Below are 71,082 nucleotides of genomic sequence, written 5' to 3'. Positions count from 1 at the left end.
TGTTGATGCTACCACGTCAAAAGAGATTCACGATCCCCACTGGGGCTTCCCCTGAATCAACTTTGTTCTACGACCGGTTTTCTGCGTGCAGCAAAGTGCCTAAACAGAGGATGCGCGAGGGAGACTTAGAGACCTGTGCCTCTTCAAAAGACCTGCTGTGTTACACCAAGAACGGTGCTTAAATTGTACTTGGAATGCAAGCCGACCACCCCCTTGAGGATGCGTGACTCGAAGTGTAAAAAGTGAAACGGGATTAGAAGCAGAGTGTTTTTCTCAATAGAGTTCAGCTAGGGGAATGAGGTTACATCCACTGCATGGAGGACAGTCGAGAAGTGTGGTCGTGAATCCTGTGTGGAGCTGAGGTAATCTGGCTCTGCCAAGGAAGAGTGCAGAGTGTTGCCTTTCTCTAGCCAACACTGGGGTGTTCCAAAAGGCCGACGGGGCTGCAAGTTGCTTAACAGGACTAGAGCTTCCTGTGTCTCCTCAATATTCTGGTACGGAAACGGGTGCTGAAGCAAGGTCCCTAGGAGTCTTGAAAGGCTTACTACCGTGAAACTCAAGCAGAACAGTGAGGAAGGCCTCATGGAGCTGCTGCACGCCTCCCCATTGGCAAGGCAAATCAGGGCCTTACTTCGAGGCTAGGGCTCACGTTGGCTTTCACTTTTGGTATAGAGCAGAGCAGGGTGAGCTTCCAACAAGGAACTGGAAGCACAAGGTTTCTTCCATGAAAACTCAGTTTCTTCTCAGAACCATGTCGGCCGTGACGAAAACCCAGGCAACAACAATGCTTTTCAGGTAGCTTCGAGGCCGCATGAACGGAGCTTTCCTAATGGCAAAACAAGCCTTGTGCCATCAGGCTCTCATTTCTAGGTTGACACGCAGCATACACGCAGGACCAGAGCTTCCTGGCTCTCCGCAGTGTTCTGGTACCGAAACGGGGGCTGAAGCAAGGTCCCTAGGAGTCTTGAAAGGCTTACTACCGTGAAACTAAAGCAGAACAACGATGAAGGCCTCATGGAGCTGCTGCACGCCTCCCGTTTTGCAAGGATAATCAAGGCCTTACTTCGAAGCAAGTCTCACGTTGACTTTCACTTTAGGTATAGAGCAGAGCAGGGTGAGCTTCCAACAAGGAACTGGAAGCACAAGGTTTCTTACGAAAAAACTCAGTTTCTTCTCAGAACCATGCCCGCAGTGACTAAAACCCCGCCAACAACAATGCTTTTCCGGTAGCTTCGAGGCCGCATGAACGGAGCTTTCCTAATGGGAAAACAAGCGTTGTGCCATCAGTCTCTACTTTCTAGGTAGACACGCAGCATACACGCAGGACCAAAGCTTCCTGGCTTTACGCAGTGTTCTGGTACCGAAACGGTTGCTTAAGCAAAGTCCCTAGGAGTCTTGGAGAGCTGACTACCGTTCAACTAAAGCAGAACAGCGATGAAGGCCTCATGGAGCTGCTGCACGCCTCCCGTTTTGCCAGCATAATCAGGGCCTTACTTCGAGGCTAGTGCTCACATTGACTTTCACGTTTGGTATAGAGCAGAGCAGGGTGAGGTTCCAAGTAGGAACTGGAAGCACAAGGTTTCTTTCGAGAAAACTCATTTTCTTCTATGTGCCATGCCGGCTGTAAGGAAAAGCACGGTAACAACCGTGCTTTGCAGGTAGCTTCGAGGCCGCATGAATGGAGCTTTCAAAACGGGAAAACAAGCTTTGTGCCTTCAGTCTCCCATTTCCAGGTGGACACGCAGCATAAGTACATGTTGATGCTACCACGTCAAAAGAGATTCACGATCCCCACTGGGGCTTCCCCTGAATCAACTTTGTTCTACGACCGGTTTTCTGCGTGCAGCAAAGTGCCTAAACAGAGGATGCGCGAGGGAGACTTAGAGACCTGTGCCTCTTCAAAAGACCTGCTGTGTTACACCAAGAACGGTGCTTAAATTGTACTTGGAATGCAAGCCGACCACCCCCTTGAGGATGCGTGACTCGAAGTGTAAAAAGTGAAACGGGATTAGAAGCAGAGTGTTTTTCTCAATAGAGTTCAGCTAGGGGAATGAGGTTACATCCACTGCATGGAGGACAGTCGAGAAGTGTGGTCGTGAATCCTGTGTGGAGCTGAGGTAATCTGGCTCTGCCAAGGAAGAGTGCAGTGTGTTGCCTTTCTCTAGCCAACACTGGGGTGTTCCAAAAGGCCTACGGGGCTGGAAGTTGCTTAACAGGACTAGAGCTTCCTGTGTCTACTCAATATTCTGGTACTGAAACGGGTGCTGAAGCAAGGTCCCTAGGAGTCTTGAAAGGCTTACTACCGTGAAACTAAAGCAGAACAACGATGAAGGCCTCATGGAGCTGCTGCACGCCTCCCGTTTTGCAAGGATAATCAAGGCCTTACTTCGAAGCAAGTCTCACGTTGACTTTCACTTTAGGTATAGAGCAGAGCAGGGTGAGCTTCCTACAAGGAACTGGAAGCACAAGGTTTCTTACGAAAAAACTCAGTTTCTTCTCAGAACCATGCCGGCAGTGACGAAAACCCCGCCAACAACAATGCTTTTCCGGTAGCTTCGAGGCCGCATGAACGGAGCTTTCCTAATGGGAAAACAAGCCTTGTGCCATCAGTCTCTAATTTCTAGGTAGACACGCAGCATACACGCAGGACCAAAGCTTCCTGGCTCTACGCAGTGTTCTGGTACCGAAACGGTTGCTTAAGCAAAGTCCCTAGGAGTCTTGGAGAGCTTACTACCGTTCAACTAAAGCAGAACAGCGATGAAGGCCTCATGGAGCTGCTGCACGCCTCCCGTTTTGCCAGCATAATCAGGGCCTTACTTCGAGGCTAGTGCTCACATTGACTTTCACGTTTGGTATAGAGCAGAGCAGGGTGAGGTTCCAAGTAGGAACTGGAAGCACAAGGTTTCTTTCGAGAAAACTCATTTTCTTCTATGTGCCATGCCGGCTGTAAGGAAAAGCACGGTAACAACCGTGCTTTGCAGGTAGCTTCGAGGCCGCATGAATGGAGCTTTCAAAACGGGAAAACAAGCTTTGTGCCTTCAGTCTCCCATTTCCAGGTTGACACGCAGCATAAGTACATGTTGATGCTACCACGTCAAAAGAGATTCACGATCCCCACTGGGGCTTCCCCTGAATCAACTTTGTTCTACGACCGGTTTTCTGCGTGCAGCAAAGTGCCTAAACAGAGGATGCGCGAGGGAGACTTAGAGACCTGTGCCTCTTCAAAAGACCTGCTGTGTTACACCAAGAACGGTGCTTAAATTGTACTTGGAATGCAAGCCGACCACCCCCTTGAGGATGCGTGACTCGAAGTGTAAAACATGAAACGGGATTAGAAGCAGAGTGTTTTTCTCAATAGAGTTCAGCTAGGGGAATGAGGTTACATCCACTGCATGGAGGACAGTCGAGAAGTGTGGTCGTGAATCCTGTGTGGAGCTGAGGTAATCTGGCTCTGCCAAGGAAGAGTGCAGTGTGTTGCCTTTCTCTAGCCAACACTGGGGTGTTCCAAAAGGCCTACGGGGCTGGAAGTGGCTTAACAGGACTAGAGCTTCCTGTGTCTACTCAATATTCTGGTACTGAAACGGGTGCTGAAGCAAGGTCCCTAGGAGTCTTGAAAGGCTTACTACCGTGAAACTAAAGCAGAACTACGATGAAGGCCTCATGGAGCTGCTGCACGCCTCCCGTTTTGCAAGGATAATCAAGGCCTTACTTCGAAGCAAGTCTCACGTTGACTTTCACTTTAGGTATAGAGCAGAGCAGGGTGAGCTTCCTACAAGGAACTGGAAGCACAAGGTTTCTTACGAAAAAACTCAGTTTCTTCTCAGAACCATGTCGGAAGTGACGAAAACCCAGGCAACAACAATTCTTTTCAAGGCGCTTCGAGGCCGCATGAACGGAGCTTTCCTAATGGGAAAACAAGCCTTGTGCCATCAGTCTCTCATTTCTAGGTTGACACGCAGCATACACGCAGGACCAGAGCTTCCTGGCTCTCCGCAGTGTTCTGGTACCGAAACGGGGGCTGAAGCAAGGTCCCTAGGAGTCTTGAAAGGCTTACTACCGTGAAACTAAAGCAGAACAACGATGAAGGCCTCATGGAGCTGCTGCACGCCTCCCGTTTTGCAAGGATAATCAAGGCCTTACTTCGAAGCAAGTCTCACGTTGACTTTCACTTTAGGTATAGAGCAGAGCAGGGTGAGCTTCCTACAAGGAACTGGAAGCACAAGGTTTCTTACGAAAAAACTCAGTTTCTTCTCAGAACCATGCCGGCAGTGACGAAAACCCCGCCAACAACAATGCTTTTCCGGTAGCTTCGAGGCCGCATGAATGGAGCTTTCAAAACGGGAAAACAAGCTTTGTGCCTTCAGTCTCCCATTTCCAGGTTGACACGCAGCATAAGTACATGTTGATGCTACCACGTCAAAAGAGATTCACGATCCCCAATGGGGCTTCCCCTGAATCAACTTTGTTCTACGACCGGTTTTCTGCGTGCAGCAAAGTGCCTAAACAGAGGATGCGCGAGGGAGACTTAGAGACCTGTGCCTCTTCAAAAGACCTGCTGTGTTACACCAAGAACGGTGCTTAAATTGTACTTGGAATGCAAGCCGACCACCCCCTTGAGGATGCGTGACTCGAAGTGTAAAACGTGAAACGGGATTAGAAGCAGAGTGTTTTTCTCAATAGAGTTCAGCTAGGGGAATGAGGTTACATCCACTGCATGGAGGACAGTCGAGAAGTGTGGTCGTGAATCCTGTGTGGAGCTGAGGTAATCTGGCTCTGCCAAGGAAGAGTGCAGTGTGTTGCCTTTCTCTAGCCAACACTGGGGTGTTCCAAAAGGCCTACGGGGCTGGAAGTGGCTTAACAGGACTAGAGCTTCCTGTGTCTACTCAATATTCTGGTACTGAAACGGGTGCTGAAGCAAGGTCCCTAGGAGTGTTGAAAGGCTTACTACCGTGAAACTCAAGCAGAACAGTGAGGAAGGCCTCATGGAGCTGCTGCACGCCTCCCCATTGGCAAGGCAAATCAGGGCCTTACTTCGAGGCTAGGGCTCACGTTGGCTTTCACTTTTGGTATAGAGCAGAGCAGGGTGAGCTTCCAACAAGGAACTGGAAGCACAAGGTTTCTTCCATGAAAACTCATTTTCTTCTCAGAACCATGTCGGCCGTGACGAAAACCCAGGCAACAACAATGCTTTTCAGGTAGCTTCGAGGCCGCATGAACGGAGCTTTCCTAATGGCAAAACAAGCCTTGTGCCATCAGGCTCTCATTTCTAGGTTGACACGCAGCATACACGCAGGACCAGAGCTTCCTGGCTCTCCGCAGTGTTCTGGTACCGAAACGGGGGCTGAAGCAAGGTCCCTAGGAGTCTTGAAAGGCTTACTACCGTGAAACTAAAGCAGAACAACGATGAAGGCCTCATGGAGCTGCTGCACGCCTCCCGTTTTGCAAGGATAATCAAGGCCTTACTTCGAAGCAAGTCTCACGTTGACTTTCACTTTAGGTATAGAGCAGAGCAGGGTGAGCTTCCAACAAGGAACTGGAAGCACAAGGTTTCTTACGAAAAAACTCAGTTTCTTCTCAGAACCATGCCGGCAGTGACTAAAACCCCGCCAACAACAATGCTTTTCCGGTAGCTTCGAGGCCGCATGAACGGAGCTTTCCTAATGGGAAAACAAGCCTTGTGCCATCAGTCTCTAATTTCTAGGTAGACACGCAGCATACACGCAGGACCAAAGCTTCCTGGCTCTACGCAATGTTCTGGTACCGAAACGGTTGCTTAAGCAAAGTCCCTAGGAGTCTTGGAGAGCTTACTACCGTTCAACTAAAGCAGAACAGCGATGAAGGCCTCATGGAGTTGCTGCACACCTCCCGTTTTGCCAGCATAATCAGGGCCTTACTTCGAGGCTAGTGCTCACATTGACTTTCACGTTTGGTATAGAGCAGAGCAGGGTGAGGTTCCAAGTAGGAACTGGAAGCACAAGGTTTCTTTCGAGAAAACTCATTTTCTTCTATGTGCCATGCCGGCTGTAAGGAAAAGCACGGTAACAACCGTGCTTTGCAGGTAGCTTCGAGGCCGCATGAATGGAGCTTTCAAAACGGGAAAACAAGCTTTGTGCCTTCAGTCTCCCATTTCCAGGTGGACACGCAGCATAAGTACATGTTGATGCTACCACGTCAAAAGAGATTCACGATCCCCACTGGGGCTTCCCCTGAATCAACTTTGTTCTACGACCGGTTTTCTGCGTGCAGCAAAGTGCCTAAACAGAGGATGCGCGAGGGAGACTTAGAGACCTGTGCCTCTTCAAAAGACCTGCTGTGTTACACCAAGAACGGTGCTTAAATTGTACTTGGAATGCAAGCCGACCACCCCCTTGAGGATGCGTGACTCGAAGTGTAAAAAGTGAAACGGGATTAGAAGCAGAGTGTTTTTCTCAATAGAGTTCAGCTAGGGGAATGAGGTTACATCCACTGCATGGAGGACAGTCGAGAAGTGTGGTCGTGAATCCTGTGTGGAGCTGAGGTAATCTGGCTCTGCCAAGGAAGAGTGCAGTGTGTTGCCTTTCTCTAGCCAACACTGGGGTGTTCCAAAAGGCCTACGGGGCTGGAAGTGGCTTAACAGGACTAGAGCTTCCTGTGTCTACTCAATATTCTGGTACTGAAACGGGTGCTGAAGAAAGGTCCCTAGGAGTCTTGAAAGGCTTACTACCGTGAAACTAAAGCAGAACAACGATGAAGGCCTCATGGAGCTGCTGCACGCCTCCCGTTTTGCAAGGATAATCAAGGCCTTACTTCGAAGCAAGTCTCACGTTGACTTTCACTTTAGGTATAGAGCAGAGCAGGGTGAGCTTCCTACAAGGAACTGGAAGCACAAGGTTTCTTACGAAAAAACTCAGTTTCTTCTCAGAACCATGCCGGCAGTGACTAAAACCCCGCCAACAACAATGCTTTTCCGGTAGCTTCGAGGCCGCATGAACGGAGCTTTCCTAATGGGAAAACAAGCCTTGTGCCATCAGTCTCTAATTTCTAGGTAGACACGCAGCATACACGCAGGACCAAAGCTTCCTGGCTCTACGCAGTGTTCTGGTACCGAAACGGTTGCTTAAGCAAAGTCCCTAGGAGTCTTGGAGAGCTTACTACCGTTCAACTAAAGCAGAACAGCGATGAAGGCCTCATGGAGCTGCTGCACGCCTCCCGTTTTGCCAGCATAATCAGGGCCTTACTTCGAGGCTAGTGCTCACATTGACTTTCACGTTTGGTATAGAGCAGAGCAGGGTGAGGTTCCAAGTAGGAACTGGAAGCACAAGGTTTCTTTCGAGAAAACTCATTTTCTTCTATGTGCCATGCCGGCTGTAAGGAAAAGCACGGTAACAACCGTGCTTTGCAGGTAGCTTCGAGGCCGCATGAATGGAGCTTTCAAAACGGGAAAACAAGCTTTGTGCCTTCAGTCTCCCATTTCCAGGTTGACACGCAGCATAAGTACATGTTGATGCTACCACGTCAAAAGAGATTCACGATCCCCACTGGGGCTTCCCCTGAATCAACTTTGTTCTACGACCGGTTTTCTGCGTGCAGCAAAGTGCCTAAACAGAGGATGCGCGAGGGAGACTTAGAGACCTGTGCCTCTTCAAAAGACCTGCTGTGTTACACCAAGAACGGTGCTTAAATTGTACTTGGAATGCAAGCCGACCACCCCCTTGAGGATGCGTGACTCGAAGTGTAAAACATGAAACGGGATTAGAAGCAGAGTGTTTTTCTCAATAGAGTTCAGCTAGGGGAATGAGGTTACATCCACTGCATGGAGGACAGTCGAGAAGTGTGGTCGTGAATCCTGTGTGGAGCTGAGGTAATCTGGCTCTGCCAAGGAAGAGTGCAGTGTGTTGCCTTTCTCTAGCCAACACTGGGGTGTTCCAAAAGGCCTACGGGGCTGGAAGTGGCTTAACAGGACTAGAGCTTCCTGTGTCTACTCAATATTCTGGTACTGAAACGGGTGCTGAAGCAAGGTCCCTAGGAGTCTTGAAAGGCTTACTACCGTGAAACTAAAGCAGAACTACGATGAAGGCCTCATGGAGCTGCTGCACGCCTCCCGTTTTGCAAGGATAATCAAGGCCTTACTTCGAAGCAAGTCTCACGTTGACTTTCACTTTAGGTATAGAGCAGAGCAGGGTGAGCTTCCTACAAGGAACTGGAAGCACAAGGTTTCTTACGAAAAAACTCAGTTTCTTCTCAGAACCATGTCGGCAGTGACGAAAACCCAGGCAACAACAATTCTTTTCAAGGCGCTTCGAGGCCGCATGAACGGAGCTTTCCTAATGGGAAAACAAGCCTTGTGCCATCAGTCTCTCATTTCTAGGTTGACACGCAGCATACACGCAGGACCAGAGCTTCCTGGCTCTCCGCAGTGTTCTGGTACCGAAACGGGGGCTGAAGCAAGGTCCCTAGGAGTCTTGAAAGGCTTACTACCGTGAAACTAAAGCAGAACAACGAAGAAGGCCTCATGGAGCTGCTGCACGCCTCCCGTTTTGCAAGGATAATCAAGGCCTTACTTCGAAGCAAGTCTCACGTTGACTTTCACTTTAGGTATAGAGCAGAGCAGGGTGAGCTTCCTACAATGAACTGGAAGCACAAGGTTTCTTACGAAAAAACTCAGTTTCTTCTCAGAACCATGCCGGCAGTGACGAAAACCCCGCCAACAACAATGCTTTTCCGGTAGCTTCGAGGCCGCATGAATGGAGCTTTCAAAACGGGAAAACAAGCTTTGTGCCTTCAGTCTCCCATTTCCAGGTTGACACGCAGCATAAGTACATGTTGATGCTACCACGTCAAAAGAGATTCACGATCCCCACTGGGGCTTCCCCTGAATCAACTTTGTTCTACGACCGGTTTTCTGCGTGCAGCAAAGTGCCTAAACAGAGGATGCGCGAGGGAGACTTAGAGACCTCTGCCTCTTCAAAAGACCTGCTGTGTTACACCAAGAACGGTTCTTAAAATGTACTTGGAATGCAAGCCGACCACCCCCTTGAGGATGCGTGACTCGAAGTGTAAACCATGAAACGGGATTAGAAGCAGAGTGTTTTTCTCAATAGAGTTCAGCTAGGGGAATGAGGTTACATCCACTGCATGGAGGACAGTCGAGAAGTGTGGTCGTGAATCCTGTGTGGAGCTGAGGTAATCTGGCTCTGCCAAGGAAGAGTGCAGTGTGTTGCCTTTCTCTAGCCAACACTGGGGTGTTCCAAAAGGCCTACGGGGCTGGAAGTGGCTTAACAGGACTAGAGCTTCCTGTGTCTACTCAATATTCTGGTACTGAAACGGGTGCTGAAGCAAGGTCCCTAGGAGTGTTGAAAGGCTTACTACCGTGAAACTCAAGCAGAACAGTGAGGAAGGCCTCATGGAGCTGCTGCACGCCTCCCCATTGGCAAGGCAAATCAGGGCCTTACTTCGAGGCTAGGGCTCACGTTGGCTTCCACTTTTGGTATAGAGCAGAGCAGGGTGAGCTTCCAAAAAGGAACTGGAAGCACAAGGTTTCTTCCATGAAAACTCAGTTTCTTCTCAGAACCATGTCGGCAGTGACGAAAACCCAGGCAACAACAATGCTTTTCAGGTAGCTTCGAGGCCGCATGAACGGAGCTTTCCTAATGGGAAAACAAGCCTTGTGCCATCAGTCTCTCATTTCTAGGTTGACACGCAGCATACACGCAGGACCAGAGCTTCCTGGCTCTCCGCAGTGTTCTGGTACCGAAACGGGGGCTGAAGCAAGGTCCCTAGGAGTCTTGAAAGGCTTACTACCGTGAAACTAAAGCAGAACAACGATGAAGGCCTCATGGAGCTGCTGCACGCCTCCCGTTTTGCAAGGATAATCAAGGCCTTACTTCGAAGCAAGTCTCACGTTGACTTTCACTTTAGGTATAGAGCAGAGCAGGGTGAGCTTCCAACAAGGAACTGGAAGCACAAGGTTTCTTACGAAAAAACTCAGTTTCTTCTCAGAACCATGCCGGCAGTGACTAAAATCTCGCCAACAACAATGCTTTTCCGGTAGCTTCGAGGCCGCATGAACGGAGCTTTCCTAATGGGAAAACAAGCCTTGTGCCATCAGTCTCTAATTTCTAGGTAGACACGCAGCATACACGCAGGACCAAAGCTTCCTGGCTCTACGCAATGTTCTGGTACCGAAACGGTTGCTTAAGCAAAGTCCCTAGGAGTCTTGGAGAGCTTACTACCGTTCAACTAAAGCAGAACAGCGATGAAGGCCTCATGGAGCTGCTGCACGCCTCCCGTTTTGCCAGCATAATCAGGGCCTTACTTCGAGGCTAGTGCTCACATTGACTTTCACGTTTGGTATAGAGCAGAGCAGGGTGAGGTTCCAAGTAGGAACTGGAAGCACAAGGTTTCTTTCGAGAAAACTCATTTTCTTCTATGTGCCATGCCGGCTGTAAGGAAAAGCACGGTAACAACCGTGCTTTGCAGGTAGCTTCGAGGCCGCATGAATGGAGCTTTCAAAACGGGAAAACAAGCTTTGTGCCTTCAGTCTCCCATTTCCAGGTGGACACGCAGCATAAGTACATGTTGATGCTACCACGTCAAAAGAGATTCACGATCCCCACTGGGGCTTCCCCTGAATCAACTTTGTTCTACGACCGGTTTTCTGCGTGCAGCAAAGTGCCTAAACAGAGGATGCGCGAGGGAGACTTAGAGACCTGTGCCTCTTCAAAAGACCTGCTGTGTTACACCAAGAACGGTGCTTAAATTGTACTTGGAATGCAAGCCGACCACCCCCTTGAGGATGCGTGACTCGAAGTGTAAAAAGTGAAACGGGATTAGAAGCAGAGTGTTTTTCTCAATAGAGTTCAGCTAGGGGAATGAGGTTACATCCACTGCATGGAGGACAGTCGAGAAGTGTGGTCGTGAATCCTGTGTGGAGCTGAGGTAATCTGGCTCTGCCAAGGAAGAGTGCAGTGTGTTGCCTTTCTCTAGCCAACACTGGGGTGTTCCAAAAGGCCTACGGGGCTGGAAGTGGCTTAACAGGACTAGAGCTTCCTGTGTCTACTCAATATTCTGGTACTGAAACGGGTGCTGAAGAAAGGTCCCTAGGAGTCTTGAAAGGCTTACTACCGTGAAACTAAAGCAGAACAACGATGAAGGACTCATGGAGCTGCTGCACGCCTCCCGTTTTGCAAGGATAATCAAGGCCTTACTTCGAAGCAAGTCTCACGTTGACTTTCACTTTAGGTATAGAGCAGAGCAGGGTGAGCTTCCTACAAGGAACTGGAAGCACAAGGTTTCTTACGAAAAAACTCAGTTTCTTCTCAGAACCATGTCGGCAGTGACTAAAACCCCGCCAACAACAATGCTTTTCCGGTAGCTTCGAGGCCGCATGAACGGAGCTTTCCTAATGGGAAAACAAGCCTTGTGCCATCAGTCTCTAATTTCTAGGTAGACACGCAGCATACACGCAGGACCAAAGCTTCCTGGCTCTACGCAGTGTTCTGGTACCGAAACGGTTGCTTAAGCAAAGTCCCTAGGAGTCTTGGAGAGCTTACTACCGTTCAACTAAAGCAGAACAGCGATGAAGGCCTCATGGAGCTGCTGCACGCCTCCCGTTTTGCCAGCATAATCAGGGCCTTACTTCGAGGCTAGTGCTCACATTGACTTTCACGTTTGGTATAGAGCAGAGCAGGGTGAGGTTCCAAGTAGGAACTGGAAGCACAAGGTTTCTTTCGAGAAAACTCATTTTCTTCTATGTGCCATGCCGGCTGTAAGGAAAAGCACGGTAACAATCGTGCTTTGCAGGTAGCTTCGAGGCCGCATGAATGGAGCTTTCAAAACGGGAAAACAAGCTTTGTGCCTTCAGTCTCCCATTTCCAGGTTGACATGCAGCATAAGTACATGTTGATGCTACCACGTCAAAAGAGATTCACGATCCCCACTGGGGCTTCCCCTGAATCAACTTTGTTCTACGACCGGTTTTCTGCGTGCAACAAAGTGCCTAAACAGAGGATGCGCGAGGGAGACTTAGAGACCTGTGCCTCTTCAAAAGACCTGCTGTGTTACACCAAGAACGGTGCTTAAATTGTACTTGGAATGCAAGCCGACCACCCCCTTGAGGATGCGTGACTCGAAGTGTAAAACGTGAAACGGGATTAGAAGCAGAGTGTTTTTCTCAATAGAGTTCAGCTAGGGGAATGAGGTTACATCCACTGCATGGAGGACAGTCGAGAAGTGTGGTCGTGAATCCTGTGTGGAGCTGAGGTAATCTGGCTCTGCCAAGGAAGAGTGCAGTGTGTTGCCTTTCTCTAGCCAACACTGGGGTGTTCCAAAAGGCCTACGGGGCTGGAAGTGGCTTAACAGGACTAGAGCTTCCTGGGTCTACTCAATATTCTGGTACTGAAACGGGTGCTGAAGCAAGGTCCCTAGGAGTGTTGAAAGGCTTACTACCGTGAAATTCAAGCAGAACAGTGAGGAAGGCCTCATGGAGCTGCTGCACGCCTCCCCATTGGCAAGGCAAATCAGGGCCTTACTTCGAGGCTAGGGCTCACGTTGGCTTTCACTTTTGGTATAGAGCAGAGCAGGGTGAGCTTCCAAAAAGGAACTGGAAGCACAAGGTTTCTTCCATGAAACTCAGTTTCTTCTCAGAACCATGTCGGCAGTGACGAAAACCCAGGCAACAACAATGCTTTTCAAGGCGCTTCGAGGCCGCATGAACGGAGCTTTCCTAATGGGAAAACAAGCCTTGTGCCATCAGTCTCTCATTTCTAGGTTGACACGCAGCATACACGCAGGACCAGAGCTTCCTGGCTCTCCGCAGTGTTCTGGTACCGAAACGGGGGCTGAAGCAAGGTCCCTAGGAGTCTTGAAAGGCTTACTACCGTGAAACTAAAGCAGAACAACGATGAAGGCCTCATGGAGCTGCTGCACGCCTCCCGTTTTGCAAGGATAATCAAGGCCTTACTTCGAAGCAAGTCTCACGTTGACTTTCACTTTAGGTATAGAGCAGAGCAGGGTGAGCTTCCTACAAGGAACTGGAAGCACAAGGTTTCTTACGAAAAAACTCAGTTTGTTCTCAGAACCATGCCGGCAGTGACGAAAACCCCGCCAACAACAATGCTTTTCCGGTAGCTTCGAGGCCGCATGAACGGAGCTTTCCTAATGGGACAACAAGCCTTGTGCCATCAGTCTCTACTTTCTAGGTAGACACGCAGCATACACGCAGGACCAAAGCTTCCTGGCTCTACGCAGTGTTCTGGTACCGAAACGGTTGCTTAAACAAAGTCCCTAGGAGTCTTGGAGAGCTTACTACCGTTCAACTAAAGCAGAACAGCGATGAAGGCCTCATGGAGCTGCTGCACGCCTCCCGTTTTGCCAGCATAATCAGGGCCTTACTTCGAGGCTAGTGCTCACATTGACTTTCATGTTTGGTATAGAGCAGAGCAGGGTGAGGTTCCAAGTAGGAACTGGAAGCACAAGGTTTCTTTCGAGAAAACTCATTTTCTTCTATGTGCCATGCCGGCTGTAAGGAAAAGCACGGTAAAAACCGTGCTTTGCAGGTAGCTTCGAGGCCGCATGAATGGAGCTTTCAAAACGGGAAAACAAGCTTTGTGCCTTCAGTCTCCCATTTCCAGGTTGACACGCAGCATAAGTACATGTTGATGCTACCACGTCAAAAGAGATTCACGATCCCCACTGGGGCTTCCCCTGAATCAACTTTGTTCTACGACCGGTTTTCTGCGTGCAGCAAAGTGCCTAAACAGAGGATGCGTGAGGGAGACTTAGAGACCTGTGCCTCTTCAAAAGACCTGCTGTGTTACACCAAGAACGGTGCTTAAATTGTACTTGGAATGCAAGCCGACCACCCCCTTGAGGATGCGTGACTCGAAGTGTAAAAAGTGAAACGGGATTAGAAGCAGAGTGTTTTTCTCAATAGAGTTCAGCTAGGGGAATGAGGTTACATCCACTGCATGGAGGACAGTCGAGAAGTGTGGTCGTGAACCCTGTGTGGAGCTGAGGTAATCTGGCTCTGCCAAGGAAGAGTGCAGTGTGTTGCCTTTCTCTAGCCAACACTGGGGTGTTCCAAAAGGCCTACGGGGCTGGAAGTTGCTTAACAGGACTAGAGCTTCCTGTGTCTACTCAATATTCTGGTACTGAAACGGGTGCTGAAGCAAGGTCCCTAGGAGTCTTGAAAGGCTTACTACCGTGAAACTCAAGCAGAACAGTGAGGAAGGCCTCATGGAGCTGCTGCACGCCTCCCCATTGGCAAGGCAAATCAGGGCCTTACTTCGAGGCTAGGGCTCACGTTGGCTTTCACTTTTGGTATAGAGCAGAGCATGGTGAGCTTCCAAAAAGGAACTGGAAGCAAAAGGTTTCTTCCATGAAAACTCAGTTTCTTCTCAGAACCATGTCGGCAGTGACGAAAACCCAGGCAACAACAATGCTTTTCAGGTAGCTTCGAGGCCGCATGAACGGAGCTTTCCTAATGGGAAAACAAGCCTTGTGCCATCAGGCTCTCATTTCTAGGTTGACACGCAGCATACACGCAGGACCAGAGCTTCCTGGCTCTCCGCAGTGTTCTGGTACCGAAACGGGTGCTGAAGCAAGGTCCCTAGGAGTCTTGAAAGGCTTACTACCGTGAAACTAAAGCAGAACAACGATGAAGGCCTCATGGAGCTGCTGCACGCCTCCCGTTTTGCAAGGATAATCAAGGCCTTACTTCGAAGCAAGTCTCACGTTGACTTTCACTTTAGGTATAGAGCAGAGCAGGGTGAGCTTCCAACAAGGAACTGGAAGCACAAGGTTTCTTACCAAAAAACTCAGTTTCTTCTCAGAACCATGCCGGCAGTGACGAAAACCCCGCCAACAACAATGCTTTTCCGGTAGCTTCGAGGCCGCATGAACGGAGCTTTCCTAATGGGAAAACAAGCCTTGTGCCATCAGTCTCTAATTTCTAGGTAGACACGCAGCATACACGCAGGACCAAAGCTTCCTGGCTCTACGCAATGTTCTGGTACCGAAACGGTTGCTTAAGCAAAGTCCCTAGGAGTCTTGGAGAGCTTACTACCGTTCAACTAAAGCAGAACAGCGATGAAGGCCTCATGGAGCTGCTGCACGCCTCCCGTTTTGCCAGCATAATCAGGGCCTTACTTCGAGGCTAGTGCTCACATTGACTTTCACGTTTGGTATAGAGCAGAGCAGGGTGAGGTTCCAAGTAGGAACTGGAAGCACAAGGTTTCTTTCGAGAAAACTCATTTTCTTCTATGTGCCATGCCGGCTGTAAGGAAAAGCACGGTAACAACCGTGCTTTGCAGGTAGCTTCGAGGCCGCATGAATGGAGCTTTCAAAACGGGAAAACAAGCTTTGTGCCTTCAGTCTCCCATTTCCAGGTTGACACGCAGCATAAGTACATGTAGATGCTACCACGTCAAAAGAGATTCACGATCCCCACTGGGGCTTCCCCTGAATCAACTTTGTTCTACGACCGGTTTTCTGCGTGCAGCAAAGTGCCTAAACAGAGGATGCGCGAGGGAGACTTAGAGACCTGTGCCTCTTCAAAAGACCTGCTGTGTTACACCAAGAACGGTGCTTAAATTGTACTTGGAATGCAAGCCGACCACCCCCTTGAGGATGCGTGACTCGAAGTGTAAAAAGTGAAACGGGATTAGAAGCAGAGTGTTTTTCTCAATAGAGTTCAGCTAGGGGAATGAGGTTACATCCACTGCATGGAGGACAGTCGAGAAGTGTGGTCGTGAATCCTGTGTGGAGCTGAGGTAATCTGGCTCTGCCAAGGAAGAGTGCAGTGTGTTGCCTTTCTCTAGCCAACACTGGCGTGTTCCAAAAGGCCTACGGGGCTGGAAGTTGCTTAACAGGACTAGAGCTTCCTGTGTCTACTCAATATTCTGGTACTGAAACGGGTGCTGAAGCAAGGTCCCTAGGAGTCTTGAAAGGCTTACTACCGTGAAACTAAAGCAGAACAACGATGAAGGCCTCATGGAGCTGCTGCACGCCTCCCGTTTTGCAAGGATAATCAAGGCCTTACTTCGAAGCAAGTCTCACGTTGACTTTCACTTTAGGTATAGAGCAGAGCAGGGTGAGCTTCCTACAAGGAACTGGAAGCACAAGGTTTCTTACGAAAAAACTCAGTTTCTTCTCAGAACCATGCCGGCAGTGACGAAAACCCCGCCAACAACAATGCTTTTCCGGTAGCTTCGAGGCCGCATGAACGGAGCTTTCCTAATGGGAAAACAAGCCTTGTGCCATCAGTCTCTAATTTCTAGGTAGACACGCAGCATACACGCAGGACCAAAGCTTCCTGGCTCTACGCAGTGTTCTGGTACCGAAACGGTTGCTTAAGCAAAGTCCCTAGGAGAATTGGAGAGCTTACTACCGTTCAACTAAAGCAGAACAGCGATGAAGGCCTCATGGAGCTGCTGCACGCCTCCCGTTTTGCCAGCATAATCAGGGCCTTACTTCGAGGCTAGTGCTCACATTGACTTTCACGTTTGGTATAGAGCAGAGCAGGGTGAGGTTCCAAGTAGGAACTGGAAGCACAAGGTTTCTTTCGAGAAAACTCATTTTCTTCTATGTGCCATGCCGGCTGTAAGGAAAAGCACGGTAACAACCGTGCTTTGCAGGTAGCTTCGAGGCCGCATGAATGGAGCTTTCAAAACGGGAAAACAAGCTTTGTGCCTTCAGTCTCCCATTTCCAGGTTGACACGCAGCATAAGTACATGTTGATGCTACCACGTCAAAAGAGATTCACGATCCCCACTGGGGCTTCCCCTGAATCAACTTTGTTCTACGACCGGTTTTCTGCGTGCAGCAAAGTGCCTAAACAGAGGATGCGTGAGGGAGACTTAGAGACCTGTGCCTCTTCAAAAGACCTGCTGTGTTACACCAAGAACGGTGCTTAAATTGTACTTGGAATGCAAGCCGACCACCCCCTTGAGGATGCGTGACTCGAAGTGTAAAAAGTGAAACGGGATTAGAAGCAGAGTGTTTTTCTCAATAGAGTTCAGCTAGGGGAATGAGGTTACATCCACTGCATGGAGGACAGTCGAGAAGTGTGGTCGTGAATCCTGTGTGGAGCTGAGGTAATCTGGCTCTGCCAAGGAAGAGTGCAGTGTGTTGCCTTTCTCTAGCCAACACTGGGGTGTTCCAAAAGGCCTACGGGGCTGGAAGTTGCTTAACAGGACTAGAGCTTCCTGTGTCTACTCAATATTCTGGTACGGAAACGGGTGCTGAAGCAAGGTCCCTAGGAGTGTTGAAAGGCTTACTACCGTGAAACTCAAGCAGAACAGTGAGGAAGGCCTCATGGAGCTGCTGCACGCCTCCCCATTGGCAAGGCAAATCAGGGCCTTACTTCGAGGCTAGGGCTCACGTTGGCTTTCACTTTTGGTATAGAGCAGAGCAGGGTGAGCTTCCAAAAAGGAACTGGAAACACAAGGTTTCTTCCATGAAAACTCCTTTTCTTCTCAGAACCATGTCGGCAGTGACGAAAACCCAGGCAACAACAATGCTTTTCAGGTAGCTTCGAGGCCGCATGAACGGAGCTTTCCTAATGGGAAAACAAGCCTTGTGCCATCAGTCTCTCATTTCTAGGTTGACACGCAGCATACACGCAGGACCAGAGCTTCCTGGCTCTCCGCAGTGTTCTGGTACCGAAACGGGGGCTGAAGCAAGGTCCCTAGGAGTCTTGAAAGGCTTACTACCGTGAAACTAAAGCAGAACAACGATGAAGGCCTCATGGAGCTGCTGCACGCCTCCCGTTTTGCAAGGATAATCAAGGCCTTACTTCGAAGCAAGTCTCACGTTGACTTTCACTTTAGGTATAGAGCAGAGCAGGGTGAGCTTCCAACAAGGAACTGGAAGCACAAGGTTTCTTACGAAAAAACTCAGTTTCTTCTCAGAACCATGCCGGCAGTGACGAAAACCCCGCCAACAACAATGCTTTTCCGGTAGCTTCGAGGCCGCATGAACGGATCTTTCCTAATGGGAAAACAAGCCTTGTGCCATCAGTCTCTAATTTCTAGGTAGACACGCAGCATACACGCAGGACCAAAGCTTCCTGGCTCTACGCAGTGTTCTGGTACCGAAACGGTTGCTTAAGCAAAGTCCCTAGGAGTCTTGGAGAGCTTACTACCGTTCAACTAAAGCAGAACAGCGATGAAGGCCTCATGGAGCTGCTGCACGCCTCCCGTTTTGCCAGCATAATCAGGGCCTTACTTCGAGGCTAGTGCTCACATTGACTTTCACGTTTGGTATAGAGCAGAGCAGGGTGAGGTTCCAAGTAGGAACTGGAAGCACAAGGTTTCTTTCGAGAAAACTCATTTTCTTCTATGTGCCATGCCGGCTGTAAGGAAAAGCACGGTAACAACCGTGCTTTGCAGGTAGCTTCGAGGCCGCATGAATGGAGCTTTCAAAACGGGAAAACAAGCTTTGTGCCTTCAGTCTCCCATTTCCAGGTGGACACGCAGCATAAGTACATGTTGATGCTACCACGTCAAAAGAGATTCACGATCCCCACTGGGGCTTCCCCTGAATCAACTTTGTTCTACGACCGGTTTTCTGCGTGCAGCAAAGTGCCTAAACAGAGGATGCGCGAGGGAGACTTAGAGACCTGTGCCTCTTCAAAAGACCTGCTGTGTTACACCAAGAACGGTGCTTAAATTGTACTTGGAATGCAAGCCGACCACCCCCTTGAGGATGCGTGACTCGAAGTGTAAAAAGTGAAACGGGATTAGAAGCAGAGTGTTTTTCTCAATAGAGTTCAGCTAGGGGAATGAGGTTACATCCACTGCATGGAGGACAGTCGAGAAGTGTGGTCGTGAACCCTGTGTGGAGCTGAGGTAATCTGGCTCTGCCAAGGAAGAGTGCAGTGTGTTGCCTTTCTCTAGCCAACACTGGGGTGTTCCAAAAGGCCTACGGGGCAGGAAGTTGCTTAACAGGACTAGAGCTTCCTGTGTCTACTCAATATTCTGGTACTGAAACGGGTGCTGAAGCAAGGTCCCTAGGAGTCTTGAAAGGCTTACTACCGTGAAACTCAAGCAGAACAGTGAGGAAGGCCTCATGGAGCTGCTGCACGCCTCCCCATTGGCAAGGCAAATCAGGGCCTTACTTCGAGGCTAGGGCTCACGTTGGCTTTCACTTTTGGTATAGAGCAGAGCATGGTGAGCTTCCAAAAAGGAACTGGAAGCAAAAGGTTTCTTCCATGAAAACTCAGTTTCTTCTCAGAACCATGTCGGCAGTGACGAAAACCCAGGCAACAACAATGCTTTTCAGGTAGCTTCGAGGCCGCATGAACGGAGCTTTCCTAATGGGAAAACAAGCCTTGTGCCATCAGGCTCTCATTTCTAGGTTGACACGCAGCATACACGCAGTACCAGAGCTTCCTGGCTCTCCGCAGTGTTCTGGTACCGAAACGGGTGCTGAAGCAAGGTCCCTAGGAGTCTTGAAAGGCTTACTACCGTGAAACTAAAGCAGAACAACGATGAAGGCCTCATGGAGCTGCTGCACGCCTCCCGTTTTGCAAGGATAATCAAGGCCTTACTTCGAAGCAAGTCTCACGTTGACTTTCACTTTAGGTATAGAGCAGAGCAGGGTGAGCTTCCAACAAGGAACTGGAAGCACAAGGTTTCTTACAAAAAAACTCAGTTTCTTCTCAGAACCATGCCGGCAGTGACGAAAACCCCGCCAACAACAATGCTTTTCCGGTAGCTTCGAGGCCGCATGAACGGAGCTTTCCTAATGGGAAAACAAGCGTTGTGCCATCAGTCTCTAATTTCTAGGTAGACACGCAGCATACACGCAGGACCAAAGCTTCCTGGCTCTACGCAATGTTCTGGTACCGAAACGGTTGCTTAAGCAAAGTCCCTAGGAGTCTTGGAGAGCTTACTACCGTTCAACTAAAGCAGAACAGCGATGAAGGCCTCATGGAGCTGCTGCACGCCTCCCGTTTTGCCAGCATAATCAGGGCCTTACTTCGAGGCTAGTGCTCACATTGACTTTCACGTTTGGTATAGAGCAGAGCAGGGTGAGGTTCCAAGTAGGAACTGGAAGCACAAGGTTTCTTTCGAGAAAACTCATTTTCTTCTATGTGCCATGCCGGCTGTAAGGAAAAGCACGGTAACAACCGTGCTTTGCAGGTAGCTTCGAGGCCGCATGAATGGAGCTTTCAAAACGGGAAAACAAGCTTTGTGCCTTCAGTCTCCCATTTCCAGGTTGACACGCAGCATAAGTACATGTTGATGCTACCACGTCAAAAGAGATTCACGATCCCCACTGGGGCTTCCCCTGAATCAACTATGTTCTACGACCGGTTTTCTGCGTGCAGCAAAGTGCCTAAACAGAGCATGCGCGAGGGAGACTTAGAGACCTGTGCCTCTTCAAAAGACCTGCTGTGTTACACCAAGAACGGTGCTTAAATTGTACTTGGAATGCAAGCCGACCACCCCCTTGAGGATGCGTGACTCGAAGTGTAAAAAGTGAAACGGGATTAGAAGCAGAGTGTTTTTCTCAATAGAGTTCAGCTAGGGGAATGAGGTTACATCCACTGCATGGAGGACAGTCGAGAAGTGTGGTCGTGAATCCTGTGTGGAGCTGAGGTAATCTGGCTCTGCCAAGGAAGAGTGCAGTGTGTTGCCTTTCTCTAGCCAACACTGGCGTGTTCCAAAAGGCCTACGGGGCTGGAAGTGGCTTAACAGGACTAGAGCTTCCTGTGTCTACTCAATATTCTGGTACTGAAACGGGTGCTGAACAAGGTCCCTAGGAGTGTTGAAAGGCTTACTACCGTGAAACTCAAGCAGAACAGTGAGGAAGGCCTCATGGAGCTGCTGCACGCCTCCCCATTGGCAAGGCAAATCAGGGCCTTACTTCGAGGCTAGGGCTCACGTTGGCTTTCACTTTTGGTATAGAGCAGAGCAGGGTGAGCTTCCAAAAAGGAACTGGAAGCACAAGGTTTCTTCCATGAAACTCAGTTTCTTCTCAGAACCATGTCGGCAGTGACGAAAACCCAGGCAACAACAATGCTTTTCAAGGCGCTTCGAGGCCGCATGAACGGAGCTTTCCTAATGGGAAAACAAGCCTTGTGCCATCAGTCTCTCATTTCTAGGTTGACACGCAGCATACACGCAGGACCAGAGCTTCCTGGCTCTCCGCAGTGTTCTGGTACCGAAACGGGGGCTGAAGCAAGGTCCCTAGGAGTCTTAAAAGGCTTACTACCGTGAAACTAATGCAGAACAACGATGAAGGCCTCATGGAGCTGCTGCACGCCTCCCGTTTTGCAAGGATAATCAAGGCCTTACTTCGAAGCAAGTCTCACGTTGACTTTCACTTTAGGTATAGAGCAGAGCAGGGTGAGCTTCCTACAAGGAACTGGAAGCACAAGGTTTCTTACGAAAAAACTCAGTTTCTTCTCAGAACCAAGCCGGCAGTGACGAAAACCCCGCCAACAACAATGCTTTTCCGGTAGCTTCGAGGCCGCATGAACGGAGCTTTCCTAATGGGACAACAAGCCTTGTGCCATCAGTCTCTACTTTCTACGTAGACACGCAGCATACACGCAGGACCAAAGCTTCCTGGCTCTACGCAGTGTTCTGGAACCGAAACGGTTGCTTAAGCAAAGTCCCTAGGAGTCTTGGAGAGCTTACTACCGTTCAACTAAAGCAGAACAGCGATGAAGGCCTCATGGAGCTGCTGCACGCCTCCCGTTTTGCCAGCATAATCAGGGCCTTACTTCGAGGCTAGTGCTCACATTGACTTTCACGTTTGGTATAGAGCAGAGCAGGGTGAGGTTCCAAGTAGGAACTGGAAGCACAAGGTTTCTTTCGAGAAAACTCATTTTCTTCTATGTGCCATGCCGGCTGTAAGGAAACGCACGGTAACAACCGTGCTTTGCAGGTAGCTTCGAGGCCGCATGAATGGAGCTTTCAAAACGGGAAAACAAGCTTTGTGCCTTCAGTCTCCCATTTCCAGGTTGACACGCAGCATAAGTACATGTTGATGCTACCACGTCAAAAGAGATTCACGATCCCCACTGGGGCTTCCCCTGAATCAACTTTGTTCTACGACCGGTTTTCTGCGTGCAGCAAAGTGCCTAAACAGAGGATGCGCGAGGGAGACTTAGAGACCTGTGCCTCTTCAAAAGACCTGCTGTGTTACACCAAGAACGGTGCTTAAATTGTACTTGGAATGCAAGCCGACCACCCCCTTGAGGATGCGTGACTCGAAGTGTAAAACGTGAAACGGGATTAGAAGCAGAGTGTTTTTCTCAATAGAGTTCAGCTAGGGGAATGAGGTTACATCCACTGCATGGAGGACAGTCGAGAAGTGTGGTCGTGAATCCTGTGTGGAGCTGAGGTAATCTGGCTCTGCCAAGGAAGAGTGCAGTGTGTTGCCTTTCTCTAGCCAACACTGGGGTGTTCCAAAAGGCCTACGGGGCTGGAAGTTGCTTAACAGGACTAGAGCTTCCTCTGTCTACTCAATATTCTGGTACGGAAACGGGTGCTGAAGCAAGGTCCCTAGGAGTGTTGAAAGGCTTACTACCGTGAAACTCAAGCAGAACAGTGAGGAAGGCCTCATGGAGCTGCTGCACGCCTCCCCATTGGCAAGGCAAATCAGGGCCTTACTTCGAGGCTAGGGCTCACGTTGGCTTTCACTTTTGGTATAGAGCAGAGCAGGGTGAGCTTCCAAAAAGGAACTGGAAACACAAGGTTTCTTCCATGAAAACTCCTTTTCTTCTCAGAACCATGTCGGCAGTGACGAAAACCCAGGCAACAACAATGCTTTTCAGGTAGCTTCGAGGCCGCATGAACGGAGCTTTCCTAATGGGAAAACAAGCCTTGTGCCATCAGTCTCTCATTTCTAGGTTGACACGCAGCATACACGCAGGACCAGAGCTTCCTGGCTCTCCGCAGTGTTCTGGTACCGAAACGGGTGCTGAAGCAAGGTCCCTAGGAGCCTTGAAAGGCTTACTACCGTGAAACTAAAGCAGAACAACGATGAAGGCCTCATGGAGCTGCTGCACGCCTCCCGTTTTGCAAGGATAATCAAGGCCTTACTTCGAAGCAAGTCTCACGTTGACTTTCACTTTAGGTATAGAGCAGAGCAGGGTGAGCTTCCAACAAGGAACTGGAAGCACAAGGTTTCTTACGAAAAAACTCAGTTTCTTCTCAGAACCATGCCGGCAGTGACTAAAACCCCGCCAACAACAATGCTTTTCCGGTAGCTTCGAGGCCGCATGAACGGAGCTTTCCTAATGGGAAAACAAGCCTTGTGCCATCAGTCTCTAATTTCTAGGTAGACACGCAGCATACACGCAGGACCAAAGCTTCCTGGCTCTACGCAATGTTCTGGTACCGAAACGGTTGCTTAAGCAAAGTCCCTAGGAGTCTTGGAGAGCTTACTACCATTCAACTAAAGCAGAACAGCGATGAAGGCCTCATGGAGCTGCTGCACGCCTCCCGTTTTGCCAGCATAATCAGGGCCTTACTTCGAGGCTAGTGCTCACATTGACTTTCACTTTGGTATAGAGCAGAGCAGGGTGAGGTTCCAAGTAGGAACTGGAAGCACAAGGTTTCTTTCGAGAAAACTCATTTTCTTCTATGTGCCATGCCGGCTGTAAGGAAAAGCACGGTAACAACCGTGCTTTGCAGGTAGCTTCGAGGCCGCATGAATGGAGCCTTCAAAACGGGAAAACAAGCTTTGTGCCTTCAGTCTCCCATTTCCAGGTTGACACGCAGCATAAGTACATGTTGATGCTACCACGTCAAAAGAGATTCACGATCCCCACTGGGGCTTCCCCTGAATCAACTTTGTTCTACGACCGGTTTTCTGCGTGCAGCAAAGTGCCTAAACAGAGGATGCGCGAGGGAGACTTAGAGACCTCTGCCTCTTCAAAAGACCTGCTGTGTTACACCAAGAACGGTGCTTAAATTGTACTTGGAATGCAAGCCGACCACCCCCTTGAGGATGCGTGACTCGAAGTGTAAAACGTGAAACGGGATTAGAAGCAGAGTGTTTTTCTCAATAGAGTTCAGCTAGGGGAATGAGGTTACATCCACTGCATGGAGGACAGTCGAGAAGTGTGGTCGTGAATCCTGTGTGGAGCTGAGGTAATCTGGCTCTGCCAAGGAAGAGTGCAGTGTGTTGCCTTTCTCTAGCCAACACTGGGGTGTTCCAAAAGGCCTACGGGGCTGGAAGTTGCTTAACAGGACTAGAGCTTCCTGTGTCTACTCAATATTCTGGTACGGAAACGGGTGCTGAAGCAAGGTCCCTAGGAGTCTTGAAAGGCTTACTACCGTGAAACTCAAGCAGAACAGTGAGGAAGGCCTCATGGAGCTGCTGCACGCCTCCCCATTGGCAAGGCAAATCAGGGCCTTACTTCGAGGCTAGGGCTCACGTTGGCTTTCACTTTTGGTATAGAGCAGAGCAGGGTGAGCTTCCAAAAAGGAACTGGAAACACAAGGTTTCTTCCATGAAAACTCATTTTCTTCTCAGAACCATGTCGGCAGTGACGAAAACCCAGGCAGACAATGCTTTTCAGGTAGCTTCGAGGCCGCATGAACGGAGCTTTCCTAATGGGAAAACAAGCCTTGTGCCATCAGTCTCTAATTTCTAGGTAGACACGCAGCATACACGCAGGACCAAAGCTTCCTGGCTGTACGCAGTGTTCTGGTACCGAAACGGTTGCTTAAGCAAAGTCCCTAGGAGTCTTGGAGAGCTTACTACCGTTCAACTAAAGCAGAACAGCGATGAAGGCCTCATGGAGCTGCTGCACGCCTCCCGTTTTGCCAGCATAATCAGGGCCTTACTTCGAGGCTAGTGCTCACATTGACTTTCACGTTTGGTATAGAGCAGAGCAGGGTGAGGTTCCAAGTAGGAACTGGAAGCACAAGGTTTCTTTCGAGAAAACTCATTTTCTTCTATGTGCCATGCCGGCTGTAAGGAAAAGCACGGTAACAACCGTGCTTTGCAGGTAGCTTCGAGGCCGCATGAATGGAGCTTTCAAAACGGGAAAACAAGCTTTGTGCCTTCAGTCTCCCATTTCCAGGTGGACACGCAGCATAAGTACATGTTGATGCTACCACGTCAAAAGAGATTCACGATCCCCACTGGGGCTTCCCCTGAATCAACTTTGTTCTACGACCGGTTTTCTGCGTGCAGCAAAGTGCCTAAACAGAGGATGCGCGAGGGAGACTTAGAGACCTGTGCCTCTTCAAAAGACCTGCTGTGTTACACCAAGAACGGTGCTTAAATTGTACTTGGAATGCAAGCCGACCACCCCCTTGAGGATGCGTGACTCGAAGTGTAAAAAGTGAAACGGGATTAGAAGCAGAGTGTTTTTCTCAATAGAGTTCAGCTAGGGGAATGAGGTTACATCCACTGCATGGAGGACAGTCGAGAAGTGTGGTCGTGAACCCTGTGTGGAGCTGAGGTAATCTGGCTCTGCCAAGGAAGAGTGCAGTGTGTTGCCTTTCTCTAGCCAACACTGGGGTGTTCCAAAAGGCCTACGGGGCTGGAAGTTGCTTAACAGGACTAGAGCTTCCTGTGTCTACTCAATATTCTGGTACTGAAACGGGTGCTGAAGCAAGGTCCCTAGGAGTCTTGAAAGGCTTACTACCGTGAAACTCAAGCAGAACAGTGAGGAAGGCCTCATGGAGCTGCTGCACGCCTCCCCATTGGCAAGGCAAATCAGGGCCTTACTTCGAGGCTAGGGCTCACGTTGGCTTTCACTTTTGGTATAGAGCAGAGCATGGTGAGCTTCCAAAAAGGAACTGGAAGCAAAAGGTTTCTTCCATGAAAACTCAGTTTCTTCTCAGAACCATGTCGGCAGTGACGAAAACCCAGGCAACAACAATGCTTTTCAGGTAGCTTCGAGGCCGCATGAACGGAGCTTTCCTAATGGGAAAACAAGCCTTGTGCCATCAGGCTCTCATTTCTAGGTTGACACGCAGCATACACGCAGTACCAGAGCTTCCTGGCTCTCCGCAGTGTTCTGGTACCGAAACGGGTGCTGAAGCAAGGTCCCTAGGAGTCTTGAAAGGCTTACTACCGTGAAACTAAAGCAGAACAACGATGAAGGCCTCATGGAGCTGCTGCACGCCTCCCGTTTTGCAAGGATAATCAAGGCCTTACTTCGAAGCAAGTCTCACGTTGACTTTCACTTTAGGTATAGAGCAGAGCAGGGTGAGCTTCCAACAAGGAACTGGAAGCACAAGGTTTCTTACAAAAAAACTCAGTTTCTTCTCAGAACCATGCCGGCAGTGACGAAAACCCCGCCAACAACAATGCTTTTCCGGTAGCTTCGAGGCCGCATGAACGGAGCTTTCCTAATGGGAAAACAAGCGTTGTGCCATCAGTCTCTAATTTCTAGGTAGACACGCAGCATACACGCAGGACCAAAGCTTCCTGGCTCTACGCAATGTTCTGGTACCGAAACGGTTGCTTAAGCAAAGTCCCTAGGAGTCTTGGAGAGCTTACTACCGTTCAACTAAAGCAGAACAGCGATGAAGGCCTCATGGAGCTGCTGCACGCCTCCCGTTTTGCCAGCATAATCAGGGCCTTACTTCGAGGCTAGTGCTCACATTGACTTTCACGTTTGGTATAGAGCAGAGCAGGGTGAGGTTCCAAGTAGGAACTGGAAGCACAAGGTTTCTTTCGAGAAAACTCATTTTCTTCTATGTGCCATGCCGGCTGTAAGGAAAAGCACGGTAACAACCGTGCTTTGCAGGTAGCTTCGAGGCCGCATGAATGGAGCTTTCAAAACGGGAAAACAAGCTTTGTGCCTTCAGTCTCCCATTTCCAGGTTGACACGCAGCATAAGTACATGTTGATGCTACCACGTCAAAAGAGATTCACGATCCCCACTGGGGCTTCCCCTGAATCAACTATGTTCTACGACCGGTTTTCTGCGTGCAGCAAAGTGCCTAAACAGAGCATGCGCGAGGGAGACTTAGAGACCTGTGCCTCTTCAAAAGACCTGCTGTGTTACACCAAGAACGGTGCTTAAATTGTACTTGGAATGCAAGCCGACCACCCCCTTGAGGATGCGTGACTCGAAGTGTAAAAAGTGAAACGGGATTAGAAGCAGAGTGTTTTTCTCAATAGAGTTCAGCTAGGGGAATGAGGTTACATCCACTGCATGGAGGACAGTCGAGAAGTGTGGTCGTGAATCCTGTGTGGAGCTGAGGTAATCTGGCTCTGCCAAGGAAGAGTGCAGTGTGTTGCCTTTCTCTAGCCAACACTGGCGTGTTCCAAAAGGCCTACGGGGCTGGAAGTGGCTTAACAGGACTAGAGCTTCCTGTGTCTACTCAATATTCTGGTACTGAAACGGGTGCTGAACAAGGTCCCTAGGAGTGTTGAAAGGCTTACTACCGTGAAACTCAAGCAGAACAGTGAGGAAGGCCTCATGGAGCTGCTGCACGCCTCCCCATTGGCAAGGCAAATCAGGGCCTTACTTCGAGGCTAGGGCTCACGTTGGCTTTCACTTTTGGTATAGAGCAGAGCAGGGTGAGCTTCCAAAAAGGAACTGGAAGCACAAGGTTTCTTCCATGAAACTCAGTTTCTTCTCAGAACCATGTCGGCAGTGACGAAAACCCAGGCAACAACAATGCTTTTCAAGGCGCTTCGAGGCCGCATGAACGGAGCTTTCCTAATGGGAAAACAAGCCTTGTGCCATCAGTCTCTCATTTCTAGGTTGACACGCAGCATACACGCAGGACCAGAGCTTCCTGGCTCTCCGCAGTGTTCTGGTACCGAAACGGGGGCTGAAGCAAGGTCCCTAGGAGTCTTAAAAGGCTTACTACCGTGAAACTAATGCAGAACAACGATGAAGGCCTCATGGAGCTGCTGCACGCCTCCCGTTTTGCAAGGATAATCAAGGCCTTACTTCGAAGCAAGTCTCACGTTGACTTTCACTTTAGGTATAGAGCAGAGCAGGGTGAGCTTCCTACAAGGAACTGGAAGCACAAGGTTTCTTACGAAAAAACTCAGTTTCTTCTCAGAACCAAGCCGGCAGTGACGAAAACCCCGCCAACAACAATGCTTTTCCGGTAGCTTCGAGGCCGCATGAACGGAGCTTTCCTAATGGGACAACAAGCCTTGTGCCATCAGTCTCTACTTTCTACGTAGACACGCAGCATACACGCAGGACCAAAGCTTCCTGGCTCTACGCAGTGTTCTGGAACCGAAACGGTTGCTTAAGCAAAGTCCCTAGGAGTCTTGGAGAGCTTACTACCGTTCAACTAAAGCAGAACAGCGATGAAGGCCTCATGGAGCTGCTGCACGCCTCCCGTTTTGCCAGCATAATCAGGGCCTTACTTCGAGGCTAGTGCTCACATTGACTTTCACGTTTGGTATAGAGCAGAGCAGGGTGAGGTTCCAAGTAGGAACTGGAAGCACAAGGTTTCTTTCGAGAAAACTCATTTTCTTCTATGTGCCATGCCGGCTGTAAGGAAACGCACGGTAACAACCGTGCTTTGCAGGTAGCTTCGAGGCCGCATGAATGGAGCTTTCAAAACGGGAAAACAAGCTTTGTGCCTTCAGTCTCCCATTTCCAGGTTGACACGCAGCATAAGTACATGTTGATGCTACCACGTCAAAAGAGATTCACGATCCCCACTGGGGCTTCCCCTGAATCAACTTTGTTCTACGACCGGTTTTCTGCGTGCAGCAAAGTGCCTAAACAGAGGATGCGCGAGGGAGACTTAGAGACCTGTGCCTCTTCAAAAGACCTGCTGTGTTACACCAAGAACGGTGCTTAAATTGTACTTGGAATGCAAGCCGACCACCCCCTTGAGGATGCGTGACTCGAAGTGTAAAACGTGAAACGGGATTAGAAGCAGAGTGTTTTTCTCAATAGAGTTCAGCTAGGGGAATGAGGTTACATCCACTGCATGGAGGACAGTCGAGAAGTGTGGTCGTGAATCCTGTGTGGAGCTGAGGTAATCTGGCTCTGCCAAGGAAGAGTGCAGTGTGTTGCCTTTCTCTAGCCAACACTGGGGTGTTCCAAAAGGCCTACGGGGCTGGAAGTTGCTTAACAGGACTAGAGCTTCCTCTGTCTACTCAATATTCTGGTACGGAAACGGGTGCTGAAGCAAGGTCCCTAGGAGTGTTGAAAGGCTTACTACCGTGAAACTCAAGCAGAACAGTGAGGAAGGCCTCATGGAGCTGCTGCACGCCTCCCCATTGGCAAGGCAAATCAGGGCCTTACTTCGAGGCTAGGGCTCACGTTGGCTTTCACTTTTGGTATAGAGCAGAGCAGGGTGAGCTTCCAAAAAGGAACTGGAAACACAAGGTTTCTTCCATGAAAACTCCTTTTCTTCTCAGAACCATGTCGGCAGTGACGAAAACCCAGGCAACAACAATGCTTTTCAGGTAGCTTCGAGGCCGCATGAACGGAGCTTTCCTAATGGGAAAACAAGCCTTGTGCCATCAGTCTCTCATTTCTAGGTTGACACGCAGCATACACGCAGGACCAGAGCTTCCTGGCTCTCCGCAGTGTTCTGGTACCGAAACGGGTGCTGAAGCAAGGTCCCTAGGAGCCTTGAAAGGCTTACTACCGTGAAACTAAAGCAGAACAACGATGAAGGCCTCATGGAGCTGCTGCACGCCTCCCGTTTTGCAAGGATAATCAAGGCCTTACTTCGAAGCAAGTCTCACGTTGACTTTCACTTTAGGTATAGAGCAGAGCAGGGTGAGCTTCCAACAAGGAACTGGAAGCACAAGGTTTCTTACGAAAAAACTCAGTTTCTTCTCAGAACCATGCCGGCAGTGACTAAAACCCCGCCAACAACAATGCTTTTCCGGTAGCTTCGAGGCCGCATGAACGGAGCTTTCCTAATGGGAAAACAAGCCTTGTGCCATCAGTCTCTAATTTCTAGGTAGACACGCAGCATACACGCAGGACCAAAGCTTCCTGGCTCTACGCAATGTTCTGGTACCGAAACGGTTGCTTAAGCAAAGTCCCTAGGAGTCTTGGAGAGCTTACTACCATTCAACTAAAGCAGAACAGCGATGAAGGCCTCATGGAGCTGCTGCACGCCTCCCGTTTTGCCAGCATAATCAGGGCCTTACTTCGAGGCTAGTGCTCACATTGACTTTCACTTTGGTATAGAGCAGAGCAGGGTGAGGTTCCAAGTAGGAACTGGAAGCACAAGGTTTCTTTCGAGAAAACTCATTTTCTTCTATGTGCCATGCCGGCTGTAAGGAAAAGCACGGTAACAACCGTGCTTTGCAGGTAGCTTCGAGGCCGCATGAATGGAGCCTTCAAAACGGGAAAACAAGCTTTGTGCCTTCAGTCTCCCATTTCCAGGTTGACACGCAGCATAAGTACATGTTGATGCTACCACGTCAAAAGAGATTCACGATCCCCACTGGGGCTTCCCCTGAATCAACTTTGTTCTACGACCGGTTTTCTGCGTGCAGCAAAGTGCCTAAACAGAGGATGCGCGAGGGAGACTTAGAGACCTCTGCCTCTTCAAAAGACCTGCTGTGTTACACCAAGAACGGTGCTTAAATTGTACTTGGAATGCAAGCCGACCACCCCCTTGAGGATGCGTGACTCGAAGTGTAAAACGTGAAACGGGATTAGAAGCAGAGTGTTTTTCTCAATAGAGTTCAGCTAGGGGAATGAGGTTACATCCACTGCATGGAGGACAGTCGAGAAGTGTGGTCGTGAATCCTGTGTGGAGCTGAGGTAATCTGGCTCTGCCAAGGAAGAGTGCAGTGTGTTGCCTTTCTCTAGCCAACACTGGGGTGTTCCAAAAGGCCTACGGGGCTGGAAGTTGCTTAACAGGACTAGAGCTTCCTGTGTCTACTCAATATTCTGGTACGGAAACGGGTGCTGAAGCAAGGTCCCTAGGAGTCTTGAAAGGCTTACTACCGTGAAACTCAAGCAGAACAGTGAGGAAGGCCTCATGGAGCTGCTGCACGCCTCCCCATTGGCAAGGCAAATCAGGGCCTTACTTCGAGGCTAGGGCTCACGTTGGCTTTCACTTTTGGTATAGAGCAGAGCAGGGTGAGCTTCCAAAAAGGAACTGGAAACACAAGGTTTCTTCCATGAAAACTCATTTTCTTCTCAGAACCATGTCGGCAGTGACGAAAACCCAGGCAGACAATGCTTTTCAGGTAGCTTCGAGGCCGCATGAACGGAGCTTTCCTAATGGGAAAACAAGCCTTGTGCCATCAGTCTCTAATTTCTAGGTAGACACGCAGCATACACGCAGGACCAAAGCTTCCTGGCTGTACGCAGTGTTCTGGTACCGAAACGGTTGCTTAAGCAAAGTCCCTAGGAGTCTTGGAGAGCTTACTACCGTTCAACTAAAGCAGAACAGCGATGAAGGCCTCATGGAGCTGCTGCACGCCTCCCGTTTTGCCAGCATAATCAGGGCCTTACTTCGAGGCTAGTGCTCACATTGACTTTCACGTTTGGTATAGAGCAGAGCAGGGTGAGGTTCCAAGTAGGAACTGGAAGCACAAGGTTTCTTTCGAGAAAACTCATTTTCTTCTATGTGCCATGCCGGCTGTAAGGAAAAGCACGGTAACAACCGTGCTTTGCAGGTAGCTTCGAGGCCGCATGAATGGAGCTTTCAAAACGGGAAAACAAGCTTTGTGCCTTCAGTCTCCCATTTCCAGGTGGACACGCAGCATAAGTACATGTTGATGCTACCACGTCAAAAGAGATTCACGATCCCCACTGGGGCTTCCCCTGAATCAACTTTGTTCTACGACCGGTTTTCTGCGTGCAGCAAAGTGCCTAAACAGAGGATGCGCGAGGGAGACTTAGAGACCTGTGCCTCTTCAAAAGACCTGCTGTGTTACACCAAGAACGGTGCTTAAATTGTACTTGGAATGCAAGCCGACCACCCCCTTGAGGATGCGTGACTCGAAGTGTAAAAAGTGAAACGGGATTAGAAGCAGAGTGTTTTTCTCAATAGAGTTCAGCTAGGGGAATGAGGTTACATCCACTGCATGGAGGACAGTCGAGAAGTGTGGTCGTGAACCCTGTGTGGAGCTGAGGTAATCTGGCTCTGCCAAGGAAGAGTGCAGTGTGTTGCCTTTCTCTAGCCAACACTGGGGTGTTCCAAAAGGCCTACGGGGCTGGAAGTTGCTTAACAGGACTAGAGCTTCCTGTGTCTACTCAATATTCTGGTACTGAAACGGGTGCTGAAGCAAGGTCCCTAGGAGTCTTGAAAGGCTTACTACCGTGAAACTCAAGCAGAACAGTGAGGAAGGCCTCATGGAGCTGCTGCACGCCTCCCCATTGGCAAGGCAAATCAGGGCCTTACTTCGAGGCTAGGGCTCACGTTGGCTTTCACTTTTGGTATAGAGCAGAGCATGGTGAGCTTCCAAAAAGGAACTGGAAGCAAAAGGTTTCTTCCATGAAAACTCAGTTTCTTCTCAGAACCATGTCGGCAGTGACGAAAACCCAGGCAACAACAATGCTTTTCAGGTAGCTTCGAGGCCGCATGAACGGAGCTTTCCTAATGGGAAAACAAGCCTTGTGCCATCAGGCTCTCATTTCTAGGTTGACACGCAGCATACACGCAGTACCAGAGCTTCCTGGCTCTCCGCAGTGTTCTGGTACCGAAACGGGTGCTGAAGCAAGGTCCCTAGGAGTCTTGAAAGGCTTACTACCGTGAAACTAAAGCAGAACAACGATGAAGGCCTCATGGAGCTGCTGCACGCCTCCCGTTTTGCAAGGATAATCAAGGCCTTACTTCGAAGCAAGTCTCACGTTGACTTTCACTTTAGGTATAGAGCAGAGCAGGGTGAGCTTCCAACAAGGAACTGGAAGCACAAGGTTTCTTACAAAAAAACTCAGTTTCTTCTCAGAACCATGCCGGCAGTGACGAAAACCCCGCCAACAACAATGCTTTTCCGGTAGCTTCGAGGCCGCATGAACGGAGCTTTCCTAATGGGAAAACAAGCGTTGTGCCATCAGTCTCTAATTTCTAGGTAGACACGCAGCATACACGCAGGACCAAAGCTTCCTGGCTCTACGCAATGTTCTGGTACCGAAACGGTTGCTTAAGCAAAGTCCCTAGGAGTCTTGGAGAGCTTACTACCGTTCAACTAAAGCAGAACAGCGATGAAGGCCTCATGGAGCTGCTGCACGCCTCCCGTTTTGCCAGCATAATCAGGGCCTTACTTCGAGGCTAGTGCTCACATTGACTTTCACGTTTGGTATAGAGCAGAGCAGGGTGAGGTTCCAAGTAGGAACTGGAAGCACAAGGTTTCTTTCGAGAAAACTCATTTTCTTCTATGTGCCATGCCGGCTGTAAGGAAAAGCACGGTAACAACCGTGCTTTGCAGGTAGCTTCGAGGCCGCATGAATGGAGCTTTCAAAACGGGAAAACAAGCTTTGTGCCTTCAGTCTCCCATTTCCAGGTTGACACGCAGCATAAGTACATGTTGATGCTACCACGTCAAAAGAGATTCACGATCCCCACTGGGGCTTCCCCTGAATCAACTATGTTCTACGACCGGTTTTCTGCGTGCAGCAAAGTGCCTAAACAGAGCATGCGCGAGGGAGACTTAGAGACCTGTGCCTCTTCAAAAGACCTGCTGTGTTACACCAAGAACGGTGCTTAAATTGTACTTGGAATGCAAGCCGACCACCCCCTTGAGGATGCGTGACTCGAAGTGTAAAAAGTGAAACGGGATTAGAAGCAGAGTGTTTTTCTCAATAGAGTTCAGCTAGGGAATGAGGTTACATCCACTGCATGGAGGACAGTCGAGAAGTGTGGTCGTGAATCCTGTGTGGAGCTGAGGTAATCTGGCTCTGCCAAGGAAGAGTGCAGTGTGTTGCCTTTCTCTAGCCAACACTGGCGTGTTCCAAAAGGCCTACGGGGCTGGAAGTGGCTTAACAGGACTAGAGCTTCCTGTGTCTACTCAATATTCTGGTACTGAAACGGGTGCTGAACAAGGTCCCTAGGAGTGTTGAAAGGCTTACTACCGTGAAACTCAAGCAGAACAGTGAGGAAGGCCTCATGGAGCTGCTGCACGCCTCCCCATTGGCAAGGCAAATCAGGGCCTTACTTCGAGGCTAGGGCTCACGTTGGCTTTCACTTTTGGTATAGAGCAGAGCAGGGTGAGCTTCCAAAAAGGAACTGGAAGCACAAGGTTTCTTCCATGAAACTCAGTTTCTTCTCAGAACCATGTCGGCAGTGACGAAAACCCAGGCAACAACAATGCTTTTCAAGGCGCTTCGAGGCCGCATGAACGGAGCTTTCCTAATGGGAAAACAAGCCTTGTGCCATCAGTCTCTCATTTCTAGGTTGACACGCAGCATACACGCAGGACCAGAGCTTCCTGGCTCTCCGCAGTGTTCTGGTACCGAAACGGGGGCTGAAGCAAGGTCCCTAGGAGTCTTAAAAGGCTTACTACCGTGAAACTAATGCAGAACAACGATGAAGGCCTCATGGAGCTGCTGCACGCCTCCCGTTTTGCAAGGATAATCAAGGCCTTACTTCGAAGCAAGTCTCACGTTGACTTTCACTTTAGGTATAGAGCAGAGCAGGGTGAGCTTCCTACAAGGAACTGGAAGCACAAGGTTTCTTACGAAAAAACTCAGTTTCTTCTCAGAACCAAGCCGGCAGTGACGAAAACCCCGCCAACAACAATGCTTTTCCGGTAGCTTCGAGGCCGCATGAACGGAGCTTTCCTAATGGGACAACAAGCCTTGTGCCATCAGTCTCTACTTTCTACGTAGACACGCAGCATACACGCAGGACCAAAGCTTCCTGGCTCTACGCAGTGTTCTGGAACCGAAACGGTTGCTTAAGCAAAGTCCCTAGGAGTCTTGGAGAGCTTACTACCGTTCAACTAAAGCAGAACAGCGATGAAGGCCTCATGGAGCTGCTGCACGCCTCCCGTTTTGCCAGCATAATCAGGGCCTTACTTCGAGGCTAGTGCTCACATTGACTTTCACGTTTGGTATAGAGCAGAGCAGGGTGAGGTTCCAAGTAGGAACTGGAAGCACAAGGTTTCTTTCGAGAAAACTCATTTTCTTCTATGTGCCATGCCGGCTGTAAGGAAAAGCACGGTAACAACCGTGCTTTGCAGGTAGCTTCGAGGCCGCATGAATGGAGCTTTCAAAACGGGAAAACAAGCTTTGTGCCTTCAGTCTCCCATTTCCAGGTTGACACGCAGCATAAGTACATGTTGATGCTACCACGTCAAAAGAGATTCACGATCCCCACTGGGGCTTCCCCTGAATCAACTTTGTTCTACGACCGGTTTTCTGCGTGCAGCAAAGTGCCTAAACAGAGGATGCGCGAGGGAGACTTAGAGACCTGTGCCTCTTCAAAAGACCTGCTGTGTTACACCAAGAACGGTGCTTAAATTGTACTTGGAATGCAAGCCGACCACCCCCTTGAGGATGCGTGACTCGAAGTGTAAAACGTGGAAACGGGGGGGATTAGAAGCAGAGTGTTTTTCTCAATAGAGTTCAGCTAGGGGAATGAGGTTACATCCACTGCATGGAGGACAGTCGAGAAGTGTGGTCGTGAATCCTGTGTGGAGCTGAGGTAATCTGGCTCTGCCAAGGAAGAGTGCAGTGTGTTGCCTTTCTCTAGCCAACACTGGGGTGTTCCAAAAGGCCTACGGGGCTGGAAGTTGCTTAACAGGACTAGAGCTTCCTCTGTCTACTCAATATTCTGGTACGGAAACGGGTGCTGAAGCAAGGTCCCTAGGAGTGTTGAAAGGCTTACTACCGTGAAACTCAAGCAGAACAGTGAGGAAGGCCTCATGGAGCTGCTGCACGCCTCCCCATTGGCAAGGCAAATCAGGGCCTTACTTCGAGGCTAGGGCTCACGTTGGCTTTCACTTTTGGTATAGAGCAGAGCAGGGTGAGCTTCCAAAAAGGAACTGGAAACACAAGGTTTCTTCCATGAAAACTCCTTTTCTTCTCAGAACCATGTCGGCAGTGACGAAAACCCAGGCAACAACAATGCTTTTCAGGTAGCTTCGAGGCCGCATGAACGGAGCTTTCCTAATGGGAAAACAAGCCTTGTGCCATCAGTCTCTCATTTCTAGGTTGACACGCAGCATACACGCAGGACCAGAGCTTCCTGGCTCTCCGCAGTGTTCTGGTACCGAAACGGGTGCTGAAGCAAGGTCCCTAGGAGCCTTGAAAGGCTTACTACCGTGAAACTAAAGCAGAACAACGATGAAGGCCTCATGGAGCTGCTGCACGCCTCCCGTTTTGCAAGGATAATCAAGGCCTTACTTCGAAGCAAGTCTCACGTTGACTTTCACTTTAGGTATAGAGCAGAGCAGGGTGAGCTTCCAACAAGGAACTGGAAGCACAAGGTTTCTTACGAAAAAACTCAGTTTCTTCTCAGAACCATGCCGGCAGTGACTAAAACCCCGCCAACAACAATGCTTTTCCGGTAGCTTCGAGGCCGCATGAACGGAGCTTTCCTAATGGGAAAACAAGCCTTGTGCCATCAGTCTCTACTTTCTAGGTAGACACGCAGCATACACGCAGGACCAAAGCTTCCTGGCTCTACGCAATGTTCTGTACCGAAACGGTTGCTTAAGCAAAGTCCCTAGGAGTCTTGGAGAGCTTACTACCATTCAACTAAAGCAGAACAGCGATGAAGGCCTCATGGAGCTGCTGCACGCCTCCCGTTTTGCCAGCATAATCAGGGCCTTACTTCGAGGCTAGTGCTCACATTGACTTTCACTTTGGTATAGAGCAGAGCAGGGTGAGGTTCCAAGTAGGAACTGGAAGCACAAGGTTTCTTTCGAGAAAACTCATTTTCTTCTATGTGCCATGCCGGCTGTAAGGAAAAGCACGGTAACAACCGTGCTTTGCAGGTAGCTTCGAGGCCGCATGAATGGAGCCTTCAAAACGGGAAAACAAGCTTTGTGCCTTCAGTCTCCCATTTCCAGGTTGACACGCAGCATAAGTACATGTTGATGCTACCACGTCAAAAGAGATTCACGATCCCCACTGGGGCTTCCCCTGAATCAACTTTGTTCTACGACCGGTTTTCTGCGTGCAGCAAAGTGCCTAAACAGAGGATGCGCGAGGGAGACTTAGAGATGCCTCTTCAAAAGACCTGCTGTGTTACACCAAGAACGGTGCTTAAATTGTACTTGGAATGCAAGCCGACCACCCCCTTGAGGATGCGTGACTCGAAGTGTAAAAAGTGAAACGGGATTAGAAGCAGAGTGTTTTTCTCAATAGAGTTCAGCTAGGGGAATGAGGTTACATCCACTGCATGGAGGACAGTCGAGAAGTGTGGTCGTGAATCCTGTGTGGAGCTGAGGTAATCTGGCTCTGCCAAGGAAGAGTGCAGTGTGTTGCCTTTCTCTAGCCAACACTGGGGTGTTCCAAAAGGCCTACGGGGCTGGAAGTTGCTTAACAGGACTAGAGCTTCCTGTGTCTACTCAATATTCTGGTACGGAAACGGGTGCTGAAGCAAGGTCCCTAGGAGTGTTGAAAGGCTTACTACCGTGAAACTCAAGCAGAACAGTGAGGAAGGCCTCATGGAGCTGCTGCACGCCTCCCCATTGGCAAGGCAAATCAGGGCCTTACTTCGAGGCTAGGGCTCACGTTGGCTTTCACTTTTGGTATAGAGCAGAGCAGGGTGAGCTTCCAAAAAGGAACTGGAAACACAAGGTTTCTTCCATGAAAACTCATTTTCTTCTCAGAACCATGTCGGCAGTGACGAAAACCCAGGCAGACAATGCTTTTCAGGTAGCTTCGAGGCCGCATGAACGGAGCTTTCCTAATGGGAAAACAAGCCTTGTGCCATCAGTCTCTAATTTCTAGGTAGACACGCAGCATACACGCAGGACCAAAGCTTCCTGGCTCTACGCAGTGTTCTGCTACCGAAACGGTTGCTTAAGCAAAGTCCCTAGGAGTCTTGGAGAGCTTACTACCGTTCAACTAAAGCAGAACAGCGATGAAGGCCTCATGGAGCTGCTGCACGCCTCCCGTTTTGCCAGCATAATCAGGTCCTTACTTCGAGGCTAGTGCTCACATTGACTTTCACGTTTGGTATAGAGCAGAGCAGGGTGAGGTTCCAAGTAGGAACTGGAAGCACAAGGTTTCTTTCGAGAAAACTCATTTTCTTCTATGTGCCATGCCGGCTGTAAGGAAAAGCACGGTAACAACCGTGCTTTGCAGGTAGCTTCGAGGCCGCATGAATGGAGCTTTCAAAACGGGAAAACAAGCTTTGTGCCTTCAGTCTCCCATTTCCAGGTGGACACGCAGCATAAGTACATGTTGATGCTACCACGTCAAAAGAGATTCACGATCCCCACTGGGGCTTCCCCTGAATCAACTTTGTTCTACGACCGGTTTTCTGCGTGCAGCAAAGTGCCTAAACAGAGGATGCGCGAGGGAGACTTAGAGACCTGTGCCTCTTCAAAAGACCTGCTGTGTTACACCAAGAACGGTGCTTAAATTGTACTTGGAATGCAAGCCGACCACCCCCTTGAGGATGCGTGACTCGAAGTGTAAAACGTGAAACGGGATTAGAAGCAGAGTGTTTTTCTCAATAGAGTTCAGCTAGGGGAATGAGGTTACATCCACTGCATGGAGGACAGTCGAGAAGTGTGGTCGTGAATCCTGTGTGGAGCTGAGGTAATCTGGCTCTGCCAAGGAAGAGTGCAGTGTGTTGCCTTTCTCTAGCCAACACTGGGGTGTTCCAAAAGGCCTACGGGGCTGGAAGTGGCTTAACAGGACTAGAGCTTCCTGGGTCTACTCAATATTCTGGTACTGAAACGGGTGCTGAAGCAAGGTCCCTAGGAGTCTTGAAAGGCTTACTACCGTGAAACTCAAGCAGAACAGTGAGGAAGGCCTCATGGAGCTGCTGCACGCCTCCCCATTGGCAAGGCAAATCAGGGCCTTACTTCGAGGCTAGGGCTCACGTTGGCTTTCACTTTTGGTATAGAGCAGAGCAGGGTGAGCTTCCAAAAAGGAACTGGAAGCACAAGGTTTCTTCCATGAAAACTCAGTTTCTTCTCAGAACCATGTCGGCAGTGACGAAAACCCAGGCAACAACAATGCTTTTCAGGTAGCTTCGAGGCCGCATGAACGGAGCTTTCCTAATGGGAAAACAAGCCTTGTGTCATCAGTCTCTCATTTCTAGGTTGACACGCAGCATACACGCAGGACCAGAGCTTCCTGGCTCTCCGCAGTGTTCTGGTACCGAAACGGGTGCTGAAGCAAGGTCCCTAGGAGTCTTGAAAGGCTTACTACCGTGAAACTAAAGCAGAACAACGATGAAGGCCTCATGGAGCTGCTGCACGCCTCCCGTTTTGCAAGGATAATCAAGGCCTTACTTCGAAGCAAGTCTCACGTTGACTTTCACTTTAGGTATAGAGCAGAGCAGGGTGAGCTTCCAACAAGGAACTGGAAGCACAAGGTTTCTTACGAAAAAACTCAGTTTCTTCTCAGGACCATGCCGGCAGTGACTAAAATCCCGCCAACAACAATGCTTTTCCGGTAGCTTCGAGGCCGCATGAACGGAGCTTTCCTAATGGGAAAACAAGCCTTGTGCCATCAGTCTCTAATTTCTAGGTAGACACGCAGCATACACGCAGGACCAAAGCTTCCTGGCTCTACGCAATGTTCTGGTACCGAAACGGTTGCTTAAGCAAAGTTCCTAGGACTCTTGGAGAGCTTACTACCGTTCAACTAAAGCAGAACAGCGATGAAGGCCTCATGGAGCTGCTGCACGCCTCCTGTTTTGCCAGCATAATCAGGGCCTTACTTCGAGGCTAGTGCTCACATTGACTTTCACGTTTGGTATAGAGCAGAGCAGGGTGAGGTTCCAAGTAGGAACTGGAAGCACAAGGTTTCTTTCGAGAAAACTCATTTGCTTCTATGTGCCATGCCGGCTGTAAGGAAAAGCACGGTAACAACCGTGCTTTGCAGGTAGCTTCGAGGCCGCATGAATGGAGCTTTCAAAACGGGAAAACAAGCTTTGTGCCTTCAGTCTCCCATTTCCAGGTTGACACGCAGCATAAGTACATGTTGATGCTACCACGTCAAAAGAGATTCACGATCCCCACTGGGGCTTCCCCTGAATCAACTTTGTTCTACGACCGGTTTTCTGCGTGCAGCAAAGTGCCTAAACAGAGGATGCGCGAGGGAGACTTAGAGACCTGTGCCTCTTCAAAAGACCTGCTGTGTTACACCAAGAACGGTGCTTAAATTGTACTTGGAATGCAAGCCGACCACCCCCTTGAGGATGCGTGACTCGAAGTGTAAAAAGTGAAACGGGATTAGAAGCAGAGTGTTTTTCTCAATAGAGTTCAGCTAGGGGAATGAGGTTACATCCACTGCATGGAGGACAGTCGAGAAGTGTGGTCGTGAATCCTGTGTGGAGCTGAGGTAATCTGGCTCTGCCAAGGAAGAGTGCAGTGTGTTGCCTTTCTCTAGCCAACACTGGGGTGTTCCAAAAGGCCTACGGGGCTGGAAGTGGCTTAACAGGACTAGAGCTTCCTGTGTCTACTCAATATTCTGGTACTGAAACGGGTGCTGAAGAAAGGTCCCTAGGAGTCTTGAAAGGCTTACTACCGTGAAACTAAAGCAGAACAACGATGAAGGCCTCATGGAGCTGCTGCACGCCTCCCGTTTTGCAAGGATAATCAAGGCCTTACTTCGAAGCAAGTCTCACGTTGACTTTCACTTTAGGTATAGAGCAGAGCAGGGTGAGCTTCCTACAAGGAACTGGAAGCACAAGGTTTCTTACGAAAAAACTCAGTTTCTTCTCAGAACCATGCCGGCAGTGACTAAAACCCCGCCAACAACAATGCTTTTCCGGTAGCTTCGAGGCCGCATGAACGGAGCTTTCCTAATGGGAAAACAAGCCTTGTGCCATCAGTCTCTAATTTCTAGGTAGACACGCAGCATACACGCAGGACCAAAGCTTCCTGGCTCTACTCAGTGTTCTGCTACCGAAACGGTTGCTTAAGCAAAGTCCCTAGGAGTCTTGGAGAGCTTACTACCGTTCAACTAAAGCAGAAAAGCGATGAAGGCCTCATGGAGCTGCTGCACGCCTCCCGTTTTGCCAGCATAATCAGGGCCTTACTTCGAGGCTAGTGCTCACATTGACTTTCACGTTTGGTATAGAGCAGAGCAGGGTGAGGTTCCAAGTAGGAACTGGAAGCACAAGGTTTCTTTCGAGAAAACTCATTTTCTTCTATGTGCCATGCCGGCTGTAAGGAAAAGCACGGTAACAACCGTGCTTTGCAGGTAGCTTCGAGGCCGCATGAATGGAGCTTTCAAAACGGGAAAACAAGCTTTGTGCCTTCAGTCTCCCATTTCCAGGTGGACACGCAGCATAAGTACATGTTGATGCTACCACGTCAAAAGAGATTCACGATCCCCACTGGGGCTTCCCCTGAATCAACTTTGTTCTACGACCGGTTTTCTGCGTGCAGCAAAGTGCCTAAACAGAGGATGCGCGAGGGAGACTTAGAGACCTGTGCCTCTTCAAAAGACCTGCTGTGTTACACCAAGAACGGTGCTTAAATTGTACTTGGAATGCAAGCCGACCACCCCCTTGAGGATGCGTGACTCGAAGTGTAAAACGTGAAACGGGATTAGAAGCAGAGTGTTTTTCTCAATAGAGTTCAGCTAGGGGAATGAGGTTACATCCACTGCATGGAGGACAGTCGAGAAGTGTGGTCGTGAATCCTGTGTGGAGCTGAGGTAATCTGGCTCTGCCAAGGAAGAGTGCAGTGTGTTGCCTTTCTCTAGCCAACACTGGGGTGTTCCAAAAGGCCTACGGGGCTGGAAGTGGCTTAACAGGACTAGAGCTTCCTGGGTCTACTCAATATTCTGGTACTGAAACGGGTGCTGAAGCAAGGTCCCTAGGAGTCTTGAAAGGCTTACTATCGTGAAACTCAAGCAGAACAGTGAGGAAGGCCTCATGGAGCTGCTGCACGCCTCCCCATTGGCAAGGCAAATCAGGGCCTTACTTCGAGGCTAGGGCTCACGTTGGCTTTCACTTTTGGTATAGAGCAGAGCAGGGTGAGCTTCCAAAAAGGAACTGGAAGCACAAGGTTTCTTCCGTGAAAACTCAGTTTCTTCTCAGAACCATGTCGGCAGTGACGAAAACCCAGGCAACAACAATGCTTTTCAGGTAGCTTCGAGGCCGCATGAACGGAGCTTTCCTAATGGGAAAACAAGCCTTGTGTCATCAGTCTCTCATTTCTAGGTTGACACGCAGCATACATGCAGGACCAGAGCTTCCTGGCTCTCCGCAGTGTTCTGGTACCGAAACGGGTGCTGAAGCAAGGTCCCTAGGAGTCTTGAAAGGCTTACTACCGTGAAACTAAAGCAGAACAACGATGAAGGCCTCATGGAGCTGCTGCACGCCTCCCGTTTTGCAAGGATAATCAAGGCCTTACTTCGAAGCAAGTCTCACGTTGACTTTCACTTTAGGTATAGAGCAGAGCAGGGTGAGCTTCCAACAAGGAACTGGAAGCACAAGGTTTCTTACGAAAAAACTCAGTTTCTTCTCAGGACCATGCCGGCAGTGACTAAAATCCCGCCAACAACAATGCTTTTCCGGTAGCTTCGAGGCCGCATGAACGGAGCTTTCCTAATGGGAAAACAAGCCTTGTGCCATCAGTCTCTAATTTCTAGGTAGACACGCAGCATACACGCAGGACCAAAGCTTCCTGGCTCTACGCAATGTTCTGGTACCGAAACGGTTGCTTAAGCAAAGTTCCTAGGAGTCTTGGAGAGCTTACTACCGTTCAACTAAAGCAGAACAGCGATGAAGGCCTCATGGAGCTGCTGCACGCCTCCCGTTTTGCCAGCATAATCAGGGCCTTACTTCGAGGCTAGTGCTCACATTGACTTTCACGTTTGGTATAGAGCTGAGCAGGGTGAGGTTCCAAGTAGGAACTGGAAGCACAAGGTTTCTTTCGAGAAAACTCATTTGCTTCTATGTGCCATGCCGGCTGTAAGGAAAAGCACGGTAACAACCGTGCTTTGCAGGTAGCTTCGAGGCCGCATGAATGGAGCTTTCAAAACGGGAAAACAAGCTTTGTGCCTTCAGTCTCCCATTTCCAGGTTGACACGCAGCATAAGTACATGTTGATGCTACCACGTCAAAAGAGATTCACGATCCCCACTGGGGCTTCCCCTGAATCAACTTTGTTCTACGACCGGTTTTCTGCGTGCAGCAAAGTGCCTAAACAGAGGATGCGCGAGGGAGACTTAGAGACCTGTGCCTCTTCAAAAGACCTGCTGTGTTACACCAAGAACGGTGCTTAAATTGTACTTGGAATGCAAGCCGACCACCCCCTTGAGGATGCGTGACTCGAAGTGTAAAAAGTGAAACGGGATTAGAAGCAGAGTGTTTTTCTCAATAGAGTTCAGCTAGGGGAATGAGGTTACATCCACTGCATGGAGGACAGTCGAGAAGTGTGGTCGTGAATCCTGTGTGGAGCTGAGGTAATCTGGCTCTGCCAAGGAAGAGTGCAGTGTGTTGCCTTTCTCTAGCCAACACTGGGGTGTTCCAAAAGGCCTACGGGGCTGGAAGTGGCTTAACAGGACTAGAGCTTCCTGGGTCTACTCAATATTCTGGTACTGAAACGGGTGCTGAAGAAAGGTCCCTAGGAGTCTTGAAAGGCTTACTACCGTGAAACTAAAGCAGAACAACGATGAAGGCCTCATGGAGCTGCTGCACGCCTCCCGTTTTGCAAGGATAATCAAGGCCTTACTTCGAAGCAAGTCTCACGTTGACTTTCACTTTAGGTATAGAGCAGAGCAGGGTGAGCTTCCAACAAGGAACTGGAAGCACAAGGTTTCTTACGAAAAAACTCAGTTTCTTCTCAGAACCATGCCGGCAGTGACTAAAATCCCGCCAACAACAATGCTTTTCCGGTAGCTTCGAGGCCGCATGAACGGAGCTTTCCTAATGGGAAAACAAGCCTTGTGCCATCAGTCTCTAATTTCTAGGTAGACACGCAGCATACACGCAGGACCAAAGCTTCCTGGCTCTACGCAGTGTTCTGCTACCGAAACGGTTGCTTAAGCAAAGTCCCTAGGAGTCTTGGAGAGCTTACTACCGTTCAACTAAAGCAGAACAGCGATGAAGGCCTCATGGAGCTGCTGCACGCCTCCCGTTTTGCCAGCATAATCAGGGCCTTACTTCGAGGCTAGTGCTCACATTGACTTTCACGTTTGGTATAGAGCAGAGCAGGGTGAGGTTCCAAGTAGGAACTGGAAGCACAAGGTTTCTTTCGAGAAAACTCATTTTCTTCTATGTGCCATGCCGGCTGTAAGGAAAAGCACGGTAACAACCGTGCTTTGCAGGTAGCTTCGAGGCCGCATGAATGGAGCTTTCAAAACGGGAAAACAAGCTTTGTGCCTTCAGTCTCCCATTTCCAGGTGGACACGCAGCATAAGTACATGTTGATGCTACCACGTCAAAAGAGATTCACGATCCCCACTGGGGCTTCCCCTGAATCAACTTTGTTCTACGACCGGTTTTCTGCGTGCAGCAAAGTGCCTAAACAGAGGATGCGCGAGGGAGACTTAGAGACCTGTGCCTCTTCAAAAGACCTGCTGTGTTACACCAAGAACGGTGCTTAAATTGTACTTGGAATGCAAGCCGACCACCCCCTTGAGGATGCGTGACTCGAAGTGTAAAACGTGAAACGGGATTAGAAGCAGAGTGTTTTTCTCAATAGAGTTCAGCTAGGGGAATGAGGTTACATCCACTGCATGGAGGACAGTCGAGAAGTGTGGTCGTGAATCCTGTGTGGAGCTGAGGTAATCTGGCTCTGCCAAGGAAGAGTGCAGTGTGTTGCCTTTCTCTAGCCAACACTGGGGTGTTCCAAAAGGCCTACGGGGCTGGAAGTGGCTTAACAGGACTAGAGCTTCCTGGGTCTACTCAATATTCTGGTACTGAAACGGGTGCTGAAGCAAGGTCCCTAGGAGTCTTGAAAGGCTTACTACCGTGAAACTCAAGCAGAACAGTGAGGAAGGCCTCATGGAGCTGCTGCACGCCTCCCCATTGGCAAGGCAAATCAGGGCCTTACTTCGAGGCTAGGGCTCACGTTGGCTTTCACTTTTGGTATAGAGCAGAGCAGGGTGAGCTTCCAAAAAGGAACTGGAAGCACAAGGTTTCTTCCATGAAAACTCAGTTTCTTCTCAGAACCATGTCGGCAGTGACGAAAACCCAGGCAACAACAATGCTTTTCAGGTAGCTTCGAGGCCGCATGAACGGAGCTTTCCTAATGGGAAAACAAGCCTTGTGTCATCAGTCTCTCATTTCTAGGTTGACACGCAGCATACACGCAGGACCAGAGCTTCCTGGCTCTCCGCAGTGTTCTGGTACCGAAACGGGTGCTGAAGCAAGGTCCCTAGGAGTCTTGAAAGGCTTACTACCGTGAAACTAAAGCAGAACAACGATGAAGGCCTCATGGAGCTGCTGAACGCCTCCCGTTTTGCAAGGATAATCAAGGCCTTACTTCGAAGCAAGTCTCACGTTGACTTTCACTTTAGGTATAGAGCAGAGCAGGGTGAGCTTCCAACAAGGAACTGGAAGCACAAGGTTTCTTACGAAAAAACTCAGTTTCTTCTCAGGACCATGCCGGCAGTGACTAAAATCCCGCCAACAACAATGCTTTTCCGGTAGCTTCGAGGCCGCATGAACGGAGCTTTCCTAATGGGAAAACAAGCCTTGTGCCATCAGTCTCTACTTTCTAGGTAGACACGCAGCATACACGCAGGACCAAAGCTTCCTGGCTCTACGCAATGTTCTGGTACCGAAACGGTTGCTTAAGCAAAGTTCCTAGGAGTCTTGGAGAGCTTACTACCGTTCAACTAAAGCAGAACAGCGATGAAGGCCTCATGGAGCTGCTGCACGCCTCCCGTTTTGCCAGCATAATCAGGGCCTTACTTCGAGGCTAGTGCTCACATTGACTTTCACGTTTGGTATAGAGCAGAGCAGGGTGAGGTTCCAAGTAGGAACTGGAAGCACAAGGTTTCTTTCGAGAAAACTCATTTGCTTCTATGTGCCATGCCGGCTGTAAGGAAAAGCACGGTAACAACCGTGCTTTGCAGGTAGCTTCGAGGCCGCATGAATGGAGCTTTCAAAACGGGAAAACAAGCTTTGTGCCTTCAGTCTCCCATTTCCAGGTTGACACGCAGCATAAGTACATGTTGATGCTACCACGTCAAAAGAGATTCACGATCCCCACTGGGGCTTCCCCTGAATCAACTTTGTTCTACGACCGGTTTTCTGCGTGCAGCAAAGTGCCTAAACAGAGGATGCGCGAGGGAGACTTAGAGACCTGTGCCTCTTCAAAAGACCTGCTGTGTTACACCAAGAACGGTGCTTAAATTGTACTTGGAATGCAAGCCGACCACCCCCTTGAGGATGCGTGACTCGAAGTGTAAAAAGTGAAACGGGATTAGAAGCAGAGTGTTTTTCTCAATAGAGTTCAGCTAGGGGAATGAGGTTACATCCACTGCATGGAGGACAGTCGAGAAGTGTGGTCGTGAATCCTGTGTGGAGCTGAGGTAATCTGGCTCTGCCAAGGAAGAGTGCAGTGTGTTGCCTTTCTCTAGCCAACACTGGGGTGTTCCAAAAGGCCTACGGGGCTGGAAGTGGCTTAACAGGACTAGAGCTTCCTGTGTCTACTCAATATTCTGGTACTGAAACGGGTGCTGAAGAAAGGTCCCTAGGAGTCTTGAAAGGCTTACTACCGTGAAACTAAAGCAGAACAACGATGAAGGCCTCATGGAGCTGCTGCACGCCTCCCGTTTTGCAAGGATAATCAAGGCCTTACTTCGAAGCAAGTCTCACGTTGACTTTCACTTTAGGTATAGAGCAGAGCAGGGTGAGCTTCCTACAAGGAACTGGAAGCACAAGGTTTCTTACGAAAAAACTCAGTTTCTTCTCAGAACCATGCCGGCAGTGACTAAAACCCCGCCAACAACAATGCTTTTCCGGTAGCTTCGAGGCCGCATGAACGGAGCTTTCCTAATGGGAAAACAAGCCTTGTGCCATCAGTCTCTAATTTCTAGGTAGACACGCAGCATACACGCAGGACCAAAGCTTCCTGGCTCTACTCAGTGTTCTGCTACCGAAACGGTTGCTTAAGCAAAGTCCCTAGGAGTCTTGGAGAGCTTACTACCGTTCAACTAAAGCAGAAAAGCGATGAAGGCCTCATGGAGCTGCTGCACGCCTCCCGTTTTGCCAGCATAATCAGGGCCTTACTTCGAGGCTAGTGCTCACATTGACTTTCACGTTTGGTATAGAGCAGAGCAGGGTGAGGTTCCAAGTAGGAACTGGAAGCACAAGGTTTCTTTCGAGAAAACTCATTTTCTTCTATGTGCCATGCCGGCTGTAAGGAAAAGCACGGTAACAACCGTGCTTTGCAGGTAGCTTCGAGTCCGCATGAATGGAGCTTTCAAAACGGGAAAACAAGCTTTGTGCCTTCAGTCTCCCATTTCCAGGTGGACACGCAGCATAAGTACATGTTGATGCTACCACGTCAAAAGAGATTCACGATCCCCACTGGGGCTTCCCCTGAATCAACTTTGTTCTACGACCGGTTTTCTGCGTGCAGCAAAGTGCCTAAACAGAGGATGCGCGAGGGAGACTTAGAGACCTGTGCCTCTTCAAAAGACCTGCTGTGTTACACCAAGAACGGTGCTTAAATTGTACTTGGAATGCAAGCCGACCACCCCCTTGAGGATGCGTGACTCGAAGTGTAAAACGTGAAACGGGATTAGAAGCAGAGTGTTTTTCTCAATAGAGTTCAGCTAGGGGAATGAGGTTACATCCACTGCATGGAGGACAGTCGAGAAGTGTGGTCGTGAATCCTGTGTGGAGCTGAGGTAATCTGGCTCTGCCAAGGAAGAGTGCAGTGTGTTGCCTTTCTCTAGCCAACACTGGGGTGTTCCAAAAGGCCTACGGGGCTGGAAGTGGCTTAACAGGACTAGAGCTTCCTGGGTCTACTCAATATTCTGGTACTGAAACGGGTGCTGAAGCAAGGTCCCTAGGAGTCTTGAAAGGCTTACTACCGTGAAACTCAAGCAGAACAGTGAGGAAGGCCTCATGGAGCTGCTGCACGCCTCCCCATTGGCAAGGCAAATCAGGGCCTTACTTCGAGGCTAGGGCTCACGTTGGCTTTCACTTTTGGTATAGAGCAGAGCAGGGTGAGCTTCCAAAAAGGAACTGGAAGCACAAGGTTTCTTCCATGAAAACTCAGTTTCTTCTCAGAACCATGTCGGCAGTGACGAAAACCCAGGCAACAACAATGCTTTTCAGGTAGCTTCGAGGCCGCATGAACGGAGCTTTCCTAATGGGAAAACAAGCCTTGTGTCATCAGTCTCTCATTTCTAGGTTGACACGCAGCATACACGCAGGACCAGAGCTTCCTGGCTCTCCGCAGTGTTCTGGTACCGAAACGGGTGCTGAAGCAAGGTCCCTAGGAGTCTTGAAAGGCTTACTACCGTGAAACTAAAGCAGAACAACGATGAAGGCCTCATGGAGCTGCTGCACGCCTCCCGTTTTGCAAGGATAATCAAGGCCTTACTTCGAAGCAAGTCTCACGTTGACTTTCACTTTAGGTATAGAGCAGAGCAGGGTGAGCTTCCAACAAGGAACTGGAAGCACAAGGTTTCTTACGAAAAAACTCAGTTTCTTCTCAGGACCATGCCGGCAGTGACTAAAATCCCGCCAACAACAATGCTTTTCCGGTAGCTTCGAGGCCGCATGAACGGAGCTTTCCTAATGGGAAAACAAGCCTTGTGCCATCAGTCTCTACTTTCTAGGTAGACACGCAGCATACACGCAGGACCAAAGCTTCCTGGCTCTACGCAATGTTCTGGTACCGAAACGGTTGCTTAAGCAAAGTTCCTAGGAGTCTTGGAGAGCTTACTACCGTTCAACTAAAGCAGAACAGCGATGAAGGCCTCATGGAGCTGCTGCACGCCTCCCGTTTTGCCAGCATAATCAGGGCCTTACTTCGAGGCTAGTGCTCACATTGACTTTCACGTTTGGTATAGAGCAGAGCAGGGTGAGGTTCCAAGTAGGAACTGGAAGCACAAGGTTTCTTTCGAGAAAACTCATTTGCTTCTATGTGCCATGCCGGCTGTAAGGAAAAGCACGGTAACAACCGTGCTTTGCAGGTAGCTTCGAGGCCGCATGAATGGAGCTTTCAAAACGGGAAAACAAGCTTTGTGCCTTCAGTCTCCCATTTCCAGGTTGACACGCAGCATAAGTACATGTTGATGCTACCACGTCAAAAGAGATTCACGATCCCCACTGGGGCTTCCCCTGAATCAACTTTGTTCTACGACCGGTTTTCTGCGTGCAGCAAAGTGCCTAAACAGAGGATGCGCGAGGGAGACTTAGAGACCTGTGCCTCTTCAAAAGACCTGCTGTGTTACACCAAGAACGGTGCTTAAATTGTACTTGGAATGCAAGCCGACCACCCCCTTGAGGATGCGTGACTCGAAGTGTAAAAAGTGAAACGGGATTAGAAGCAGAGTGTTTTTCTCAATAGAGTTCAGCTAGGGGAATGAGGTTACATCCACTGCATGGAGGACAGTCGAGAAGTGTGGTCGTGAATCCTGTGTGGAGCTGAGGTAATCTGGCTCTGCCAAGGAAGAGTGCAGTGTGTTGCCTTTCTCTAGCCAACACTGGGGTGTTCCAAAAGGCCTACGGGGCTGGAAGTGGCTTAACAGGACTAGAGCTTCCTGGGTCTACTCAATATTCTGGTACTGAAACGGGTGCTGAAGAAAGGTCCCTAGGAGTCTTGAAAGGCTTACTACCGTGAAACTAAAGCAGAACAACGATGAAGGCCTCATGGAGCTGCTGCACGCCTCCCGTTTTGCAAGGATAATCAAGGCCTTACTTCGAAGCAAGTCTCACGTTGACTTTCACTTTAGGTATAGAGCAGAGCAGGGTGAGCTTCCTACAAGGAACTGGAAGCACAAGGTTTCTTACGAAAAAACTCATTTTCTTCTCAGAACCATGCCGGCAGTGACTAAAACCCCGCCAACAACAATGCTTTTCCGGTAGCTTCGAGGCCGCATGAACGGAGCTTTCCTAATGGGAAAACAAGCCTTGTGCCATCAGTCTCTAATTTCTAGGTAGACACGCAGCATACACGCAGGACCAAAGCTTCCTGGCTCTACGCAGTGTTCTGCTACCGAAACGGTTGCTTAAGCAAAGTCCCTAGGAGTCTTGGAGAGCTTACTACCGTTCAACTAAAGCAGAACAGCGATGAAGGCCTCATGGAGCTGCTGCACGCCTCCCGTTTTGCCAGCATAATCAGGGCCTTACTTCGAGGCTAGTGCTCACATTGACTTTCACGTTTGGTATAGAGCAGAGCAGGGTGAGGTTCCAAGTAGGAACTGGAAGCACAAGGTTTCTTTCGAGAAAACTCATTTTCTTCTATGTGCCATGCCGGCTGTAAGGAAAAGCACGGTAACAACCGTGCTTTGCAGGTAGCTTCGAGGCCGCATGAATGGAGCTTTCAAAACGGGAAAACAAGCTTTGTGCCTTCAGTCTCCCATTTCCAGGTGGACACGCAGCATAAGTACATGTTGATGCTACCACGTCAAAAGAGATTCACGATCCCCACTGGGGCTTCCCCTGAATCAACTTTGTTCTACGACCGGTTTTCTGCGTGCAGCAAAGTGCCTAAACAGAGGATGCGCGAGGGAGACTTAGAGACCTGTGCCTCTTCAAAAGACCTGCTGTGTTACACCAAGAACGGTGCTTAAATTGTACTTGGAATGCAAGCCGACCACCCCCTTGAGGATGCGTGACTCGAAGTGTAAAACGTGAAACGGGATTAGAAGCAGAGTGTTTTTCTCAATAGAGTTCAGCTAGGGGAATGAGGTTACATCCACTGCATGGAGGACAGTCGAGAAGTGTGGTCGTGAATCCTGTGTGGAGCTGAGGTAATCTGGCTCTGCCAAGGAAGAGTGCAGTGTGTTGCCTTTCTCTAGCCAACACTGGGGTGTTCCAAAAGGCCTACGGGGCTGGAAGTGGCTTAACAGGACTAGAGCTTCCTGGGTCTACTCAATATTCTCGTACTGAAACGGGTGCTGAAGCAAGGTCCCTAGGAGTCTTGAAAGGCTTACTACCGTGAAACTCAAGCAGAACAGTGAGGAAGGCCTCATGGAGCTGCTGCACGCCTCCCCATTGGCAAGGCAAATCAGGGCCTTACTTCGAGGCTAGGGCTCACGTTGGCTTTCACTTTTGGTATAGAGCAGAGCAGGGTGAGCTTCCAAAAAGGAACTGGAAGCACAAGGTTTCTTCCATGAAAACTCAGTTTCTTCTCAGAACCATGTCGGCAGTGACGAAAACCCAGGCAACAACAATGCTTTTCAGGTAGCTTCGAGGCCGCATGAACGGAGCTTTCCTAATGGGAAAACAAGCCTTGTGTCATCAGTCTCTCATTTCTAGGTTGACACGCAGCATACACGCAGGACCAGAGCTTCCTGGCTCTCCGCAGTGTTCTGGTACCGAAACGGGTGCTGAAGCAAGGTCCCTAGGAGTCTTGAAAGGCTTACTACCGTGAAACTAAAGCAGAACAACGATGAAGGCCTCATGGAGCTGCTGCACGCCTCCTGTTTTGCAAGGATAATCAAGGCCTTACTTCGAAGCAAGTCTCACGTTGACTTTCACTTTAGGTATAGAGCAGAGCAGGGTGAGCTTCCAACAAGGAACTGGAAGCACAAGGTTTCTTACGAAAAAACTCAGTTTCTTCTCAGGACCATGCCGGCAGTGACTAAAATCCCGCCAACAACAATGCTTTTCCGGTAGCTTCGAGGCCGCATGAACGGAGCTTTCCTAATGGGAAAACAAGCCTTGTGCCATCAGTCTCTAATTTCTAGGTAGACACGCAGCATACACGCAGGACCAAAGCTTCCTGGCTCTACGCAATGTTCTGGTACCGAAACGGTTGCTTAAGCAAAGTTCCTAGGAGTCTTGGAGAGCTTACTACCGTTCAACTAAAGCAGAACAGCGATGAAGGCCTCATGGAGCTGCTGCACGCCTCCCGTTTTGCCAGCATAATCAGGGCCTTACTTCGAGGCTAGTGCTCACATTGACTTTCACGTTTGGTATAGAGCAGAGCAGGGTGAGGTTCCAAGTAGGAACTGGAAGCACAAGGTTTCTTTCGAGAAAACTCATTTGCTTCTATGTGCCATGCCGGCTGTAAGGAAAAGCACGGTAACAACCGTGCTTTGCAGGTAGCTTCGAGGCCGCATGAATGGAGCTTTCAAAACGGGAAAACAAGCTTTGTGCCTTCAGTCTCCCATTTCCAGGTTGACACGCAGCATAAGTACATGTTGATGCTACCACGTCAAAAGAGATTCACGATCCCCACTGGGGCTTCCCCTGAATCAACTTTGTTCTACGACCGGTTTTCTGCGTGCAGCAAAGTGCCTAAACAGAGGATGCGCGAGGGAGACTTAGAGACCTGTGCCTCTTCAAAAGACCTGCTGTGTTACACCAAGAACGGTGCTTAAATTGTACTTGGAATGCAAGCCGACCACCCCCTTGAGGATGCGTGACTCGAAGTGTAAAAAGTGAAACGGGATTAGAAGCAGAGTGTTTTTCTCAATAGAGTTCAGCTAGGGGAATGAGGTTACATCCACTGCATGGAGGACAGTCGAGAAGTGTGGTCGTGAATCCTGTGTGGAGCTGAGGTAATCTGGCTCTGCCAAGGAAGAGTGCAGTGTGTTGCCTTTCTCTAGCCAACACTGGGGTGTTCCAAAAGGCCTACGGGGCTGGAAGTGGCTTAACAGGACTAGAGCTTCCTGGGTCTACTCAATATTCTGGTACTGAAACGGGTGCTGAAGAAAGGTCCCTAGGAGTCTTGAAAGGCTTACTACCGTGAAACTAAAGCAGAACAACGATGAAGGCCTCATGGAGCTGCTGCACGCCTCCCGTTTTGCAAGGATAATCAAGGCCTTACTTCGAAGCAAGTCTCACGTTGACTTTCACTTTAGGTATAGAGCAGAGCAGGGTGAGCTTCCTACAAGGAACTGGAAGCACAAGGTTTCTTACGAAAAAACTCAGTTTCTTCTCAGAACCATGCCGGCAGTGACTAAAACCCCGCCAACAACAATGCTTTTCCGGTAGCTTCGAGGCCGCATGAACGGAGCTTTCCTAATGGGAAAACAAGCCTTGTGCCATCAGTCTCTAATTTCTAGGTAGACACGCAGCATACACGCAGGACCAAAGCTTCCTGGCTCTACTCAGTGTTCTGCTACCGAAACGGTTGCTTAAGCAAAGTCCCTAGGAGTCTTGGAGAGCTTACTACCGTTCAACTAAAGCAGAAAAGCGATGAAGGCCTCATGGAGCTGCTGCACGCCTCCCGTTTTGCCAGCATAATCAGGGCCTTACTTCGAGGCTAGTGCTCACATTGACTTTCACGTTTGGTATAGAGCAGAGCAGGGTGAGGTTCCAAGTAGGAACTGGAAGCACAAGGTTTCTTTCGAGAAAACTCATTTTCTTCTATGTGCCATGCCGGCTGTAAGGAAAAGCACGGTAACAACCGTGCTTTGCAGGTAGCTTCGAGGCCGCATGAATGGAGCTTTCAAAACGGGAAAACAAGCTTTGTGCCTTCAGTCTCCCATTTCCAGGTGGACACGCAGCATAAGTACATGTTGATGCTACCACGTCAAAAGAGATTCACGATCCCCACTGGGGCTTCCCCTGAATCAACTTTGTTCTACGACCGGTTTTCTGCGTGCAGCAAAGTGCCTAAACAGAGGATGCGCGAGGGAGACTTAGAGACCTGTGCCTCTTCAAAAGACCTGCTGTGTTACACCAAGAACGGTGCTTAAATTGTACTTGGAATGCAAGCCGACCACCCCCTTGAGGATGCGTGACTCGAAGTGTAAAACGTGAAACGGGATTAGAAGCAGAGTGTTTTTCTCAATAGAGTTCAGCTAGGGGAATGAGGTTACATCCACTGCATGGAGGACAGTCGAGAAGTGTGGTCGTGAATCCTGTGTGGAGCTGAGGTAATCTGGCTCTGCCAAGGAAGAGTGCAGTGTGTTGCCTTTCTCTAGCCAACACTGGGGTGTTCCAAAAGGCCTACGGGGCTGGAAGTGGCTTAACAGGACTAGAGCTTCCTGGGTCTACTCAATATTCTGGTACTGAAACGGGTGCTGAAGCAAGGTCCCTAGGAGTCTTGAAAGGCTTACTACCGTGAAACTCAAGCAGAACAGTGAGGAAGGCCTCATGGAGCTGCTGCACGCCTCCCCATTGGCAAGGCAAATCAGGGCCTTACTTCGAGGCTAGGGCTCACGTTGGCTTTCACTTTTGGTATAGAGCAGAGCAGGGTGAGCTTCCAAAAAGGAACTGGAAGCACAAGGTTTCTTCCATGAAAACTCAGTTTCTTCTCAGAACCATGTCGGCAGTGACGAAAACCCAGGCAACAACAATGCTTTTCAGGTAGCTTCGAGGCCGCATGAACGGAGCTTTCCTAATGGGAAAACAAGCCTTGTGTCATCAGTCTCTCATTTCTAGGTTGACACGCAGCATACACGCAGGACCAGAGCTTCCTGGCTCTCCGCAGTGTTCTGGTACCGAAACGGGTGCTGAAGCAAGGTCCCTAGGAGTCTTGAAAGGCTTACTACCGTGAAACTAAAGCAGAACAACGATGAAGGCCTCATGGAGCTGCTGCACGCCTCCCGTTTTGCAAGGATAATCAAGGCCTTACTTCGAAGCAAGTCTCACGTTGACTTTCACTTTAGGTATAGAGCAGAGCAGGGTGAGCTTCCAACAAGGAACTGGAAGCACAAGGTTTCTTACGAAAAAACTCAGTTTCTTCTCAGGACCATGCCGGCAGTGACTAAAATCCCGCCAACAACAATGCTTTTCCGGTAGCTTCGAGGCCGCATGAACGGAGCTTTCCTAATGGGAAAACAAGCCTTGTGCCATCAGTCTCTAATTTCTAGGTAGACACGCAGCATACACGCAGGACCAAAGCTTCCTGGCTCTACGCAATGTTCTGGTACCGAAACGGTTGCTTAAGCAAAGTTCCTAGGAGTCTTGGAGAGCTTACTACCGTTCAACTAAAGCAGAACAGCGATGAAGGCCTCATGGAGCTGCTGCACGCCTCCCGTTTTGCCAGCATAATCAGGGCCTTACTTCGAGGCTAGTGCTCACATTGACTTTCACGTTTGGTATAGAGCAGAGCAGGGTGAGGTTCCAAGTAGGAACTGGAAGCACAAGGTTTCTTTCGAGAAAACTCATTTGCTTCTATGTGCCATGCCGGCTGTAAGGAAAAGCACGGTAACAACCGTGCTTTGCAGGTAGCTTCGAGGCCGCATGAATGGAGCTTTCAAAACGGGAAAACAAGCTTTGTGCCTTCAGTCTCCCATTTCCAGGTTGACACGCAGCATAAGTACATGTTGATGCTACCACGTCAAAAGAGATTCACGATCCCCACTGGGGCTTCCCCTGAATCAACTTTGTTCTACGACCGGTTTTCTGCGTGCAGCAAAGTGCCTAAACAGAGCATGCGCGAGGGAGACTTAGAGACCTGTGCCTCTTCAAAAGACCTGCTGTGTTACACCAAGAACGGTGCTTAAATTGTACTTGGAATGCAAGCCGACCACCCCCTTGAGGATGCGTGACTCGAAGTGTAAAAAGTGAAACGGGATTAGAAGCAGAGTGTTTTTCTCAATAGAGTTCAGCTAGGGGAATGAGGTTACATCCACTGCATGGAGGACAGTCGAGAAGTGTGGTCGTGAATCCTGTGTGGAGCTGAGGTAATCTGGCTCTGCCAAGGAAGAGTGCAGTGTGTTGCCTTTCTCTAGCCAACACTGGGGTGTTCCAAAAGGCCTACGGGGCTGGAAGTGGCTTAACAGGACTAGAGCTTCCTGTGTCTACTCAATATTCTGGTACTGAAACGGGTGCTGAAGAAAGGTCCCTAGGAGTCTTGAAAGGCTTACTACCGTGAAACTAAAGCAGAACAACGATGAAGGCCTCATGGAGCTGCTGCACGCCTCCCGTTTTGCAAGGATAATCAAGGCCTTACTTCGAAGCAAGTCTCGCGTTGACTTTCACTTTAGGTATAGAGCAGAGCAGGGTGAGCTTCCTACAAGGAACTGGAAGCACAAGGTTTCTTACGAAAAAACTCAGTTTCTTCTCAGAACCATGCCGGCAGTGACTAAAACCCCGCCAACAACAATGCTTTTCCGGTAGCTTCGAGGCCGCATGAACGGAGCTTTCCTAATGGGAAAACAAGCCTTGTGCCATCAGTCTCTAATTTCTAGGTAGACACGCAGCATACACGCAGGACCAAAGCTTCCTGGCTCTACTCAGTGTTCTGCTACCGAAACGGTTGCTTAAGCAAAGTCCCTAGGAGTCTTGGAGAGCTTACTACCGTTCAACTAAAGCAGAAAAGCGATGAAGGCCTCATGGAGCTGCTGCACGCCTCCCGTTTTGCCAGCATAATCAGGGCCTTACTTCGAGGCTAGTGCTCACATTGACTTTCACGTTTGGTATAGAGCAGAGCAGGGTGAGGTTCCAAGTAGGAACTGGAAGCACAAGGTTTCTTTCGAGAAAACTCATTTTCTTCTATGTGCCATGCCGGCTGTAAGGAAAAGCACGGTAACAACAGTGCTTTGCAGGTAGCTTCGAGGCCGCATGAATGGAGCTTTCAAAACGGGAAAACAAGCTTTGTGCCTTCAGTCTCCCATTTCCAGGTGGACACGCAGGATAAGTACATGTTGATGCTACCACGTCAAAAGAGATTCACGATCCCCACTGGGGCTTCCCCTGAATCAACTTTGTTCTACGACCGGTTTTCTGCGTGCAGCAAAGTGCCTAAACAGAGGATGCGCGAGGGAGACTTAGAGACCTGTGCCTCTTCAAAAGACCTGCTGTGTTACACCAAGAACGGTGCTTAAATTGTACTTGGAATGCAAGCCGACCACCCCCTTGAGGATGCGTGACTCGAAGTGTAAAACGTGAAACGGGATTAGAAGCAGAGTGTTTTTCTCAATAGAGTTCAGCTAGGGGAATGAGGTTACATCCACTGCATGGAGGACAGTCGAGAAGTGTGGTCGTGAATCCTGTGTGGAGCTGAGGTAATCTGGCTCTGCCAAGGAAGAGTGCAGTGTGTTGCCTTTCTCTAGCCAACACTGGGGTGTTCCAAAAGGCCTACGGGGCTGGAAGTGGCTTAACAGGACTAGAGGTTCCTGGGTCTACTCAATATTCTGGTACTGAAACGGGTGCTGAAGCAAGGTCCCTAGGAGTCTTGAAAGGCTTACTACCGTGAAACTCAAGCAGAACAGTGAGGAAGGCCTCATGGAGCTGCTGCACGCCTCCCCATTGGCAAGGCAAATCAGGGCCTTACTTCGAGGCTAGGGCTCACGTTGGCTTTCACTTTTGGTATAGAGCAGAGCAGGGTGAGCTTCCAAAAAGGAACTGGAAGCACAAGGTTTCTTCCATGAAAACTCAGTTTCTTCTCAGAACCATGTCGGCAGTGACGAAAACCCAGGCAACAACAATGCTTTTCAGGTAGCTTCGAGGCCGCATGAACGGAGCTTTCCTAATGGGAAAACAAGCCTTGTGCCATCAGTCTCTCATTTCTAGGTTGACACGCAGCATACACGCAGGACCAGAGCTTCCTGGCTCTCCGCAGTGTTCTGGTACCGAAACGGGGGCTGAAGCAAGGTCCCTAGGAGTCTTGAAAGGCTTACTACCGTGAAACTAAAGCAGAACAACGATGAAGGCCTCATGGAGCTGCTGCACGCCTCCCGTTTTGCAAGGATAATCAAGGCCTTACTTCGAAGCAAGTCTCACGTTGACTTTCACTTTAGGTATAGAGCAGAGCAGGGTGAGCTTCCAACAAGGAACTGGAAGCACAAGGTTTCTTACGAAAAAACTCAGTTTCTTCTCAGGACCATGCCGGCAGTGACTAAAATCCCGCCAACAACAATGCTTTTCCGGTAGCTTCGAGGCCGCATGAACGGAGCTTTCCTAATGGGAAAACAAGCCTTGTGCCATCAGTCTCTAATTTCTAGGTAGACACGCAGCATACACGCAGGACCAAAGCTTCCTGGCTCTACGCAATGTTCTGGTACCGAAACGGTTGCTTAAGCAAAGTTCCTAGGAGTCTTGGAGAGCTTACTACCGTTCAACTAAAGCAGAACAGCGATGAAGGCCTCATGGAGCTGCTGCACGCCTCCCGTTTTGCCAGCATAATCAGGGCCTTACTTCGAGGCTAGTGCTCACATTGACTTTCACGTTTGGTATAGAGCAGAGCAGGGTGAGGTTCCAAGTAGGAACTGGAAGCACAAGGTTTCTTTCGAGAAAACTCATTTGCTTCTATGTGCCATGCCGGCTGTAAGGAAAAGCACGGTAACAACCGTGCTTTGCAGGTAGCTTCGAGGCCGCATGAATGGAGCTTTCAAAACGGGAAAACAAGCTTTGTGCCTTCAGTCTCCCATTTCCAGGTTGACACGCAGCATAAGTACATGTTGATGCTACCACGTCAAAAGAGATTCACGATCCCCACTGGGGCTTCCCCTGAATCAACTTTGTTCTACGACCGGTTTTCTGCGTGCAGCAAAGTGCCTAAACAGAGGATGCGCGAGGGAGACTTAGAGACCTGTGCCTCTTCAAAAGACCTGCTGTGTTACACCAAGAACGGTGCTTAAATTGTACTTGGAATGCAAGCCGACCACCCCCTTGAGGATGCGTGACTCGAAGTGTAAAAAGTGAAACGGGATTAGAAGCAGAGTGTTTTTCTCAATAGAGTTCAGCTAGGGGAATGAGGTTACATCCACTGCATGGAGGACAGTCGAGAAGTGTGGTCGTGAATCCTGTGTGGAGCTGAGGTAATCTGGCTCTGCCAAGGAAGAGTGCAGTGTGTTGCCTTTCTCTAGCCAACACTGGGGTGTTCCAAAAGGCCTACGGGGCTGGAAGTGGCTTAACAGGACTAGAGCTTCCTGTGTCTACTCAATATTCTGGTACTGAAACGGGTGCTGAAGCAAGGTCCCTAGGAGTCTTGAAAGGCTTACTACCGTGAAACTAAAGCAGAACAACGATGAAGGCCTCATGGAGCTGCTGCACGCCTCCCGTTTTGCAAGGATAATCAAGGCCTTACTTCGAAGCAAGTCTCGCGTTGACTTTCACTTTAGGTATAGAGCAGAGCAGGGTGAGCTTCCTACAAGGAACTGGAAGCACAAGGTTTCTTACGAAAAAACTCAGTTTCTTCTCAGAACCATGCCGGCAGTGACTAAAACCCCGCCAACAACAATGCTTTTCCGGTAGCTTCGAGGCCGCATGAACGGAGCTTTCCTAATGGGAAAACAAGCCTTGTGCCATCAGTCTCTAATTTCTAGGTAGACACGCAGCATACACGCAGGACCAAAGCTTCCTGGCTCTACTCAGTGTTCTGCTACCGAAACGGTTGCTTAAGCAAAGTCCCTAGGAGTCTTGGAGAGCTTACTACCGTTCAACTAAAGCAGAAAAGCGATGAAGGCCTCATGGAGCTGCTGCACGCCTCCCGTTTTGCCAGCATAATCAGGGCCTTACTTCGAGGCTAGTGCTCACATTGACTTTCACGTTTGGTATAGAGCAGAGCAGGGTGAGGTTCCAAGTAGGAACTGGAAGCACAAGGTTTCTTTCGAGAAAACTCATTTTCTTCTATGTGCCATGCCGGCTGTAAGGAAAAGCACGGTAACAACAGTGCTTTGCAGGTAGCTTCGAGGCCGCATGAATGGAGCTTTCAAAACGGGAAAACAAGCTTTGTGCCTTCAGTCTCCCATTTCCAGGTGGACACGCAGGATAAGTACATGTTGATGCTACCACGTCAAAAGAGATTCACGATCCCCACTGGGGCTTCCCCTGAATCAACTTTGTTCTACGACCGGTTTTCTGCGTGCAGCAAAGTGCCTAAACAGAGGATGCGCGAGGGAGACTTAGAGACCTGTGCCTCTTCAAAAGACCTGCTGTGTTACACCAAGAACGGTGCTTAAATTGTACTTGGAATGCAAGCCGACCACCCCCTTGAGGATGCGTGACTCGAAGTGTAAAACGTGAAACGGGATTAGAAGCAGAGTGTTTTTCTCAATAGAGTTCAGCTAGGGGAATGAGGTTACATCCACTGCATGGAGGACAGTCGAGAAGTGTGGTCGTGAATCCTGTGTGGAGCTGAGGTAATCTGGCTCTGCCAAGGAAGAGTGCAGTGTGTTGCCTTTCTCTAGCCAACACTGGGGTGTTCCAAAAGGCCTACGGGGCTGGAAGTGGCTTAACAGGACTAGAGGTTCCTGGGTCTACTCAATATTCTGGTACTGAAACGGGTGCTGAAGCAAGGTCCCTAGGAGTCTTGAAAGGCTTACTACCGTGAAACTCAAGCAGAACAGTGAGGAAGGCCTCATGGAGCTGCTGCACGCCTCCCCATTGGCAAGGCAAATCAGGGCCTTACTTCGAGGCTAGGGCTCACGTTGGCTTTCACTTTTGGTATAGAGCAGAGCAGGGTGAGCTTCCAAAAAGGAACTGGAAGCACAAGGTTTCTTCCATGAAAACTCAGTTTCTTCTCAGAACCATGTCGGCAGTGACGAAAACCCAGGCAACAACAATGCTTTTCAGGTAGCTTCGAGGCCGCATGAACGGAGCTTTCCTAATGGGAAAACAAGCCTTGTGCCATCAGTCTCTCATTTCTAGGTTGACACGCAGCATACACGCAGGACCAGAGCTTCCTGGCTCTCCGCAGTGTTCTGGTACCGAAACGGGGGCTGAAGCAAGGTCCCTAGGAGTCTTGAAAGGCTTACTACCGTGAAACTAAAGCAGAACAACGATGAAGGCCTCATGGAGCTGCTGCACGCCTCCCGTTTTGCAAGGATAATCAAGGCCTTACTTCGAAGCAAGTCTCACGTTGACTTTCACTTTAGGTATAGAGCAGAGCAGGGTGAGCTTCCAACAAGGAACTGGAAGCACAAGGTTTCTTACGAAAAAACTCAGTTTCTTCTCAGGACAATGCCGGCAGTGACTAAAATCCCGCCAACAACAATGCTTTTCCGGTAGCTTCGAGGCCGCATGAACGGAGCTTTCCTAATGGGAAAACAAGCCTTGTGCCATCAGTCTCTAATTTCTAGGTAGACACGCAGCATACACGCAGGACCAAAGCTTCCTGGCTCTACGCAATGTTCTGGTACCGAAACGGTTGCTTAAGCAAAGTTCCTAGGAGTCTTGGAGAGCTTACTACCGTTCAACTAAAGCAGAACAGCGATGAAGGCCTCATGGAGCTGCTGCACGCCTCCCGTTTTGCCAGCATAATCAGGGCCTTACTTCGAGGCTAGTGCTCACATTGACTTTCACGTTTGGTATAGAGCAGAGCAGGGTGAGGTTCCAAGTAGGAACTGGAAGCACAAGGTTTCTTTCGAGAAAACTCATTTGCTTCTATGTGCCATGCCGGCTGTAAGGAAAAGCACGGTAACAACCGTGCTTTGCAGGTAGCTTCGAGGCCGCATGAATGGAGCTTTCAAAACGGGAAAACAAGCTTTGTGCCTTCAGTCTCCCATTTCCAGGTTGACACGCAGCATAAGTACATGTTGATGCTACCACGTCAAAAGAGATTCACGATCCCCACTGGGGCTTCCCCTGAATCAACTTTGTTCTACGACCGGTTTTCTGCGTGCAGCAAAGTGCCTAAACAGAGGATGCGCGAGGGAGACTTAGAGACCTGTGCCTCTTCAAAAGACCTGCTGTGTTACACCAAGAACGGTGCTTAAATTGTACTTGGAATGCAAGCCGACCACCCCCTTGAGGATGCGTGACTCGAAGTGTAAAAAGTGAAACGGGATTAGAAGCAGAGTGTTTTTCTCAATAGAGTTCAGCTAGGGGAATGAGGTTACATCCACTGCATGGAGGACAGTCGAGAAGTGTGGTCGTGAATCCTGTGTGGAGCTGAGGTAATCTGGCTCTGCCAAGGAAGAGTGCAGTGTGTTGCCTTTCTCTAGCCAACACTGGGGTGTTCCAAAAGGCCTACGGGGCTGGAAGTGGCTTAACAGGACTAGAGCTTCCTGTGTCTACTCAATATTCTGGTACTGAAACGGGTGCTGAAGAAAGGTCCCTAGGAGTCTTGAAAGGCTTACTACCGTGAAACTAAAGCAGAACAACGATGAAGGCCTCATGGAGCTGCTGCACGCCTCCCGTTTTGCAAGGATAATCAAGGCCTTACTTCGAAGCAAGTCTCACGTTGACTTTCACTTTAGGTATAGAGCAGAGCAGGGTGAGCTTCCTACAAGGAACTGGAAGCACAAGGTTTCTTACGAAAAAACTCATTTTCTTCTCAGAACCATGCCGGCAGTGACTAAAACCCCGCCAACAACAATGCTTTTCCGGTAGCTTCGAGGCCGCATGAACGGAGCTTTCCTAATGGGAAAACAAGCCTTGTGCCATCAGTCTCTAATTTCTAGGTAGACACGCAGCATACACGCAGGACCAAAGCTTCCTGGCTCTACTCAGTGTTCTGCTACCGAAACGGTTGCTTAAGCAAAGTCCCTAGGAGTCTTGGAGAGCTTACTACCGTTCAACTAAAGCAGAAAAGCGATGAAGGCCTCATGGAGCTGCTGCACGCCTCCCGTTTTGCCAGCATAATCAGGGCCTTACTTCGAGGCTAGTGCTCACATTGACTTTCACGTTTGGTATAGAGCAGAGCAGGGTGAGGTTCCAAGTAGGAACTGGAAGCACAAGGTTTCTTTCGAGAAAACTCATTTTCTTCTATGTGCCATGCCGGCTGTAAGGAAAAGCACGGTAACAACCGTGCTTTGCAGGTAGCTTCGAGGCCGCATGAATGGAGCTTTCAAAACGGGAAAACAAGCTTTGTGCCTTCAGTCTCCCATTTCCAGGTGGACACGCAGCATAAGTACATGTTGATGCTACCACGTCAAAAGAGATTCACGATCCCCACTGGGGCTTCCCCTGAATCAACTTTGTTCTACGACCGGTTTTCTGCGTGCAGCAAAGTGCCTAAACAGAGGATGCGCGAGGGAGACTTAGAGACCTGTGCCTCTTCAAAAGACCTGCTGTGTTACACCAAGAACGGTGCTTAAATTGTACTTGGAATGCAAGCCGACCACCCCCTTGAGGATGCGTGACTCGAAGTGTAAAACGTGAAACGGGATTAGAAGCAGAGTGTTTTTCTCAATAGAGTTCAGCTAGGGGAATGAGGTTACATCCACTGCATGGAGGACAGTCGAGAAGTGTGGTCGTGAATCCTGTGTGGAGCTGAGGTAATCTGGCTCTGCCAAGGAAGAGTGCAGTGTGTTGCCTTTCTCTAGCCAACACTGGAGTGTTCCAAAAGGCCTACGGGGCTGGAAGTGGCTTAACAGGACTAGAGGTTCCTGGGTCTACTCAATATTCTGGTACTGAAACGGGTGCTGAAGCAAGGTCCCTAGGAGTCTTGAAAGGCTTACTACCGTGAAACTCAAGCAGAACAGTGAGGAAGGCCTCATGGAGCTGCTGCACGCCTCCCCATTGGCAAGGCAAATCAGGGCCTTACTTCGAGGCTAGGGCTCACGTTGGCTTTCACTTTTGGTATAGAGCAGAGCAGGGTGAGCTTCCAAAAAGGAACTGGAAGCACAAGGTTTCTTCCATGAAAACTCAGTTTCTTCTCAGAACCATGTCGGCAGTGACGAAAACCCAGGCAACAACAATGCTTTTCAGGTAGCTTCGAGGCCGCATGAACGGAGCTTTCCTAATGGGAAAACAAGCCTTGTGCCATCAGTCTCTCATTTCTAGGTTGACACGCAGCATACACGCAGGACCAGAGCTTCCTGGCTCTCCGCAGTGTTCTGGTACCGAAACGGGGGCTGAAGCAAGGTCCCTAGGAGTCTTGAAAGGCTTACTACCGTGAAACTAAAGCAGAACAACGATGAAGGCCTCATGGAGCTGCTGCACGCCTCCCGTTTTGCAAGGATAATCAAGGCCTTACTTCGAAGTAAGTCTCACGTTGACTTTCACTTTAGGTATAGAGCAGAGCAGGGTGAGCTTCCAACAAGGAACTGGAAGCACAAGGTTTCTTACGAAAAAACTCATTTTCTTCTCATAACCATGCCGGCAGTGACGAAAACCCCGCCAACAACAATGCTTTTCCGGTAGCTTCGAGGCCGCATGAACGGAGCTTTCCTAATGGGAAAACAAGCCTTGTGCCATCAGTCTCTAATTTCTAGGTAGACACGCAGCATACACGCAGGACCAAAGCTTCCTGGCTCTACGCAGTGTTCTGGTACCGAAACGGTTGTTTAAGCAAAGTCCCTAGGAGTCTTGGAGAGCTTCCTACCGTTCAACTAAAGCAGAACAGCGATGAAGGCCTCATGGAGCTGCTGCACGCCTCCCGTTTTGCCAGCATAATCAGGGCCTTACTTCGAGGCTAGTGCTCACATTGACTTTCACGTTTGGTATAGAGCAGAGCAGGGTGAGGTTCCAAGTAGGAACAGGAAGCACAAGGTTTCTTTCGAGAAAACTCATTTTCTTCTATGTGCCATGCCGGCTGTAAGGAAAAGCACGGTAACAACCGTGCTTTGCAGGTAGCTTCGAGGCCGCATGAATGGAGCTTTCAAAACGGGAAAACAAGCTTTGTGCCTTCAGTCTCCCATTTCCAGGTTGACACGCAGCATAAGTACATGTTGATGCTACCACGTCAAAAGAGATTCACGATCCCCACTGGGGCTTCCCCTGAATCAACTTTGTTCTACGACCGGTTTTCTGCGTGCAGCAAAGTGCCTAAACAGAGGATGCGCGAGGGAGACTTAGAGACCTGTGCCTCTTCAAAAGACCTGCTGTGTTACACCAAGAACGGTGCTTAAATTGTACTTGGAACGCTAGCCGACCACCCCCTTGAGGATGCGTGACTCGAAGTGTAAAACGTGAAATGGGATTAGAAGCAGAGTGTTTTTCTCAATAGAGTTCAGCTAGGGGAATGAGGTTACATCCACTGCATGGAGGACAGTCGAGAAGTGTGGTCGTGAATCCTGTGTGGAGCTGAGGTAATCTGGCTCTGCCAAGGAAGAGTGCAGTGTGTTGCCTTTCTCTAGCCAACACTGGGGTGTTCCAAAAGGCCTACGGGGCTGGAAGTGGCTTAACAGGACTAGAGCTTCCTGTGTCTACTCAATATTCTGGTACTGAAACGGGTGCTGAAGCAAGGTCCCTAGGAGTGTTGAAAGGCTTACTACCGTGAAACTCAAGCAGAACAGTGAGGAAGGCCTCATGGAGCTGCTGCACGCCTCCCCATTGGCAAGGCAAATCAGGGCCTTACTTCGAGGCTAGGGCTCACGTTGGCTTTCACTTTTGGTATAGAGCAGAGCAGGGTGAGCTTCCAAAAAGGAACTGGAAGCACAAGGTTTCTTCCATGAAAACTCAGTTTCTTCTCAGAACCATGTCGGCAGTGACGAAAACCCAGGCAACAACAATGCTTTTCAAGGCGCTTCGAGGCCGCATGAACGGAGCTTTCCTAATGGGAAAACAAGCCTTGTGCCATCAGTCTCTCATTTCTAGGTTGACACGCAGCATACACGCAGGACCAGAGCTTCCTGGCTCTCCGCAGTGTTCTGGTACCGAAACGGGGGCTGAAGCAAGGTCCCTAGGAGTCTTGAAAGGCTTACTACCGTGAAACTAAAGCAGAACAACGATGAAGGCCTCATGGAGCTGCTGCACGCCTCCCGTTTTGCAAGGATAATCAAGGCCTTACTTCGAAGCAAGTCTCACGTTGACTTTCACTTTAGGTATAGAGCAGAGCAGGGTGAGCTTCCAACAAGGAACTGGAAGCACAAGGTTTCTTACGAAAAAACTCAGTTTCTTCTCAGAACCATGCCGGCAGTGACTAAAACCCCGCCTACAACAATGCTTTTCCGGTAGCTTCGAGGCCGCATGAACGGAGCTTTCCTAATGGGAAAACAAGCCTTGTGCCATCAGTCTCTACTTTCTAGGTAGACACGCAGCATACACGCAGGACCAAAGCTTCCTGGCTCTACGCAATGTTCTGGTACCGAAACGGTTGCTTAAGCAAAGTCCCTAGGAGTCTTGGAGAGCTTACTACCGTTCAACTAAAGCAGAACAGCGATGAAGGCCTCATGGAGCTGCTGCACGCCTCCCGTTTTGCCAGCATAATCAGGGCCTTACTTCGAGGCTAGTGCTCACATTGACTTTCACGTTTGGTATAGAGCAGAGCAGGGTGAGGTTCCAAGTAGGAACTGGAAGCACAAGGTTTCTTTCGAGAAAACTCATTTTCTTCTATGTGCCATGCCGGCTGTAAGGAAAAGCACGGTAACAACCGTGCTTTGCAGGTAGCTTCGAGGCCGCATGAATGGAGCTTTCAAAACGGGAAAACAAGCTTTGTGCCTTCAGTCTCCCATTTCCAGGTTGACACGCAGCATAAGTACATGTTGATGCTACCACGTCAAAAGAGATTCACGATCCCCACTGGGGCTTCCCCTGAATCAACTTTGTTCTACGACCGGTTTTCTGCGTGCAGCAAAGTGCCTAAACAGAGGATGCGCGAGGGAGACTTAGAGACCTGTGCCTCTTCAAAAGACCTGCTGTGTTACACCAAGAACGGTGCTTAAATTGTACTTGGAATGCAAGCCGACCACCCCCTTGAGGATGCGTGACTCGAAGTGTAAAAAGTGAAACGGGATTAGAAGCAGAGTGTTTTTCTCAATAGAGTTCAGCTAGGGGAATGAGGTTACATCCACTGCATGGAGGACAGTCGAGAAGTGTGGTCGTGAATCCTGTGTGGAGCTGAGGTAATCTGGCTCTGCCAAGGAAGAGTGCAGTGTGTTGCCTTTCTCTAGCCAACACTGGGGTGTTCCAAAAGGCCTACGGGGCTGGAAGTGGCTTAACAGGACTAGAGCTTCCTGTGTCTACTCAATATTCTGGTACTGAAACGGGTGCTGAAGCAAGGTCCCTAGGAGTCTTGAAAGGCTTACTACCATGAAACTAAAGCAGAACAACGATGAAGGCCTCATGGAGCTGCTGCACGCCTCCCGTTTTGCAAGGATAATCAAGGCCTTACTTCGAAGCAAGTCTCACGTTGACTTTCACTTTAGGTATAGAGCAGAGCAGGGTGAGCTTCCTACAAGGAACTGGAAGCACAAGGTTTCTTACGAAAAAACTCAGTTTCTTCTCAGAACCATGCCGGCAGTGACTAAAACCCCGCCAACAACAATGCTTTTCCGGTAGCTTCGAGGCCGCATGAACGGAGCTTTCCTAATGGGAAAACAAGCCTTGTGCCATCAGTCTCTAATTTCTAGGTAGACACGCAGCATACACGCAGGACCAAAGCTTCCTGGCTCTACTCAGTGTTCTGCTACCGAAACGGTTGCTTAAGCAAAGTCCCTAGGAGTCTTGGAGAGCTTACTACCGTTCAACTAAAGCAGAAAAGCGATGAAGGCCTCATGGAGCTGCTGCACGCCTCCCGTTTTGCCAGCATAATCAGGGCCTTACTTCGAGGCTAGTGCTCACATTGACTTTCACGTTTGGTATAGAGCAGAGCAGGGTGAGGTTCCAAGTAGGAACTGGAAGCACAAGGTTTCTTTCGAGAAAACTCATTTTCTTCTATGTGCCATGCCGGCTGTAAGGAAAAGCACGGTAACAACCGTGCTTTGCAGGTAGCTTCGAGGCCGCATGAATGGAGCTTTCAAAACGGGAAAACAAGCTTTGTGCCTTCAGTCTCCCATTTCCAGGTGGACACGCAGCATAAGTACATGTTGATGCTACCACGTCAAAAGAGATTCACGATCCCCACTGGGGCTTCCCCTGAATCAACTTTGTTCTACGACCGGTTTTCTGCGTGCAGCAAAGTGCCTAAACAGAGGATGCGCGAGGGAGACTTAGAGACCTGTGCCTCTTCAAAAGACCTGCTGTGTTACACCAAGAACGGTGCTTAAATTGTACTTGGAATGCAAGCCGACCACCCCCTTGAGGATGCGTGACTCGAAGTGTAAAACGTGAAACGGGATTAGAAGCAGAGTGTTTTTCTCAATAGAGTTCAGCTAGGGGAATGAGGTTACATCCACTGCATGGAGGACAGTCGAGAAGTGTGGTCGTGAATCCTGTGTGGAGCTGAGGTAATCTGGCTCTGCCAAGGAAGAGTGCAGTGTGTTGCCTTTCTCTAGCCAACACTGGGGTGTTCCAAAAGGCCTACGGGGCTGGAAGTGGCTTAACAGGACTAGAGGTTCCTGGGTCTACTCAATATTCTGGTACTGAAACGGGTGCTGAAGCAAGGTCCCTAGGAGTCTTGAAAGGCTTACTACCGTGAAACTCAAGCAGAACAGTGAGGAAGGCCTCATGGAGCTGCTGCACGCCTCCCCATTGGCAAGGCAAATCAGGGCCTTACTTCGAGGCTAGGGCTCACGTTGGCTTTCACTTTTGGTATAGAGCAGAGCAGGGTGAGCTTCCAAAAAGGAACTGGAAGCACAAGGTTTCTTCCATGAAAACTCAGTTTCTTCTCAGAACCATGTCGGCAGTGACGAAAACCCAGGCAACAACAATGCTTTTCAGGTAGCTTCGAGGCCGCATGAACGGAGCTTTCCTAATGGGAAAACAAGCCTTGTGCCATCAGTCTCTCATTTCTAGGTTGACACGCAGCATACACGCAGGACCAGAGCTTCCTGGCTCTCCGCAGTGTTCTGGTACCGAAACGGGGGCTGAAGCAAGGTCCCTAGGAGTCTTGAAAGGCTTACTACCGTGAAACTAAAGCAGAACAACGATGAAGGCCTCATGGAGCTGCTGCACGCCTCCCGTTTTGCAAGGATAATCAAGGCCTTACTTCGAAGTAAGTCTCACGTTGACTTTCACTTTAGGTATAGAGCAGAGCAGGGTGAGCTTCCAACAAGGAACTGGAAGCACAAGGTTTCTTACGAAAAAACTCATTTTCTTCTCATAACCATGCCGGCAGTGACGAAAACCCCGCCAACAACAATGCTTTTCCGGTAGCTTCGAGGCCGCATGAACGGAGCTTTCCTAATGGGAAAACAAGCCTTGTGCCATCAGTCTCTACTTTCTAGGTAGACACGCAGCATACACGCAGGACCAAAGCTTCCTGGCTCTACGCAGTGTTCTGGTACCGAAACGGTTGCTTAAGCAAAGTCCCTAGGAGTCTTGGAGAGCTTCCTACCGTTCAACTAAAGCAGAACAGCGATGAAGGCCTCATGGAGCTGCTGCACGCCTCCCGTTTTGCCAGCATAATCAGGGCCTTACTTCGAGGCTAGTGCTCACATTGACTTTCACGTTTGGTATAGAGCAGAGCAGGGTGAGGTTCCAAGTAGGAACAGGAAGCACAAGGTTTCTTTCGAGAAAACTCATTTTCTTCTATGTGCCATGCCGGCTGTAAGGAAAAGCACGGTAACAACCGTGCTTTGCAGGTAGCTTCGAGGCCGCATGAATGGAGCTTTCAAAACGGGAAAACAAGCTTTGTGCCTTCAGTCTCCCATTTCCAGGTTGACACGCAGCATAAGTACATGTTGATGCTACCACGTCAAAAGAGATTCACGATCCCCACTGGGGCTTCCCCTGAATCAACTTTGTTCTACGACCGGTTTTCTGCGTGCAGCAAAGTGCCTAAACAGAGGATGCGCGAGGGAGACTTAGAGACCTGTGCCTCTTCAAAAGACCTGCTGTGTTACACCAAGAACGGTGCTTAAATTGTACTTGGAACGCTAGCCGACCACCCCCTTGAGGATGCGTGACTCGAAGTGTAAAACGTGAAATGGGATTAGAAGCAGAGTGTTTTTCTCAATAGAGTTCAGCTAGGGGAATGAGGTTACATCCACTGCATGGAGGACAGTCGAGAAGTGTGGTCGTGAATCCTGTGTGGAGCTGAGGTAATCTGGCTCTGCCAAGGAAGAGTGCAGTGTGTTGCCTTTCTCTAGCCAACACTGGGGTGTTCCAAAAGGCCTACGGGGCTGGAAGTGGCTTAACAGGACTAGAGCTTCCTGTGTCTACTCAATATTCTGGTACTGAAACGGGTGCTGAAGCAAGGTCCCTAGGAGTCTTGAAAGGCTTACTACCGTGAAACTCAAGCAGAACAGTGAGGAAGGCCTCATGGAGCTGCTGCACGCCTCCCCATTGGCAAGGCAAATCAGGGCCTTACTTCGAGGCTAGGGCTCACGTTGGCTTTCACTTTTGGTATAGAGCAGAGCAGGGTGAGCTTCCAAAAAGGAACTGGAAGCACAAGGTTTCTTCCATGAAAACTCAGTTTCTTCTCAGAACCATGTCGGCAGTGACGAAAACCCAGGCAACAACAATGCTTTTCAAGGCGCTTCGAGGCCGCATGAACGGAGCTTTCCTAATGGGAAAACAAGCCTTGTGCCATCAGTCTCTCATTTCTAGGTTGACACGCAGCATACACGCAGGACCAGAGCTTCCTGGCTCTCCGCAGTGTTCTGGTACCGAAACGGGGGCTGAAGCAAGGTCCCTAGGAGTCTTGAAAGGCTTACTACCGTGAAACTAAAGCAGAACAACGATGAAGGCCTCATGGAGCTGCTGCACGCCTCCCGTTTTGCAAGGATAATCAAGGCCTTACTTCGAAGCAAGTCTCACGTTGACTTTCACTTTAGGTATAGAGCAGAGCAGGGTGAGCTTCCAACAAGGAACTGGAAGCACAAGGTTTCTTACGAAAAAACTCAGTTTCTTCTCAGAACCATGCCGGCAGTGACTAAAACCCCGCCAACAACAATGCTTTTCCGGTAGCTTCGAGGCCGCATGAACGGAGCTTTCCTAATGGGAAAACAAGCCTTGTGCCATCAGTCTCTACTTTCTAGGTAGACACGCAGCATACACGCAGGACCAAAGCTTCCTGGCTCTACGCAATGTTCTGGTACCGAAACGGTTGCTTAAGCAAAGTCCCTAGGAGTCTTGGAGAGCTTACTACCGTTCAACTAAAGCAGAACAGCGATGAAGGCCTCATGGAGCTGCTGCACGCCTCCCGTTTTGCCAGCATAATCAGGGCCTTACTTCGAGGCTAGTGCTCACATTGACTTTCACGTTTGGTATAGAGCAGAGCAGGGTGAGGTTCCAAGTAGGAACTGGAAGCACAAGGTTTCTTTCGAGAAAACTCATTTTCTTCTATGTGCCATGCCGGCTGTAAGGAAAAGCACGGTAACAACCGTGCTTT

Source organism: Eubalaena glacialis, chromosome 16 (genome assembly GCF_028564815.1).
Source record: "Eubalaena glacialis isolate mEubGla1 chromosome 16, mEubGla1.1.hap2.+ XY, whole genome shotgun sequence".
Lineage (NCBI taxonomy): Eukaryota > Metazoa > Chordata > Mammalia > Artiodactyla > Balaenidae > Eubalaena > Eubalaena glacialis.
Note: the sequence above shows the minus strand (reverse complement) of the source record.